The 72,089-nt window shown below is 36.1% G+C and overlaps 1 protein-coding gene across 2 annotated transcripts; it reads left to right on the plus strand.

The window, feature by feature from the left end:
• Positions 1-1,878: 1,878 nt before the first annotated feature.
• Positions 1,879-52,445, plus strand: ALKBH8 (alkB homolog 8, tRNA methyltransferase). Of its 2 annotated transcripts, XM_069468980.1 has the most exons (12): positions 1,879-1,892; positions 6,233-6,368; positions 9,702-9,939; positions 12,320-12,451; positions 13,090-13,185; positions 14,566-14,670; positions 16,275-16,345; positions 28,387-28,493; positions 36,801-36,952; positions 40,322-40,578; positions 44,885-45,034; positions 51,644-52,445. In XM_069468980.1, exons 1-12 carry the CDS (start codon positions 1,879-1,881, stop codon positions 52,199-52,201), a joined length of 2,016 nt encoding a protein of 671 aa, XP_069325081.1. In that variant the 3' UTR covers positions 52,202-52,445. The 2 variants fall into 2 exon arrangements, with proteins under 2 accessions (XP_069325081.1, XP_069325082.1); XM_069468981.1 differs by lacking the exons at positions 1,879-1,892; positions 44,885-45,034 and having other exon boundaries at positions 6,240-6,368.
• Positions 52,446-72,089: the final 19,644 nt, after the last annotated feature.

The following is a 72,089-nucleotide window of genomic DNA, read 5'->3' on the forward strand; positions in this document are numbered from 1 at the left end:
CATTTTTATTAGAGGTGGAGGGAGTGGGGGGGTGTCTTGCTCTTATTCAGGCTGGTCTCAAACTCCTGACCTCAAGCAATCCTCCCTCCTTGGCCTCCCAGAGTGCTAGGATAACAGGCGTGAGCCACCATGTCTGGTCCCAAACTGATTCTTAAAAGACAGTCAGGGCTGAAGGTTAAGATTAGGGAATTATTCACAAATCTCTTTAAAACTTTTGGGAAGGCATGCAGGAAGAGGCTGTAGACTAAGAGAAAAAGGTCAAACACAAAACCTGAGGGGTTGCCTGTGTTTAATTATACACAGAGGGAGGGAAGCTAGTGGAAAACACTGAAAGCAAGTGATCAAAATGTACAAAGAGAACTAAAAGAGAGTGATTTTTACAGAGGCTTAGAAAATCAAAAGCTTTAAAAGCTTAAGTATTTTGAAGCAGGCCAGATACTGAGATGAAATAATTGAATTGGCTAATAGGAGATAAGGGGCTATTTTCCACTGTTGTCCAATTTGGAAGCCACTAGCCACACGTGGCTATTTTAAGTTAATAAAAACTAAATATAATTTTTATAATTCAAAATTCAATTCCTTGCTTGTAATAGCCACATCTGAAATGCTCAAAAGCTACATGTTGCTAGTGTCTATCATATTGGACAGTTCAGATTATAAAACATTTCCATCACTGCAGAAAGTTCTGTTGGGATGTATTTTTGAAAGCATCTAGTAGTGCAGAAGCAAGATTGCAATGGGGGAGATGTTTCCTCTCACATCCAAGTATAAATAGTTCCCAATGTCTGGTTGATTTGACCCCTCCACCTTGCACTCACCTCCTCACTTTTGCTCTTCAGTTTTGGTCTCATCCTTTCTTTCCTGAACTCACTGAAATGGCTGCTTATCTGCCTCCCAATTTCTGTTCTTTCCTCCTTCTAACTTATTCTCCACACAAATCATTCCTCCACTCAACAACACTCTCTTTTCAATGTCACTTTTCCTGACCAGCTAGCCAACCTTAACTTTTATAATAGCCCACTGTGGTGCAGTGTGAATTCGGGCATTATATCAACATTCATCATAGGAAGGCGATTCCCTCGCTCCCCAGGTTTCCTTCCCTGCACTCGCATAGCTCATAATGCAGGTATGATTATAATATACTTGCATCACAAATAACATTAAAGCAGGAATAACTGTTAATCATCACCCTCTCCTGTGTCTTTTACTTCTGATATCAAATATTGTTTGTTTTCCTTTGCTGGGTCCCAGTTAGATACTTCGTTACTTTTCACTTCACCAGTGCAACAAACCATCTTCTAGTCTCTCCTCCCACCTTCCACAAGAAGCTCTGGTCATATCACTTAATTTCTCTAATCTTCCCAGTCCCCCACCCCCACCCTTAGGCCTACAGAATAGAATGACGTTAGGTTTTCTAACAATCTGGCCACCTTTCTGTCTTCCTTCCTTCAACATTTTTCCACAAATCTTCCTATTACTCACCATTCCCCTGGCACGTTCGTGCATAGCCAACTTCCTTCCCTCTTGCCCATGAGATCATCTTTCAGACCCTAGGATACTCTCCCATACCAAAGATTCAGGAGGAAATATGCACAAAGAGCCCAAGGTGGCGGGGGCACTATTGAGGGACCGAAGGACACAAACTTCTTTGACCTTGTCCATGTGGGGAGCGACCTATAAAAATAAAGCTGCCCTATTAATCGTTACTATTTCCCCAAATAAGACAACTGAATTTCCACCGTAATAGACAACACTTTACAAACAAAAGCACTTGGCCGAGAAAGGGTCTATACGGGGTTCTGGGAGGCGAAGGGGATTGTGGGAGCTCTGTTTGTCGCCCCGCTGATTCATGGGAAATGTAGTGCAGTTTTCTCCAACATGGCCGCGCCCAGGTGAGGTGATGTGCGAGTACCCGCCGCCGCTTTCTGGGTCTAGAGTGGAGAGGCTGGCAAAGGAGAGCACCTGCGTGGTGAGAACCCGGTCTGAGTCGAGGCGGAAGTGTGTGGCACTTCTTGCTGGCAGGCACATAGGCTGCAAATCTCTGCTTCCTCTTGTCAGCCTCTTCTGGTCTTCCCTACCCGCCTCGCCGGTGTGGGGCTGAAAACCTAGGGAAAGGAGGGATGATCTGGGCGGGTGGCGCTCTGTTACCATCTGTGGGCAGTAGGACGGCTGTGCGTTGTGTGGTTCTGTTTGTGTTTGGTGCAGTGCTCACGTGGTGTCTGTGTGAATCTTTTGTTTCTTTGCGGGGGGTGGGGGATTGGAGACAGGCGGTTGCAACCTGGGTCGCGTTAGTCTGGCGCTTTGAGGCTTTTCTGACCAATGTCAATCCAGTGAAAAGCAAAGGCAGTGCTAATGGCGTGATCGCTTGCGCAGCTGATTGTTCTTGTGCTCTTCTTATTTGAGCAATCCCTGCGACCCTTGGGCTTCTGGTGGTGTCAGCCTGTGGTTTTGATTATAATAATTTCATTGAACAATTATTGTCAACTGTATGCCGGGCACAAGGTCTGTGCCGTCAGGTAGATGATAATATTCTGGGTGAGCCCAACACATACAGGTAATTATAATACAATGTGAGAACTCCAGAGACAGGGATACATACTAGGTGTTAATGAAAACGTGGAAAAAGGCTGCCAAACTCAGAATTCCAGAGGAGGAGGAGAGCTTTAGGAGCTAAGTTGGCAAATTCAATTTAGGTTTATTCAACAATGTGCAGTAAGTGTACTTCAAAGAGTTAAAATGGGGTGACAAGTGATGACATGAATCTTTTCTAATCATTTTAAACCTTTATTATTTTTTTAAAAAAATATATAATGCAATTTGAATAGCTATTAAACTCAAAAGTCATGAAAGAAGAAAGCTCCCTTTTATTCCTGTCCTCATCTATCCATTTCCCCTTCCTGGAGGCAACCCATACATATCACCAATTTTTTGTGTATTCTAAAGATTTGTATGGAAGCTTTGTATACCTGTGCTGCACTTTAAAATCAGGCCTCATTTAATAGGAATTTAGAGTCTTTCTAATCTTTGCTATTAATTAAGTATAGTTTACATACAAACACAGGAACATTTGTTTATCTTGCTTGATTTGTAATAGGTTCTCTGTTGCTCAAGGAGGGCATGGACACTCATACTACCATTATGACTTAGGGCACTATCAAATAGGATGTATTGGGGTTAAATTTACTAACAAGCAAGTAGCATAGCTTGTGTAATCTCATCCCACAAAGAGTATGCTTAGGCTAGAGGTGGCTGGACTGGACTCAGCGTGACTAGTATCCTAGTAAATAATGACCTCACTCCCATAATATGGCATGGAGCATCCAAGCATTTGTGCAATAGTGGATACTCCCTAGCCAGGGAAATGGCCTTATAGGAAAGGGCTGAGCAGCTGGTATCAGCCTATTTCTTGTTAAGGGGACTCAGATCTGCTGGGCCAGCACAATGCCAAGCTACTGGAATGGAGGAAAAATGAGCCTCAAAAGCCATGTGGATTTGTCTTTCTTTACATGCAATAATATTGCATGACTGAGGGAGGGAGAAAGGAAAGGGGACGGCAAAAATGTAATTATGAGGCTCCATCTGCTGGTGCTGGACTCTCAGTGGCAGACTTTTAAAAAGATGTATTTTGCATTTTTTCTTTCTCATTTCTTCCACTTTGAAGTCTTTGCTTATGTGAAATATTAAGAAAAAATTCTGTAATGCATTCATCCCTTGTTCTCCATGACATACGGCAAAGTTGGTGTTGCAAAGATGGAGATCTTGGAATGCAATGGCTATAAAATAGCTCCTTCGAAGGCCCTGAGCTATTCTGTGTCTTATTAAGCCATTCTGATCTTCTTCTGAAAATAGTAATATGGTAGTAAATCAATTTAATTCTCCTGAAAAAGCTATAAGATGGGCACTATTATTTTTATACCTATCCCTATTTAGAGATGAAGAAACTGAAACACAGATGTGTAATTAACTCACCTAGGAGCATACAGCTAATAAGTGGTGGAGCTGAGATTTGAACCTGGAACCTGGTCTCCTAAACACTGTGTTATACTGCCTCATAGCACTGAATGAAGCTCTGGGGTAACAAAGAAAAAATATGCTTTAATCCCTGTCCTCAAAGAGCTCCTAGTTCAGTGGATAGGAACAGATATTAGAACAAATAATTATAATTAGTGCAATGTTGGAGATATCCATTCAGTTGTCCCCTTCTTGTCTAATGATGACTCCTAAAGCTTTCTAACCTCTTCCCTTTCCTTGGAGCCACTTCATATTGTCACTTGTGAGTGTGACATTGCAACTGTATATCTGACTAGTACCTTGAACATAGTAATATTATATCCTTAATCTGACTAACTACCTCCCTTCCTGAGCAGCTCTTCCTGACCTTCCTCCTTTCCAGTTTTGAAATGACATGATTAGTTTCTCAGTCACTCGGCCTTATCCTTTTAGTAAATGATCTTTGATTCCTTTTTTCCTCATGTCTAAGTAGTCACCGACACCTATTGATTCTACCTGAACTTTGCTTTTACCCTTCCTCTTTCCCCTCTCCTGCTGTTTCCTTTCTTTCTACTCTCCAGCCTATATCAGGCATTTCTACTTGCCAAGCTGGATTATTGCAGGTCTTCTTAACTCTCATCTTCCTAGTATGCTGTCCAGCCAGCCTGCCTCAGTGGCCTTACCTTCTATCATATGTACCCCATGTGTTAGGAAGCTGGGCTGCTGGCATTTCATTAGACTTGGTATTTTCCTTCTATACTTAAAGGTTAGTAATTAGAGCTTTCACTGTTTATGAACTGTTTTGAAATATGATTTTGCTTAACTCCTTAAATTTGTTTCTTCTGTTAACTTTGCAGATTTTCAAGTGTGTAGAGAGTGGAGGGTCTGCATACTCTGTTTGCTCTAAAAACATTATGCCTGCACCTCACTGTCTTTGCCAGACATTTCCATTTCTGTTGAACTCCATGAATACCTTCCTTTCCCTATGACTTGATAGTGTTCTTATCCTTTAGAGCTCAGCACAAGTCACCTTGTATTTGAAAATCTTCCCAACTTTTCCAGTTAACATTCATCTTATTTTTTGTCTCTAATTCATGTCACACCTAAAGACTGTACTGTTAGCACTTAATTATATTAATATAAAGATGTGTCATATTCTTTCATTGTTTAGTGTTTGTCTTCAACTAGCTTTTAAACTTATTGAAAGCATAAACCATGTACTATATTATAGTTGTATACTACAGGTGCTGAGACCATAATAGGCACTTATTTATCCCTTCAACAAATATTTATTGAACAACTACTGTATGCTAGCATTCTACTCTCTTGGAGTTTATATCATGGTGGGGAAGTTAAACTAACAGATGAATCATAACAAATTATGGTTAATTGTGTGAACAAAATAAAATAGACTACTGTGATAAAGCAGGATATAGGGTGCTGATTTGGATAGTGTGATTATAGAGGCCTCTTTGGGAAAATACTTAGTAACTACTTGCAGATTGACATATTTCAATAAAGTGAAAGCATCATTTTATGGGATGCTCATTTCTGTTATGTAAACAATTATAGATATAAATATATGATATATACAGTTTTAAAATAATAGAACAAACACACCTACCATCTATCTTAAGAAATACCTTTTATGCGCCTATGTGTCACTTTTATATCAATTTTCTTTCACTCCTCCACAGAAATAACCTCTCTCCTGAATTTTGTGTTTATCATTTCCTTGCTTTCTTTTTAGTTTTACTATATATGTATTTCTAAACAATATATGGCTTTTTGATTTTGACCTTTATATAAATGGAGTCATACTGTATATTCTTCCATGAATTTTTTGTTGTTTCTACCCTCGCTCTCTGCTCCTTTTCCTCCCACCTTCCCTCCCTCCTCCTTGCCTTGCCTATGTTGTGATTGTGAATTTGTCTATGGTACATTTTACCTAGGACTTCCTAAGTAAAGGGATTCATCATCTATGAGTAAAATAGCATACATAATGGAGCTATGACATTAGAACATTTTTTAGAACCATCAGAGATGTTATTAGATGTTCTTAGATATTCCTTTATTTTATGTGTATGTTCTTCTCTTGGTTAATGAAAGGTAAATGAAACATTTAATAAAATTGTCACATAGAAATATTTATAAACTATAGAATATAGATTATATGAATAGCATCATTATACTTGTTCCTTCAGGACTCTTAAGATTGACATTTTTTACTGTTTTTTTGCAGTATTGCTATGGACAGCAACCATCAACATAATTACAAACTCAATAAAACTGAGAAGAAATTCTTAAGGAAACAGATTAAAGCCAAGCATACTTTGCTGAGACATGAAGGCATTGAAACAGTATCCTATGCCACTCAGGTGACCTAAAACTATTGTTATCATTTAAATGAAAATGTGTTGACATGTTAATGTATTATATTAATATTTGTTAATAATTGCTCAGGGCTGTAATTGTTCAGATAAATACACATATGATAGGACCTGCTGACTTTCTGTTTTGGGCCATAGCTTTGTCTGTAGTTTGAAATTCTATTGATTGTGTTGCTGAGTGAGAAGAAGTTGTGGGTATACAGTAATAATAATAACACTATACAAATCTTTTCAGTTTGCAGAGCATACTTATATTTATTATATTTAATTCCCTAAATATCCTTATTGAGAAAACTAAAGTTCTGAGAGGTTATTGATACAAGCTAGCAAGTGGCTAATAGGAACTTAAAGCTATTAATAGATCTTCTGGATTCTAATACAGTTTTCTTTCTTCTGATCTTTCTTCTCTTCCCAACCTCACTTACTTTATAAAGTATTTTGATTACGTGCTACAAAACATTTTTCTTTTATTAGACCTTATTGACAAAGCATTTTCATTATCTGATCATCTAATTAAATGAGATGAGAAATATGAGGAACTATGAAATTTCCTGGGCTATGAATTAGAAGAACTCAGTTTAACTCTGAGTTTTCTCCATTTATTTGGATTTGAGGAATAACCTTTGATCTTGGCTTTCTTCATTTGTAAGCAGGGCATAGTATTGCATACCTTTTTACCCCATTGGCTTGTTGGAGTCTAGAGAATCTATTGGTACTTACATTCAAATAGTATTTGAATGTAAGGAATTCTTACAATACTATTTTTGGTTCACAAAGCTATAGAATAAGAGTAAGAAGGAATCTTAGTTATCATTTAACTGAGGATCAAACATAAAATTGTGAGGGTGGAGCAGGGATTATAATTTAGGGCTGTTGACTCTCAGACTGATACTCTTCCCTTATGCTTACCATGCAGTCTTCTGTGCTGCATTAGTTTAGGAAGGAGCAGTCTGTTGAGGGACATTTGAATTTAGCAGGTAAAAGGCCCATACTTGGAGTTAAATATTGTTGACTTCAGAGAATTTACGCCAAATTCCTATAGCAAGTATGGACTAGATACTAGATTAGAATAGAATAGATTAGAATTAGTATGCTTGCATAGACTTGACTTTTTTAGCCAAGAGCCACTGAGGCTGAGAGGCATTCAGAAAATTAAACTGCTATGCCCTACTCTTATCTTTTCCCAAGTATGACTTGCTTTCTTTTCCTTACAGGGGCCATGAAGAGAAGTAGTAAGAGAAAAAAAACAAAAACAAAAACAGGCTGAGTTTCTTTGCTATCTCTGACCTTGTTTCTGGTTGGATCTATCTTTTAGGGTCCCCAGAAGCTTTAATCTCACCTCATGGCTTCCAAAGTGGCATTTTATTTAAGCTCTGATTATTTTTTTCTCTACCATGTTTTGAAAGGAAAAGAATAAAATTGTAGAGGGACCTTTAATTATATTTTATTTACCTGGAGGAGAACAAGTATTCTTTTAATGATGTGTTATAAATATAGGTTCCTTTGTTCAAATTTACAGGTTTATAAGATTTTTCTAGAGCAGTGATCCTCAAATTGTCAGGACTGAAGATAACTTCAAAAAATATCTAAATTCACTGCTTCATACTTCTTAGTATTTAGAAAATTGCTTGAATAATTATAAATAAAATTATTATATTTAATTATATTGTATAACTCACATGTAATGGGAAATAAGTTCCTCCCTTCTCCTACCCACTACTTCACTTGTTTTGTGTGGTTTGCCTGTAGAGTTGCCCAAAAATCACCTGGACAGCGTCTGTGAGGACCACTCACCCAGTCATGCCTCATCATCTTCTTCCATTCATAGATGGAATAGTGTACCCTTGAGATTTCTGTAACTTTTGTAATTCCTTAGATTTAGGAAATCAAAATGCTTTTGTAACTATGGATGGATATAACCAAATCATTTTGGTATTTTAATTAATAAACTTCATTAAAGAGGTCCAGGGCAAGTAATCTAAATTTTTTTATGCCATATTATACAGTATTGTATTAGTGGGTTTGTTTATTATGTGTATGTGTATCCTTGCATACATATAAGGTATTGGCTGTCCCATGACAAAACAGAGTTTTACTTTTCTTATACATTTTATAATTATTCTATTATATCCTTTTCAAACAAGGTTCTAGGTATTCTCATTTTGTATAGTAAAACTAATTCACTATGTACTAACCTTGACCTTAATATGAATCAGGGATCGGCAAACTACTGTCCTCAGGCCGAATCAGGCTTGTGAGCTAAGAATGGTTTGACATCTTTAAAAGCTTGTTAAAAAATAAAACTGAGATTATGTGACAGAAACTTACATGGCCTGTGAAGCATAAACTATCTCCTATCTAGCTCTTTTCAGAAAAACTTTGCCAACACCTGGTATAAGTGAAGAAATTGATGACAGTAGACCATCTATGGCTTACTTTTGTTATACTGTGGTGTTTTTAGAAGTCATAGATCATAAATTAAAGATCTTAACATCACACAGAATGGTTTTTAAGTATAGAGACTGTATGGGTGGTAGGCCATAAACGTCAGAATAAAAGTAGACTCCTTCGCCTTGCCATAATTTCCTTGAATAAAGTTTAGTACAGGACTAAACTTTAATTACAAACTGATCAAATTAATTAGACTGAATTTACCTAGAGGAAAATTTTCCTAATTTATGTTCAGTAGAACTTATAATTGATTTTTCTTTGAGCCAGTACCTTTACTTTTTGTTTTTAGTAAACATTCTATAATGGTTATATTAAAAGTGTAGATTCTGGAAACTCACAAATATGTTTGAAACCCACCTCTAATCGCTGCCTTAACCTAACTTGTCTGATCTTCAGTTCTCCCTCTGTAAGGTGGGGTTAATATTACCCAAATAAATTCACTCTGTTTTGAAGATTATGTTAATGAGGATTAATTAGGTAAAAGCATATAGAACAGTCTCTGACAAAAAGCAAATGTTATGTAACTGCTTGTTTATTCTCCTCTTTTCCTTTCATTATGTTAAATTTTTATGTCTGAATAATATTGTCCTCTTTTAATTTGCGTTTATGGTGATTAAGAAATGAATGTTTTGCTAAAAAAGTTATTTAAAAATCGATATTATTTGCAACATAGGAGCACTTTTTCTTCCCCAAATATTTAGTAAATTGGTTTATATGCTTTGTATAAAATTAGCAAACCAAATAACCACTACAATGAAACCTTTTTTTCCCTTAATTACGTCTTTGTAGAAATCTTATTTAAAAATAATCTTATTTTAAAGAGATTCATATCAATTGCTCATGTTATTTCCTTTTTTTCTGTGTTTTAAGAACCTGGTTGTTGCCAATGGTGGTTTGGGAAACGGTGTGAGTAGGAAACAACTGCTCCCGGTTTTAGAGAAGTGTGGACTGGTGGATGCTCTCTTAATGCCTCCCAACAAGCCCTACTCATTTGCAAGATACAAAACTACAGAAGAATCCAAGAGAGCCTATGTTACTCTCAATGGAAAAGAAATAGTAGATGATTTAGGACAAAAGATCATTCTGTATTTGAATTTTGTGGAAAAAGGTATTAACATACAGTTGTATTTTAAAAAGTGGTTCTTGCTTTTGTATGAGTTTTCTTTTCATAGACATAAGTTGGGGGGTTTAGTTATTGTGAAAGAAAATGAGGACAGCAGGTTAGTGGCCCATTTTACTTTAACAAACATTCTTTAAGTACCTTTTAAATAGTTTGTGCGTGGGACTAGTAGTTGAAGGTACAGAGGTGAATAAGACATATCCTGCCTTTAAGGGAAGGTGGTCCCTCCAATCAACAATGTATTTATTATGTATGTTGCTTATTTTGGAACGCTCCTACCTACGTGTGCTTTTCAAAGTTTAATATTAAGGATTCAGATCACCAATTTGCTTCATAGTGTCTACCCAGAAGCTTTGAATTAATCACTTAAGAATTCATTGTGATCAAAGTGGTTATATGCCAATCTTCATATTTTTGGAGAAGCACCTTTAGCCTCCAGGTTCCTAAAACTTTATGGTAGTGCTGTTCAATAGAACTCTCTGTGATGATGGAAGTGTTCACGTCTGTGCTATCTAATATGATAGCCACTGGATAGTGTTATTGAGGAACTGAGTGATTAAATTATTTAAACAATAAAGGAGCTCAGTTTAGATATCCTGGGGGTGGGTAGGTCAGTGTAATCTGATCAGATTTATCTTTTTGTAAAATAAGACTGAAAAACTTTTAGACTCGTTTAAAGATATATTTTATTTTTATTTATTTATTTATTTATTTATTTTTGAGACAGAGTCTCGCTCTGTTGCCTGGGCTAGAGTGAGTGCCGTGGCGTCAGCCTAGCTCACAGCAACCTCAAACTCCTGGGCTTAAGCGATCCTACTGCCTCAGCCTCCCAAGTAGCTGGGACTACAGGCATGCACCACCATGCCCAGCTAATTTTTTCTATATATATTTTTAGTTGTCCATATAATTTCTTTCTATTTTTGGTAGAGATGGGGGTCTCACTCTTGCCTAGGCTGGTCTCGAACTCCTGACCTTGAGCGATCCACCCGCCTCGGCCTCCCAGAGTGCTCGGATTACAGGCGTGAGCCACCGCGCCCGGCTTAAAGATATATTTTAGAAATTACACTTCTCAGTGTCCATATGTATTAATTTTAAATCTGATTTAAACTTTACATAGTTTAGAAACTAGATTATCCTTGTACATATTTCTGATCAATTTTTCAAAACTGAGTGGCTAAGGAGTAAGTTTTAATCAGGAAATACTATCATTGGGTTTTCTCCCATGCAGTACTGAGAACACTCAGTAAGAATTGCACCAAGTGAGTTTTGGAATGTTCTTTATTTGAAATCCTTCATTAGATCCACGTGTACTTCTAAGACTGTAGCAATCACGTATCTAATTGGAAATCATTTTTAATTGAGAACAGAACTGAGTTAGAAATAATTTTGATACTTGCTTTTATATCTGCTACCTGATAGCTACTGAGTAACAAATATGAGAGGTATTTTTAATTTTGTTTTAAAAAACATATTTAGGAAACTAAATCCAAATTACTTATACTATGAATTACTTATCTTTAAGGAATTCCTTCCAAAGTTTTCCTTCTATAATTTAAATAAATAATATAATGTCTGACACATAGTAGGCACTTGTATATATTTATCAAATGATTTACTATGTATGTTTCTGAAGTATTATTAATAGAATCTGGTAGATAATTATTATTTTTATGACTTTTTTATGTTAAATAATTCAAAGATTTAATTTGCCTGGCAGAAAAGCTTCAGAAATCTTGCCTGTAATACGAATGATCAGCTCCCTAACAGTAAATGTGAATACAGTATTCCCTTTATCTAATAGTAAACTCTTTTTTCTTTTCTTTCTAGAGCTATACTTATCTAAAACTTTGAAGGACACCAGAACTTAAATTATTTTAATACACAATAGATAATTCTTCATGAATGATATTTTTTATTCTTTATAAAGTTACATGTTATTTTACATTTTCTCTTACTTGACCATATTTAGTATCAAGAGACTAAGAGCAAAAGTGAGCATTTAAATTCTTATATTCATTATTTAGAGACAATCTGACTTTTCTTTTTTTATGGAGGTGCATACTGTGGATATTATGAGAAACCTTATCTCTTAGTGAGATTTAAAAAGTGATTTAATCATGTTCAAACAGAATATTAGAATAAATACTGTTCTATTTGCTATTGGTAATTGCAGTAGGTAAAATGTACCATAATTTTGATCTTGGTCTTTGTTTCTGCACTTTTAATATATTGTGTGCCTTTCAGTGTTCTTATTTCTGAAAATGAGGATTGGGAGTTTTGTGAATTGATAAATAGCTCTTGAACAGAATTATTTGTATACAGGAACTTTTAGTTTTGTATGTGACTATTTTAATGTGTTTTCCCATAGCACAATGGAAAGAGTTGGGGTCTCAAGCCTTACCGCCAGGCCTCATGGTAATAGAGGAAATAATTTCTTCTGAGGATGAGAAAATGCTTTTGGAAAGTGTTGATTGGACAGAAGGTACAGATAATCAAAATTGTAAGTAAAACTTTTAAAATCTGATATTTAAAAGTTTCTGCAAAATGTCATGTTACTGCTCTTCCTCCCTTTTTGATTTATTAATATTTCCTTAAAATTACTGAAAGTAGCCTGAATCTAATGTTAGAAGGGTCATACTAACAACTATTAGGAACATTAATAAAAATGACATTTATATAGCTATCAGTTATATAGCTCCAAACTGATTAATATTTATTACCTAACATTTATTATTACCTAACTTATATTATTTTTTTCATTCCTCTCTACCCTAAGGCAAATTTTCCATGTGGAATCAGCAGTTCAGTACCAATGTAGTAAGAGCTTCCTGGAGATATTTGTAAATTAGAGTTGCTCTTGACTCTTTCTAGATCATTACTAGTCTTGTGAGTGGCAGTGTATATGTTTAGCTTTCAGATTGATTGGGTGAAATTCTTTAAAAGAGTTTGTTACAATTTTAAACTTGAAAGAACAGCAAAGGTGGGGCAGAATGGTTAATTTTATTAAAGACAGTAATTTAACAGTTAACAGAAATTACCATTACTAAACTAATCCTTACTCAAAATGTTGACTTTGAAATATACGAAGGAATGCAATTCTTTTGCTTCCCAATAGTTTACTTTCTTCTCTTCACACAGTTCAAAAATCCTTAAAACACAGAAGAGTAAAGCATTTTGGTTATGAATTCCACTATGAGAGCAACAATGTAGATAAAGATGAGCCATTACCTGGGGGTAAGTAATTGTTAATAAATTCTGGTTCAGAAAAAAAGATTTAATACATTAGAAGCGTAATATAGTTGGTAGGGCATGTTTCATATGTCATTTGTAGATAAATTTTCAAAACAATTGGTTTAAAGTGTTTTAATAAATAGTAGTTTTGTTAAAAAAAAATCAAACATATGGATAGAGCTAAAGTTCCTCTTCACTACTGTCCTTGTGTGCACACTTCTCAGAAGTATGTACTGTTAACAGTTTAGTATATGTATATCCTTCCAATTCTTTAAAAAATGAATTGCATTCAAATACATATACACCTATACAAGTGCATAGTTAGTTGTTAACATATATAGTATTGCATGGCATTATGGCATACATTGTATATTCATATATTACATGTATCACACCAACTTGTCCTTTCCCTCCACTGTATGTCTTAGAGATCTCATATAGATTTTTATTTTACCAAATGACCCATAATAACATACTCAATTAGTTCCCTATTGATAGACATTTAGGTTATTTCTAGTTTTTAGCTTTTATAAGTAGTGCTACAGTGAATATCTTTATGCACCTCTTTATGCACTATGCATGAGTTTCTTAAGGGAGACTCCAAGAAGTAGACTTGTGTCAAAAGTCATGCTCATTAGAAATGTTAATAGATGCTGACAAATTGCCTCCCCAAACAGCTATACCAGTGTATTCCCACAAAATGTATACCCCGTTCTACCCACCCCTACTGACATGTGGTATTGTAAAACTTTTAAATTTGTAATTTCCTGATTAGTAGTAAGGTTGGTCATTTGTATTCCTTTCCTGTGAATTCCTTTACATCTCCTTTGCCAGTTTTTTTCTAATGGATTGTCTAATTGATTAAGAATTTACTATATGTTATGGATAGTAATCCTTTGGTATAATTCTTTATTGGAGCTAAATTTAGCTATTTTTTTAAATGACTTTAGTCTTTCCTTCTATCATGAAATAACTTTTATGACTCCAATAAAAGTAAGTTAGTTCCACTTTGAAAGATTTTTTTTTTAAGGGAAATAATTTAAAATAATTAAATTTGAAATAACAAAAAGAAAGTGGTCAAGTTAACTTCCAATATGTAGTATATTTTTATAATTTTATTGCTATTTTACAGAATAACAAAATTGTTAGTACGGTTGTTCTTTTAGACTTTTTATTTAAAAAAATTAATGTAATAACTTTTAAGATTCTTAATTTTTATTTTTACTTCTTAATTTTGTTTTCCTTGTGAGTTCATTGTTATATTAATGGATCTGACTGCTAAATTAAAAGCTGAGTAATTTTTATCACAGTGACTTTTTTTATTCTTGGGTGAAACATGCAACGTAATAATTTTAGTTTTGTCATTATGATTACTGACTTTAGGTCTTCCTGACATTTGTAATAGCATTTTGGAGAAATGGTTGAAGGAAGGTTACATTAAACATAAACCTGATCAATTGACCATAAATCAGTATGAACCTGGACATGGTGAGTATTTCTTCTTTTAAAATTTCAATCATATATTTCAAAACTAAGTAGCTTACATAACTCTCTAAGATCAAAGATGTTATTTTTTAGCTTAAACTATTATATTACTTTGCTTATGTTTGTTACCTGTGTTGACCTCAATCCCTTGCAAATCTACACTTCAATTCCGTAAGGAACTTGCATCTCAAAGTGTAAATAGACTGACACAAACAAGTTTGTGTGTTTTTTTTTGTTCCCCTCTCAAAATTTCACTTAGAAAGGGAGACAATGACTTGAAAAACATAGGAGACATGTGTCATGGAAGAAACTAAATAATTTACAGATACAGAGGAGGATAATTGGTTGGATGATCTTTTTCTTTCTACTCTTTTTGAGAATGTGGAAGACAATTTGAAGATGGCATGTTGGGGAAAAATCTTTAGGCTATTGATTTCTTGTTAGCAGCATCTTCATCTGATACTTGTAGTAATCAAATGATTTTAAGGGTTTTATTTATTTATTTTGGCTTAAACAACAGAAATGTATTTTTTCACAGTTTGGAAGCTGTGAGGTCCAAGATCAAGGTGCGGTGGATTGGGTTCTTGTTGAAGGCTCTCTTCCTGGCCTGCTGTGGGCCACCTTCTCTCAGTGTGCTCACAGGGCCTTTTCTCTGTGTGTGAATGCACAGATATACAGAACTTCTGTTTCTTATAAGGCCAATCTTATCAGATTAGGACCTCACACTTACGGTCTTTTTAATTTAAGGGTTTTATTAATGGCAGGAATTGTAGAGTTTTATTTTCTTTACTACATTTGTCACAGTGAAAACTGAAGGCAGAACATAGTGGAGTTGTTATTAATACTTCACCTCTGAGTTAGAGAGACATACTGACCTTGTCACTGGCACAGCTGGACAACTGGAGATTGCTCCCATAACATAGGACGTGAAGGAGCATGTGTTAGATCCTTCAAACCAGCTATCTCTGAAAAAGAGAGAGGAAAGGGCTGAGCCAAGTGAGCTTGGCTTTAGACCAACCAATCAGCTGAGGCATTCCTTGTTTATCTTATTTACCCATCTCTCTTTCCATTGATCTGTAAGCTTCTTGAGAATGGGGACTGTCTTACTTGCTTTGTGTACCCTCACCATGTAGCAATGTTTCTTTTACTTGAGAGGTGCTTAATTAATATAGATTGATAGATCTATGGAGGAAGGCTTATCTTAATTATTGATCTGTTTAGTCTTTACACCTGGCTGTTGCTTTTTTTCTGCAAGTACTTGGGAATCTGGTGTTCCCAGGAAAAAATGACTTGTGTTTATCTTTCACGTCTTCTTTTTGGGCTAGAATTGGGTAAGTGTCCTAGTTAAGCAGTGACTCCCAAGCCTTGATTTTAGAATCAAGTCCCAATGGCACTTTAACTTGAAGTTAAGACATTTTTAGTTTAGATTTAGTTTTAATATATTTTAGTTGCATTCACCCTAAGTGTTTCCTTTTAACTGAAATTATAGTACCTTCCCAATTGCCAAACAATATTTTCACCATACTAGTGTGAGGCTATATTTAGAATCATCTTAAGTCTACTAAAAGGAAAAATGGAGTGACATGTTATCCTATTTTCCATCTTAGGAATTCCTGCTCATATTGATACACATTCTGCTTTTGAGGATGAGATCGTTTCTCTCAGTTTGGGGTCAGAGGTAAATGTTCAAACATTTTTATTAGCTATCAGCATATGTCTTACCTTGTACAATGCCCTTTTCATAGGATTCACCCACATTCTTAATTAAAATGAATTAAGATTTAAAAATGTAAAGGAAGGCACCATTAACACTTTGATTTCTTACAAATGTGAAATTATCACAGCCTCTTCTTTTAAATGTCCAAAGTTTTATCTGTCAGCTCATCGGATGCCAGGAAAACACTTGTAATTTAATTTTTTATTTTATACATATCGCTTTTAGCAAAATTAAAATCTCGATTTCCCTTGGCACACCCTGGCCAACCTTTGACTTACTGATACAGCATCGCCATCTAGTGGCAAAAGGTAGTAGCTGCAGGCTGTAGAAAAATGAAACAAAACTAAAATGTGTGTCTAGAATTTTGATAAACATTTAAAATATATTACCTGATTCAATCTCTTCAAAAACTCTAAGCAATAGAAGGTAATATCTTCATTTTTTCAGATGAAAAATAAGAGACTCATGCAGATTCATCCATTTGTTTTTGTAGTGGCACTTTGCTTGAAATCCTAAAGAAGATATTTAAAGTGTGATGTAAGGTGATTCAGGCAAACTACTGACAGAATTTTAGGTAGAAATCAGAATTTTAAATCTAGAAGAATCCTTAAAATATGAGGCCATCTAATCTCACTAGAGGTTGCATTACGTTCTGATCTTGTTCTTGGAGACAGATACTGTTTACCAGTTTTTGTTTTTCCACTTTTGTATAGTTCACATCCATGCTTTGGTTTCTTAACCTTTGCTGAACTTGTGTGATCATGTTGATAGTGTAACTAGACAATCAGTGCTGTTTCTTTGATATGACAAAACTGTCTTATCAACTACATGTGTGGAGTCTTAATATAGGTGCTTTCAAAAATAATGAGCATGAGAAGGAAAGAAGTAGCTTTTCTCTGGTTTATTTTTATTTTCATCCCCCATCTTACTTGTAGCTTTAGGGGACCAGTGAAGAACATCTTTGTTTTCTTTCCCCCCAACTGTGTAACCAGTTGAGAAATGAGACAAAAGATAATTGAATTTCAGAGTGTCAACTTTACTACTGAGAAAACCTATGACAGAATATGGCTTTAGATCTGTATCCAAGTGGATTTGTTAATATCTCACCTCTGAATTAGAGACATACTGACCTTGTCACTAGCACAACTGGAAATCTTCTCTGTTGAGGCAAGGGCTGCTCCTGTAACATAGGACAGCCGTCCCCAATGTTTTTGGCACCAGGGACCGGTTTCATGGAAGACAATTTTTCCACGGATGGCGTGGGGGGAGGCGGAGCTCAGGCAGTGGTGCGAGCAATGGGGAGCAGTTGTAAATATAGATGAAGCTTTTCTTGCTCACCTGCCACTCACCTCCTGCTGTACACCTCCTCCCCCACCTAGTTTCATGGAAGACAAGTTTTCCACAGAGGGGAGGGGAAAGGGTGGTGGCGGAGCTCTGTAGCCCAGTCCCTAACAGGCCATGGACCAGTACTGGTTCGCGGCCTTCGGGTTGGGGACGGCAGACATGGGACATGAGGAGCATGTGTTAGATCCTTCAAACCAGCTGGCTCTGAAAAAGAGAGGAAAGGGCTGAGCCAAGTGAGTCTAACATTCAAAACTTCTGGAGTAGACAAGTAGATCTGGTTTGTGGGCTAGAAATAAATATTTACTTTACCTTGTTTGATCATTTTCAGTTTTTATGCATTAAATTTTATTTTCAGTTTTAAGAATTTTCTCAGAATTTATGCTCTGAAGATTCTCCTATTTTTATGTAATTTTCTTATCTTTCAAGATCTCTTGGAAGCCAAAATTCCGTTTTGTATTAATTGGGCAAATGAGAGTCAGTGCTGACAGTTCTTAAAGTGTACTCTTCATCTCCTTTATATGGAGTAGGATCTCATTTTTTCATGCCCCTGCAAAAAGAATAATGGCAAAGACATATACGTATTTCACTAAGTAGTCTGCTAACAGAGTCTATTTCACAGCATGACATCATAAAATAGAATATTCTGCTATATTGGAAGATTTTAGGGTACCCATTCTTCTATCTTTTTGGTTAAAATTGTGTATATTTACTTTGTAGCAAGAAAGCAGCATTATATCATTCCAGCTGTACTGTAGCACTAGAATAAAATTTAGAAAATCAGTGGCATTCAGAAAACTACAGTAGAGGCCTGCTTGGTGATATAGTTGATGCTAGTGAGTTCACTTAAATTAGGGAGTAATAACAAAAGATACATGCATACTTTAAATGTTTTAACCTAATGCATGTAAATTCACTCAAGGATATTTTGTTGTGGGGCCAAGGCCTTTTTTCTCTGAGGGTCCACAGTCTGCCTTGTCTTTTCCAGTTTCCATTTCTTTAAAGTAAAGTGAATGCATAAAGACATTCATGAAACCATCTAAGTGTAGGATTTTATGTATTGATGTTTTTATATCCAATATTTTATTATTGAATTATCACATCTGTTGCAACAATGTATTTATTTGCTCACTTTTATTGAGTCTTTCTGCAACATTCACCTTGGTTTATATAGAGAGATACTATCTTTTCTCGCTCAGTGTTCATTCATCTGTTTAATATTAAATTAAATAATTACAATGACAAGGGTAACTGGAACAAAGAGGTTTGGAAACATACACAATTTGACTTGTTAAGCATGCAGCTTTACTGGTGAGAATAGAAGTGCATGAACATATTAGAGAGTTGCCTATCATGAACAAGCAGTCAGGGCATGAGAGTACTTTGCAGAAAGAATGGAACATATGGTTATTTAAATAGATGTTGGTTGAAAAAGTGTTTACTTATGTGACTAACATTGTCCTGGGCAATGTGTGGGATACAAAACTATTTTCTACCTTAATTTTTTTTCCCCCTCAGATGTTAGACGTGAATATCCAACATTCTGAAAGGGATTTTAACTTGTCTGAATCAAAACTTACTATCTTTGTCTTCTGCCATTAACCATAGAGAACAAATCTGTGTTCTTTCTGGGTTTCCTGCTCTGGCTAATGGCCCCACTGATTACCAATCAATCAGTCGATTCAGAACTTGGGAAATACTGTTGACATGTATTTTTAGAATTATAAGCTTTACTTTTAAGTACTGCTTTATTGCAGCCCAGGTTTTCTTTTGAAAACTGCTTTGTGTTAGGGAGGGAGCTCATACCTCAGGCTGAGAAAGAATTCTTGACTCAAAGATTAGGATAGGGGTGGCTTGCTTGGGCTTTTACTGGGATAAAGGATAGAGAATAGTTGTTGTTGTAAAACAAAAGCAGAAGGCAGTTGTGTTTTTTTCTTCTCTGCTAGACTGGCTTTATTATGGCTTCTTGGAATGTGGTCTGGCTGATGTGGAGGAGAGTCACACTGCTTTTTCTGTCTGCTCACTACTTTTCCAAGTGCTGTAAAAACAGACTCTTAAAAAAACAAGGTAATCCACAGGTGATTAAGCAAACAAAGGGGCAGTTGTGTGCAGTGATATTTTTCTTCTGTTAGATGGTTTACTAGCAGTGGGGTCCTTTCACTTTATAGAGGTGTAACTGACAAATAATAAACTGCACATACTTAATATACACTCATGAAAGCTTCACTACACTCAAGATAGTGAACATACTCATCATTCCCAAAAGTTACCATATGCTCTTAGTTTTCCTCATGCACTGAAGATTTCATTTACTTTTTTTCTGGCTTATGTTATTGCTCTTGTTACATTTGAGGGTGACTTGTTTATTTTTCTGGCTTCTTTTAAAATTTTTTTTCTTTTGTTTTCTGTGGTTTTATTTTGATGAGCCTACTAATTTTGCTTATTTTGATGAGTTTGTTTTTTCTGCTTGGGGTTTATTGAGTTTCTTAATCTCTGGATTGTTTTTTCCCATCAATTTTGGAAAGTTCTTAGTCATTGTCTTTGCAGATTTTTCCTCTGCCCTGTACTCTCTCTTCATTTACCTTTTCTCAGTATTCTTTATTATACTTATCCTGTCTTCTATGTTTTCTATCTTTTGTTTATCCATGCTTTACTCCAAATAGTTTCTTCTGTCACCAATTCTTTCTTTTGCCTTGTCTAATTTGATTGTAGTTTCCTCTAATTCCCCTCTCTTAGGTCATTAAATATGAAATGTCCAATGGTCAAGTAACAGAAAAATGTAAAATAACTGAAAAAGTTAAAGCCTGTGTATATTGTTTTCAGATCCTTGGGTCTGAAACCTGGTGTTTATACCAGGGCTAGATTCAGCATTAAACAAGTCAGGAGACTTGGGTTCTAGCTCATCGCTATTAGTAACTTTTAATTGACCATGGAGAAATCACTTTGTTTCTGTGCTTTCTGTATTAAATTGAAGTTAGCACATAATGCTTGCATTTTAATTGTCGTAGGGAGTTGATAAGCAATTAGTAATAATAATAGCAGCTACTATTGCTTCTATTCCTACCATCATCAACACTGCCATTACCATGATGATCACCACCAGCGGCTAACTACCTATTTTATGCTAGGCAGTATGGTAAATGCTATATTAAATGACATTTTCTTTATGGGGAGAAATTCAGGGTCTCAGGAATAGATACACCCATGATCATTGTTCTTATTACTCTATCTCATTGTGATTATTTGTGTATATGAATCTATTATTTATTTTGCTTAAGAGGAAAGCCTAGAAAATAAACAAATTTAAGCTAAGTATTTATAATATTCAACATGCTCTGTTTCCAATCTAGCATCTTTTCTTTTTTCAAGCTTATTTTTCTGTTATGCAATATATATTTTGTTCTCCATTGTGCCATTTGGCAACGTGTTTAGAACATTGAGTTAAAAGATGCCTTCTCTTTTCATTTTGCATTACACTTGAGCCTAGCTAGACAAAACAGTTCAAAACCATCTGTATTTGGGGGTGAAGAGGAAGCGATGGCAGAATCTATTCATTCAACAGCTGAGACCTAGTTTTGGAAGGCAGAGTTGTATTTGAATGGTGGAATTTGCCAACTTCTGCTATAAAGTAGATTTTTTGTGATGTTTTCTTTTAAAAATTTTCCTGATCTAATTTTGCCTATTCCACATGTGCGGTACTGCAGGCATGTTCCCAGATGTGTACCCTAAATGTATACAGAAGCATCAAATGATGTTCTGCCTCTCATTTTCTCTCTCAGCAGCGATGAGAAATAAGTGCCTTTGGACTGCGGTGGTATTTAGCTGCTGCATATATTAATATTACTCAAGGGCCCACTCTTTTATGTCATACAGCATCATCACAGTTTATCCCCTCTTATAACCAGAATATAGACATCTGTACTTTATAAAATTGCTGCTGACTGCAGGACAAGGGAGCAGAACTTGTTTTCTTTTAGTCATTTTCAAATGGAAGGTCTTGTATGTTGACTTCAGGATGTGTTGGTGACATTGTCTCTTTTCCTTTGAGTTTCACAAGACTTGGTAATTTTGGGATTCCAACTTTCAAGAAATTTAGCCAAGTGGATTTAAGTCTCCTGTGTGTGGTTTTGTTTTGTTCTTGTTTTTTTTTGTTTGTTTTTTAAATATTTCTTGCCAGTAGGACCCAGGGAAGGGAAATGGGTTTGTGGTTGGCCTTGATTTTAACTTGTCTTAAAGGAGCAGGCTGTCTGACATAGTTAGAAGATTTAAAGGCCACTGACATCAGCCATTAATCCCCAAGGGGTCTCCAAGGCAAAATTAATATCAATTCCTTTGCCCTGGAAAAATACGGCATATGAGCAAGCTTTTCTTCCAGCTACCCTTCAGCTTAGCAAAGTATATTTCTGGGGGTATCATCTTTTGTGGAATCTTCTTTTTGCTATTTAAAATAAAAAGCAAACTCTTAATTCATTTGGGTCAAATGAAAATGTTAGCACAACTATAGAAGGTTTGCATTTGGTAGGCTGTAGGAAACAGGTAGACTTTCAGCTATGAAATATTTTCCCCAGTTAAATATAGTAAGTTCTGGCCTCTCAGCTCTTACCATTCTCTGTGAATCACATATCATTCTTTACATCATATTGTCACTTGTCCAGATACTCTTCAGGGCTTTCTCTCAAAAGGTTAATGATCTGAGTCTGTTTCTAACTATTAAGGATCAGAATTAAATTTGTCTTCTTTCTCAGAAGTGTTCCCAGTAGCAATATATTCTTCATTATCCTGTTTTGCCAACATGGAGATCTATTTATTCCTTCTTGTGCTTGTCTGTCATCTGTCTTATCTTTTCTTGGGTGACAGAGTGATAACTGTGTCTGGGGTCTTCATTCTATTGTATTTTGGATACGTAAAGGTTGTATAAGATCAGAGTATCTATGGTTTTTGTTTGTTTGCTTTGAGCTGAACATTATCCTCAGTCATGTTCCATGAGTTTGCTGGGGACTTGATCTTTATTGACTCTGCCATCTCAGAAAATAGAGAAAATAGGTAAAACCAAAAAGAATAATTGGAAAAACCTCCTGTGGAGCAAAACTGTCACATGGCAGAATGATTCAGCAGTTGCAGGGGAACATTATTGATTGTGAATCCTTAGTGAATTTTTTTTAAAGTCCTTTTTTTTTTTCTTTTTGTCTTTTAACAAACATTTAGTTAAGGTACAGATACTTAAATATGAAGATACTGAAAATATTTTATTGTGATGATAGAATGTTCTAAGAAAAATTTAATTTTTGTAGGAAATCTACATTTAATTTTATAAATAAAAGTTATATCCTTAAATTTAAAAAGCCCTATATTGTCAAATATATAACAAAATAAATTTCAGAGGTGTAAAGACTTTAATGTAAAGAATAGCATGAAAATCTGTAAGAAAACAGGAGTAAATATTTGTCTGATTAGGATAGGGGCTTTGTAAGCCTACAAAGAAATAGACTATTTTTGTGTTTTATAAGCACAAAACAATAGATTGACAGCATAAAAAAATGCAAAACTTTTAGGGCCAGCTATTTAAATTATAGGGCCCAGTTCAAAATGAAAATGTAGATTTCTTGTTCAGAAAGCAAGAAAATGTACCATTAAAGGTAGTAAAATATAAAATCTTTTTCTTTTCTTTTGTGGTCTCATTTCATCTTGTCAAGGTGTTTTTTATTTGTTATTTAATGTCATTCTTAGTAAAGAAATCTAAATTTAAATTATTGGTATGAATTTTGTCACTTTATATTGCATGATACTAGTTTTAAATACAAATATAAGAACACTTAACTCATATGTGGAATCACCAAACTTAATTTGTATTTTGTACTTGTACATATTTGTGTGATCATTTTTACCTGAATAGTGGAAATGCTGCACAAAACTAACTCAGCTGTAACTGTTTTTGTTTCACTTCTTGATATGTGCACATTCTACTAACACTATCTATCTTCAGCTTACTGAAGAGTAAGAAAGGACTGGAAGGAAAAGGAGCTATGGGCTACGAGGAGCTCCAGACTGAAATCCCATGATTTTTAGGCCTTACTATAGACAATTACAAAGGCTTTCCCTAGCTCTTCTTATGGGGGAAACCCCTCTCTACCCTAGACTTAATACACAGCCAGTGTGTGACTGTCTGTCTCTAAGCTGAGTTGCAATAAATGAGTCAGGCCTCCCTGGCTGGTCACGCTCTTATGCCTGTTGGCATTCCTAGCCCAGGCACCTTCATTCCCAGGTCTCTTTATCTGAGGCCTTTGTCCAAGGTCCACTTCAGGTAGCTCTACCAAGGCCACCTTGTAGGGGGAGAAGCGGGAAGCCTCCAAGACACTTTTCCTTACTCTGACTTAGTACTCGTTACTTTTCAGCTTCTAGTCCTTTCCCCTCACCCATTCCCTGACTCCTGGGTTCATAAAACTGTTTTGTTTGGGGCTTCCTCAACAGTGAGGCGATCCCCATGTCTGCCATGATGCACCTTACCCTTGACTTGTGCAATGTTTAGTGGGGGAAAATGGAATGGGGGGAGTCTGGTTTTAGACCTTTGCTTATACTATTGCAATAAGTGATCAACTTTCATTTTTTAGCTTGTTGCTTTAATTGGCTACTCTGACACCTGGCAGCTGAGCTCTTTCTTTCAGCTCAGGTGAGCTCCTGACAGGTTGCCTTATCTTTCCTTTTTTTTCTGTGTCATCATTTTTTTCACTGTAAGTGGTTGGCTAATACAGGAAAGTTACACAAGTAAGAAAGAATATAACAGTGGGGTTCCTCGGTTGCTTGTGTTTCCTACAACACTATTGCCTTCTTTCTCTGCCTTTGAAGCAAGTTCTGGTGGCCTTTCCAAGCTACTCACTCAGTGGTAGATATAAAATGCTTACCTTGTACTCTGATTTTCAGTGAACTTTCACACTTTCTATGCTCATGGGACATTGTGAATGCATTGCCCAGATGGGCCTCAAGGAACTGTTGACAAGCATGTGGTGTGTATTTCCTCTGCTCACGAACATGCTCTGTTGTTCCATCAGACATCATTTAACAAAACACAAGTTCAACGATAATGTTAAGAATTCTAGGACAGTGATAGCAGAGCATTAAACCTAGTGTGGAGGCCCTTCTGTGCACAGAGCCCTGGACACAGGTTGTATGTTCATGAACCTGGCCCCAAAAACTTCTATGCAATACATAACCATAAATGAAAAGGTAACAATTAGGAATGGTTTGTAATTTAAATCTGCAGTGATCTGCAAGTTAAAGCAATAATGTATGGTTTATTTATTTTTTGAAATTAAGATTTTTGAAAGAAAATCATATTCCTGTGTTGGTGAAAATATGATCAAATAGTTTCATACTGCTAGTGGGAGTGTAGATTGGTACGGTCCTTGGAAAGCAGTTTGTCTGTCTATATTAAGAACTTTTATAATTGTTCAAATGGTTTGGCCTGGCAACTCTTATTCTAAGATAGAAATTATGATAGAGGTTTATTAAGTTGTTCATTGAAACACTATTTATTATAAAAGTTATAAATATCTTAAATATCTGATAATACAATATTAAGGTAAATTATGAAATGGCCATATGATGTAATATTTTGCAGCCATTAAAAGTGATATTTCATATATGAGTAGTGTTTATTATACTGTATAATGTGAAAATACCAAGATGCCATATTTCATAAAAAATATGTGTTCAATTACATAAAATTTCGGCTGGGGTATGGTGCATACCTGTAGTCCCAGCTACTCAGGAGGCTGAGGTGGGAGGATCTTTTGAGCCCAGGAATTCAAGTCTACCTTGGGCAATATAGCGATACCTTGTCTCTAAACAAAAAAGAAAAAAATCAATTTTATTGGAAAAAAGTAGATCTGAATGTTATCTCAGGAGAGTTAGATATTTTATTTTTTCTCTAAACTTTTCTATATTTCATTCATTTGAAAATGTATGTTTAAAGTATATGTCATTATTTTTATATTGGGAAATTCCTTTATTTTACAGTAGAGGATTTGTGCTTATTAGGTTTATTATTATTTTGCTTAATCATTTTTAAGAACAATTATTAGAAAAATAATAGACACAGTGTATATTTGAAAGTTTTATTTCTTTTTGTATTCTCATGCCTGGCACTGTGTCTAGCACAAAGTCATAAAATAAATTTTTATTGAGTGTAAAAAATAGCTTTGTTATTTTGATACACAGCGTGAGGTGAGTCAATGGACCCAGTTGTTACTAGTTCTTAACATAATGGTTTACAAAGTAGGTGCTCAACAGATGCAGCAGGAAGGAAAGACAGATCAGCGATGATCATCAGTAAGCATCTTGTGTGTCTTTTAACACACTTCTTATAACATTGGGCTTGTTTGGTTGCATATTTTTCTTCTTTGAATGTCGGTTTGTGTATGTCAGGATAAGTATTTACAAATTCATATCATCTTAATACATCTCTTGTCTGTTCTGATTCTTTAAACTGAAATTTTTCTATTTGAAAATCATTACTCTGTTGATAAGAGGGAATGTGTTTGAATTTCACAGATACATGTGTATCATGCATTTGTAAAATGTGTTGACTATTAGTCAGAAACTGTAACCTCCAGGTGGGCAGAGAGCCCACTTATTCACTATTGTAGCCTTTGATATCTCACACAATGATTAATAAATATTTGTTTGATGAATGAATGAATGAGAGTCTAGTCTTCTAGAATATTTTCCCATCATGGCAGTTTTCATTTGGAAATGGATTTCCTTTAAGCCACAGATGATTGTTTCTAATAAAGTAATAAATATGCTCCTTATTCTTTCCTGTGTGTAGACTTTTGCTTCTATTAAGGAAATCGAGGACTAGGCACAGTGGCTCATGCCTGTAATCCCAGCACTTTGGGATTACCGAAGTGGGAGGATTGTTTGAGGCCAGGAGTTTAAGACCAGCTTGGGCAACATAGTGAGATCCCATCTCTACAAAAATAGAAAAATTAACTGAGCGTGGTGGCATATGCCTATAGTCCCAGCTACAGAGGCTTGAGCTGAGGTGTTGGAGGTGGCTTCAGTGAGCTATGATGGCACCACTGCTGCACTCTAGCCTGGGCATCAGAGCAAGACCCTGTCTCTAAAACAAAAGGAAAATTGAAACCTATATACATTGGTTTAAAAGTGGGCCACAGTGGCTTTTTTTTCTACCCCCCTTCTCCCCAGCAATTTATTATGAAAATTTTCATACAAAAAATTTGAATTGTACAGTAAATAACTATATATCCACTACCTAGGTTCTACAATTAACATTTTAATACACTTGCTTCAGCAAATATATATCTATCTCTTCATCCTTCTGTTTATTAGTTCATCTTCTTTTATTTAGACATTCTACAAAAGTTGCAGGTATCAGTATACTTCATCTCTAAAAATTTCAGAATTAATCTGCAGTGTTTATAAGTAGAATTCTTTTAGAGTATGATTATATGAAATTATATGTGGATATTTGAAACAGATAACTTTTGGGAAATTATATTTTATCATCTTACTTTATTTTCTACACTTAAATTGGAAGGATAGGCTAGAAAGGGAAAGAACCAGCTTGGATCTGTATAACTTTTTATAGTGTGTGGAGAATTTTTATGTTTTATCTAATTTGATCCAATATTATTATTAAGAATAACAGCTAATATTATTCAATGCTAACTTTGTGCCAGGTACTGTGCTAAGTTTACCTTTAAGGAAGATACTATGCTAAATTCTATTCATCCCACTTTTACTTGGTTGTCATATTTATTTTTCAAATGAGTTGATTTGCTTACTTTAAAAAATATTTTCAGCCCTGTGATATGCCTTTTAAATTCACATTTGTCAGTTGTTGCTATCTTTATACTGAAGTCTTTGGTGTTTGATGAGTTCCCAGGACATAAACATTTTCTTGGGTATTGTATCTTTACAGGTTGCTCTTCAGAGTAATACTTGAGCATAATTTAGGAAAAGTTGTTGAAAATGTTCCTGTCCTCTTTTATTACCTCTTATTAATCAGCTTCTAATTCCAGTATGTTGTATGACTTTAAAGGTACAAAATAGATTATATGAAAGTCTGCATCTAATAGTTATTTCTTCTTGGAGTATTAATTATTAACATTCTATGAATAATAACAAATCATAGCTACTTTTTTATATATTTACTGTGTGCCATGTACTATGATTTATATCCATATCTTTAATTCATGTAACAACCCTATAAGAGTTGAGGAAACCAAGGCACAGGGTTTAAATGGCTTCTCCTGGGTCACATGGCTAGTAAACGGAAGAGCCAGAATATGAGTGTTTCAGCTTCAAAGTCCCTCTGTTTGGACCACTACCCTACTGTTTTCCATGACGTGAGGCTCAGACCACCTGCTACATAATTACTTGGGCTGATGTTAGAAATGCAGTTGTGTGAGCCTCACTCCAGACCTGCTGAGTCTGAATCTCTGTGGATAAAGTATGTTTTTTTGTTATTCAATTGATTCTCATGCACATGGAAGTTTGAGACCCGTTGTACTACGCTGTTCTACAAGCATTATCATGTATTAATCTGTTAGCCTAGAAAGATAGCCAGACTATTAATCATTCTCATCCTTGGAGTACATGAAATTTTAGATTGATCTTTATGCTTTTGTTTTTGCTTCAAGATTGTCATGGATTTTAAGCACCCAGATGGTGTCACAGTGCCAGTTATGCTGCCTCGTCGGAGTCTGCTGGTGATGACAGGAGAATCTAGATACCTTTGGACCCATGGGTATGTATTCAAATGACCTTGATGGCAGAGTACCTTTTGCTTTATGAGACTTCTCATTCTTGTCTGTCTGAGCCATTGGAACTATGCCCTATGCCTGCACCTTGAGGCTTCTGGGTTCAAACCTCCTGGGAGCATCTATGGCTTTTATTTATTTTTTTTGAACATTATCTTTTTATTTTGAAAAACAAATTTAAAGCAAAGTTGCAAGCATAGTACAGTGAATTCCTTTCACCTTTCACCTACCTTTACCAATTGTGAACCTTTTGCCATATCTTTTATTTCTCTGTCACATGTTATTATTTTTGCTGAATCACTTGAGGGTAAGTTACAGACATCGTGGCCCTTTACCCTAACATGCTTCATTGTGTATTTCCTAAGAACAAGGACTTTGTCTATATCAGGGGTTGGCAGACTATGGCTAGTGGGCCACATTCAGCCCTCAGCCTGTTTGTATACAACTCTTGAGCTAAGTATGGTTTTTTACCTTTTTTAGGGTTGTAAAAACAATGAAGAATATTTGGCAGAGACTATGTGTGGCCCTCAATGCCTAAAACATTTATTATCTGGCCCTTAATAGAAAAAGTTTGCCAACTCCTGTTCTCTGAAACCACAGTGTAATCCTCAAATTCAGGAAATTCAACATTGATAAAATATTCTTTATCGTATTCTTATATAATCCATATTCAGATATTGCTGGTTGTATGTTAGAGTACTTTAAGCTAAGTATCTGATTCAATCCATGATCCTGCATTATGTGTACTTGTCAGTTCTGTTTAGTCTTTTATTTCAAACAGTTCCTCAACTTTCCTTTGTTCTTTATGACTTGACTCTTTTGAGAAGGCCCGTTGTGTTGTAGAATGTCTCTCAATTTGAGTTCATTTGCATTAATTAAAATCTAAAGAAATGAGTATGTGCTTTTGGTAGGAATTCATCTTTAGCCTTTTGAGGAGAGAGTATTACACTGCTAAAATTTACAAATATTGTCACTTAAATTATTGCTGAATTCTGTGCTTATTCATTCTGTCCTGCTTGAGATTTTAGCTCAGATGTTTTTATAAAAATTCATGGAAATGAACATGTAAATGAATTTGTCCTAAATGTGAGCCATAAAAAATGATGGCCTGATTTTGTGTACTGGGGCTTAAATTTATCTGATATTTTTTTCCTGACCATTAAAATATTTGTACTTAAAATGGTGATGTGATCCATTGATTTCAAGTATTCTTGAACTTTTGAGAATAATTATATTTTCTTTTGGGGATTCAAGCAATTTTGCTATCATTAATGTTTAAACTTATTAAGAGTGATGGTATTGTAACTGAAACCTCAAGGGAGTTCCAACCTGGGTCCTGTTGCTCATTGCACAGAAAGCCAATTACTTAGTCAATAAGGATTGCCAAGGAAGAAAGGAATTTTTAATGCAAATGACATCAGCTAGAAGAACAGGGGAAGTAGCCTCAAATCCATCTTCTGACTAACGGAGAGTGTGGGCTTTTAAGGAGGGGCTACATGCCTTGGGGCAGGCTGTGTTGAAATTAAGGAGGGACTTTGTGCATTGGAGCAGGGTAGTGAAGGATTGTGAGTCTTGGTATTAAGATATCTGCCCGGGGGCCTTCAGCATCTCAACTCCTTTGTCTTGCAGAAATTTTGCCATTTCTGGAAGAAAACTCAAAAGGTCAAGTAGTTTATGAACAGTTACATGGTTGTGGTTGTCAAGCTCTATTGGCCTGAAAATCTAAAACGTGAGAGGGAAAGGATTGTAGATAAACATATAGGGGCCACTGAAATTTATTCATAGACCTATTATGGCAAATGCAAAATAAGAACTTTTCATATATATATATATATATACACACACACATATAATGAAAATATTTTGGGTAATGGTACAGATGAATCCTCCTAAAACACTATTTAGATCACATTATTCTCTTATTGGACATGTGCTGTGCTATGAAATGTTAACAATAGTTATCTCTGAAAAGTTAAAGTATAGGTAAGATTTATTAATATTTTTAATCCGTGCTCTGGAATCAAAATTCTTTACAATATTTTTAGGGAAAGAAAACCCTCAGTATTATTTTTGAATGCTACCCTTGATACCCATTGCCTATACTGTGACTTTGTGTGGTGTTGTGTGTACATGTGTGTGTGTGTGTGTGTGTGTGTGTGTGTTAGGACAGGAGAGACATGGAAAAATGAAGAAAGGAGGGAGGCAAAGAGACCAGGAGAGAGAGACATTAAACAAATGATATGCCAATCATTGAGATGTTTATCAGAATCTTTGGGTGGGAAAGAGAATAGATTGAAAAAGCATATTTAATACACTTAAAAATATATAAACTACAGGAAGTAAACCTTGATAAAACTTTTTGATTGCTATGCTGAAAAAAAAAAGACTAGAAAGCACTGTAGAAGGATGTAGAGGGACATGGATTGAAAAAGGTGATTACTGCTCTATAATATTAATTGCAAACACCTCAATCTAACTTTAGTTTGATCAAGTTCAAATTTACTATTCTAGCCACTGTGCCCCTGAATCAAAGATGGCAAACTGGCAACACATGGGCAAACTTAACAGATGTGTTCTATTTGGCTGGTGCAGGAGTAGTAACTGAGACTGAATGTCACTGTCTTCCTTTAGATGAGGCCTCCTTCTCCAGTTCCCTCTTGTTCCTACCCCTTTCTATTTAGTTCTTGACCTAAGGCTGAGTATCAATTGTCAATCATCACTGTGCTTGTACTATTCTTTTTATCTTATAATCTAGTTACATGAAAATTGAATATTTCTTGAACTCATGTCTGTATTAAAAGTAGGAAATGGAAAGCTAGACTGAGAAATATGTGTTTCCAGAAAAATGAGAGAGAACACTCTGCTTTTTTGAAATGAAGACTATTCCTATGTGTTTAATGTCAAACAATTTTTTTTAACAAATCCACCTGCTTCATTTATTTATGTCATCTGGCCTCAGGAGGCATTATTTCATGAGATTTTGTCAACTCTCCTTTTAAATTATTTATTTCTGGAGCATTTTCTTTGTGCCAGGCATTGTTCTAAAAGCTTTATGTATATTAACTAATTTAATTCCTGCAATCATGGGGGAAGTTTGTTCCATGGTTTTGTTCTCATTTTTAAAGGAAATAAGAACATAAAGAAGTTAAGTAACTTACACAATGTCACAAAGCAGTTAAGTGGTAGAGCCAAGATCAGAAGCCAGGCAGTCTGGCTTCAGGATCTGTGCTCTTAACCATAATGTTAGAGCTAAACACGTTTTGCTTCCTTTTCTCTGAATTCATGCTGTGTCTTCTAGCCTTCGCACTCTTGCCAACCCACTCTGTTTTTAAGATATAGCTCTTTTATTTCCTTCATGATTTATAAAGCTTTTCCTGACTACATTAGCTTGAAATAATTTATCCCTTAACTTTTAAAGACTATATTGTTTCCTACTACCTTGAGATATCTCTTCTGTTATTTAAATCTTTAAAAATATTTTTAATGAATATTTTCCCAACTTGGTTGTAATTTGAGTGCAGGGGGAAAAAAAGAGGTTTAATGATGTTTAAAGAAATCATTATTTTAACATATGGGTTCCCAGTTCCTAAAAATCTCAGATTGGTACAAAAGCAGTTAAAAACTGCTTGACCTCTGCCTAGGGTTTAACTTTTGACAAACGAAGTAATTGCCTTAAAAGAGCCATAATAGAGAACTACTTAGTCCCCAAGAGAGGAATTAGTTTGCTATCAAGAGTTTCAAGATACTCATTCTTCTAAAATACTTTGGTTTTGTTCAACACTATAGTTTTAATCATTTTCAGCTATTAAAGGAACAATACTATAAATTCAGACAATGACTACTTGCTTTTACCTCTTAAGATAGTGCTTTTAGCACAAGCTTTTTAAACAGAGCTTTTCTCCTAACTTGTTTTATGAGGTTGGCATTATTACCCTTGACACCAAAACATGTCAAGAACATTACAATAAAAGAAAATTACAGACCAATATATTGCATAACAGAGATGAAAATATCCGTAACAAAACATTAGAAAGTTTAATCCTGTAATATATAAAAAAGAAAATATGCTATAACCAAGTGGAGTTTATTACCCAGTATTGCAAGGTTGGTTTAGCATTTCAAAATCAATCAGTGTAATTCATCACGTTAAAGCAATAAAGGAGAAAAAACAATCATCTTGATTGCTGTAGAAAATATATTTGACAAAATTCAGTACCCATTCATGATAAAACCTCAGCGTACTAGGACAAGAAGGGAACTTCTTTACTCTGATAAAGGGTATCTATGAAAAATCCACAGATAATGTCATATGTAATGATGAAATATTATATACTTTTCTTGAAGATATTGAACAAATCAGGGGTGTCTGCTCTCACCACTTCTATTTAATGTTGTTTTGGATATCCTAGCCAGTATAAGAAGTCAAGAAAAAGAAATAAAAATCAAGAAGATTTGAAAGAAAATAATAAAGCTTTATTTGTAGATTACATTATTATGGATGTAGGAAATCTTAGGGAATCTACAAAACAAGTACTAAGACTAATAAGTGAACTTAGTAGCATACCAGGTCAATATTCAGAAATCAATTTTTGGAAAATGAAATAAAAATGCTATTTAAAATAACATCAAGACCTTTAAAACCCTTCCTTTCCAATATTCATAATTAATTAATTGTTATATCATTTGAAAAACTATCAGCCTGGGAATTCTGTTTCTAACAATAGATGGAATGAAACAATATAGCAATGACAAAATGAAAATTGAGAATTGAAATACATTATATTTTTTTGGCTGGACGTGGTGGCTCAGGCCTGTAATCCTAGCATTCTGGGAGGCTGAGGCGGGAGGACTGTTTGAGCTCAGGAGTTTGAGACCAGCCTGAGCAAGAGCAAGACCCCGTCTCTGCTAAAAATAGAATGAAATTAGCTGGGCAACTAAAAATATATAGAAAAAATTAGCTGGGCATGGTGGCACATGCCTATAGTCCCAGCTACTTGGGAGGCTGAGGCAGAAAGATTACTTGAGCCCAGGAGTTTGAGGTTGCTGTAAGCTAGGCTGATGCCACAGCACTCTAGCCTGGGCAACAGAGTGAGACTCTGTCTCAAAAAAAAAAAAAAAAATACATTACATTTTTTAATTTTAGGATCAAATCTATTTTAGTATAATACTATAATGGACCTTTCTCTCTTTTAGATCCTTTGTAGAAAAAAAACTTACCTGATTCTTAATAAAGAGGTATCAACAATTTAGGTATAGAATTATACTTTTATATTATTTGCTGAGCACTTTCAGGCTTAGCACATTCCCTGTGAATATATAGAGAGAGAGCCTTGCTAGAGTAAATCAAGCAGAGAACTTGACCTCAGAAGATCTGAATCTTAGGAATAAATTTAAAAAGATATGTAACTCACATGTACTGAGATTTCATGAAACATTGCTGAGAGAAATTAAAGAAGACAAAAATAAATGGAGAGCTACAGATGCCATGATCATGGATAGGAAACTTATTATTAAGATATCAGTTGTCCCCAGATAGATCTATAGAGTCAATGTAATTCCAATCACAATCCTAAAAGACTTTTTTTGTTGAAATTCGCAAGTTGATTTTAAAATTTATGAGGAAATGTAAAGGATCTAGAATAGCCAAAACAATCTTGAAATGATATTGGGGGATTTATTCTATCTGATTTTTAAGACTTTGTATCTATAGCTACATAATCAAGACTTCCGGGTGTGGTGGGTCACACCTGTAATCATAGTACTCTGGGAGGCCACGGTGGGAGGATCACTCGAGGTCAGGAGTTCGAGACCAGGCTGAGTAAGAGTGTGACCCTGTCTCTGCTAAAAATAGAAAAATTAGCCAGGTGTGGTGGCGCATGCCCATAGTCCCAGCTACTCCAGAGGCTGAGGCAGGAGGATTGCTTGGGCCCAGGAGTTTGAGGTTGCAGTGAGCTATGGTAACACCACTGCACTCTAGCTGGGGTGACAGAGTAAGACTCTGTCTCAAAAAAAAAAAAAAAAAAAAAAGCATACTATTGGTGTACAGATAGAAAAAAAGAAAAAAGAAAAAGAAAGGCAGCCACACATGGGGAGAAAATATCTGCAATATATGTGTTTATATCTAACAAAGAACTGGGCAAAGAGTTGAACGGGTCCTTCATCAAAAAAGAACCCCAAAGTGGCTAATAAGCACACAAAAAAATGCACATTATTAGTTATCAAAGAAATACAAATTAAAGCTACAATTTCACACCTCTCACTAAAATGGCTAAAATTTAAAAGTCAGACAACCCAAGTGTTGATGAGAATGTTAAACAGCCTGGAACTCTCCTATGTTGCTGGTCGGAGTATAAAATTGTATAAACACTTTGGAAAACTCGCAGATTCTTACCCTATGACCCACCAATTTCACTCCTAGGTATTTAGCCAAGAGTAATAAAAATGTATATCTAAAAATGATGTGTATAAGAGCTTTATTTTTTTGGTGTTCCCAAATTGGGAACACCAAAATATCCATTAATGGGAGATTTTAGATAAATAAATTATGGTATGTTCATATTCAGCATTAAAAAGGCAGCAAACTACTGATACATACAACAACATGGATGAATCTCAGAATCATTATGCATGGGACAAAGTCAGACACAAAATAGTACTAACTATTCATGATGTTCAAGAATAAGCAAAACTACACTGATAGAAATCAGAACAGTGGTTGCTTCAAGGTGGGGAAGGATTGACTGAAAAGGGCATGAGGGAATTTCCTTGGTGATGAAAATGTTCTATATCTTGATTGATGTGGTGGTTAAAGGGGTGTATACATTTTTCAAAGCTCATTGAATTGTACACTTAAGATCTGTGCATTTCACTGTATGTAAATTGTATAAATTGAACTTTCAAAAGGGTATTATTTTCCTACCAAATGATTCCTTTTTCCTATTCAAAAATTTGATCTTACTCCAAGAATCCTCTTCAAACTGTCTTACAATCCACAGTAGCTTGGAGTTCTCGCTTTATATTTTTTAGTCTTTGTTTTACTTATGTTATCAATAATATACAATCTAAAAGTTAATCATACACTTTTTTGTTTTGTTATCTATTTTTTCCTGATGTTGACATTCTTGACCCTTAACCAGATTTCAGTTACTAAGAAAGATGTATTAAAAACTCCAATGATAATTGTGTATTTGTCTATTTCCCCATTAGATTTTTTTCACTTCCTGTCTTATATATTTTAAGATTGTGGCCGGGCGCTGTGGCTCACGCCTGTAATCCTAGCACTCTGGAAGGCCGAGGCGGGTGGATCGCTCGAGGTCGGGAGTTCGAGACCAGCCTGAGCAAGAGTGAGACCCCGTCTCTACTAAAAATAGAAAGAAATTATATGGACAACTAAAATATATATATACAAAAAAGTAGCTGGGCATGGTGGCGCATGCCTGTAGTCCCAGCTACTCGGGAGGCTGAGGCAGTAGGATCGCTTAAGCCCAGGAGTTTGAGGTTGCTGTAAGCTAGACTGACGCCATGGCACTCACTCTAGCCCGGGCAACAGAGTGAGACTCTGTCTCAAAAAAAAAAAAAAAAAAAAAAAAAAAAGATTGTGTTATTACTTAGGTGCATACAAATATATAGGATTTTTATATCTCTTTGTTGGATTTACTGTTATCATTATGGAATATCCCTTTTCATCTTTAGTAATGCTTACTGCCTTAAAGTCTACTTTGATTAATATAGCTGTATCACTTTTCTTTTGGTTTTGCTTGGTATGTGCAAAATATTTATTTTTGTATGTTCTATATGTATATTTTTTCTATCTTTATTTTCAGCCATTCTCTGTGCTTATATTTAAGGTATGTCTCTTATAATCGCCATGTAGTTGAATTTAATTTTTTAAATCCAGTCCAGCAATCTTTGTTATTTAATTAGGGTTTTTAGTACTTTTACATTTAACATAATTACTGTTATTGAATTTAAATTTACCATCTGTTTGTTTCCTCTTGGCCCCGTCTGTTCTTTTTTTTTTTTTTAAATTGGTATTAATTAAATATTTGTTGTTATTTCTTTTTCTCCTGGAATAATTTGTTAACTGTACATTCTTTTAATATTATTATCCTGAAGATAATTTCCTTAAATACTTCTATTTCTTTGTTTTCCCACATGCCTAACAATTCAGAGAATCTTATAGATATTTGTTCTAGATTGTTCTAGATTTGCTCTAGTCTCTTAATATTTTTTAAAGACCTGAAATATTTTTATTAATACAATGTTAAGTAAATTATTTTGACTATTGCTTTTAGAATCACACCCAGAAAATTTGATACTGTTCAAGCATCTGAGGATCACAAAAGTGGAATTATCACCAGTGATGTTGGAGACTTAACTTTAAGCAAGAGGGGAGTACGGACATCATTTACATTTAGGAAAGTGAGGCAAACACCTTGTAACTGTAGTAAGTATATAACTTTGTGTCTACTGTAAAATGGAGTAAATATAGTCCTGTCAGCACCTGGGAGAACTTTTTCTTCATTTCTCTAAAAGCATTTCCCATATTTTGCCTTGTATTGTACTTTCATATACTTTTCTTAACCACCATCATTGTATTTTATATTCTTTGAAGGCAGGGGCTGCATCTTATCATCTTTATTTTCCACAAACTTAGTACTTAGGCATAGTTGGGTACCCAATAAATATTTTACGTATTGAAGTAACGGTTAAGAGTGCTACAACTGTAGGACAATAAAATATCACTTGTACAAAAATAGATTTTGTGGAACAGCTTGTGAAGTTTCTAAATTCTTATTAACCCAACAGGAAGGTTGGAGATGACACATCTGTTCTGTAGTGGATAACTTCAGGGGGATAAGCAGTGGTTTATGGTTTAGGCAATTTGAAAACCTGGAAGGGAATAAAAGGACTGCTCAAAAACTTGTCAAGAGGATGCTATTTTGAATAGTCTATACACAAGTACATCATGCCCTAGATTTCTTGAACTCAATTAACAGATACCTCTTTCATTTTGTAAATAATATTTTTTAATGATAGTGGTAATAAGATCCTTTTTATATCCTACGAGTTTTAATTATGGGTGGTGTCTACCAATAGCCTTTGGATTTAGTCATAATCTTAAAAACATTTTGAATTAAAAACCCTTACTATATCTATAAGATGTTATCCTCTTAGAAAACTTGAAGTCTCTCTGTTTGATATCTTGATATTAATGAACCTTAAAACAAGTTTTTTGTTATTTTGGCAAATGTGTCCAGGAAGCCTTAAAATGTTGAATTTTTTTTTATTAATTAAAAAAGTATATAGTATTTGATGAGTATCTAACAGTGCTGGTAGTTTTATAAGGTATAGAAAACTAAAACATGGCTCCTGTTCTTGAGGAATTTAAAGTCTAGTTGGAGAGATAAGCTAGTTTTCTTATGCAAATGTTTTTTTATGGGCATTTATTAAATGTAAGAAGCTCTCATTGGGTATTCAGTTTATAAATTTTTTTAAAAGTTTACAAATAAAAATTGTGTATATTTATTATGTATAATATTATATGATGTCCTAAAATATATTTACAATGTGGAATGGCTAAATTGAGCTAATTAACATATATATTACCTCACATACTTATAACTTTTTGTGGTGAGAACACTTAAAGTCCATTCTCTGAGTGATTTGCAAGAATACAATACATTGTTATTAACTATAGTCACCATGTTGTAAAATAGATCTCTGGAACTTATTCCTCCTAAGTGAAATTTTTTCTCCTTTGACCAACATTTCCCCATCTTCTTCCCCACCCTAACCAGCCCCCGCTAACCACCATTCTACTCTCTGCTTCTGTGAGTTCAGTTTTTTAGATTCCACATATAAGTGAGATCATATGGTATTTGTCTTCTTGTGCCTAGTTTATTTCACTTAATGTCCTCTGGATTCATCTATGTTATTGCAAATGATAGGATTTCTTTCTTTTTCATGGCTGAATAGTATTGTATATATATGTACCATATTTTCTTTATCCATTCATCCATTGATGGACAGTTAGGTTGATTCTATATCTTGGCTGTTATGGATAATGCTGCAATGAACACGGGAGTGCAGATGTCTCTTTGACATACTGATTTCATTTCCTTTGGATGTATACCCAGTAGTGGGATTACTGGATCATAAGATAGTTCTGTTTTTAATTTTTTGAGGAACCTCCATGCTGGTTTCCATAATGACTGTAGTAATTTATATTCCCACCAACAGTGTGCAAGGGTTCCTTTGTTCTCTACATCCTCATCAACATTTGGCATTTTTTATCTCTTTGAGAATAGCCATTTAACAGGTATAAGATGGTATCTTGTGGTTTTAATTTGCATTTCCCTGATGATTAGTGAAGTTTTTTTTTTTTTAAGTTCAAGGTCATCCTTTGCATACTTTTGGTCAAAATTTATAGATTTTTAAGTGATAAGGGTTGCTTATTTCTTTAGACAACTTAGATGTTCATAATTTCCAAGAGAATAAAATTTTACTAAGACCAGTTTAGGATAAATTATAATGTACTATATTGCAGTATAATCATAATTCTAATTTAATCAACTTAATGCAACCTATCTGTTTCCACATGTGTGTCTTAGAGTCCTCAAGCTTTTTGGAGCTACCCTTTTCTTAAATATCCCTTAAAAATATTTAGATTTTCCCTTTACCTGTTAATAGACACTAGATACTCTCATCCCCATTTTAGGCTTTCTCAAGGTTTGGCATACCCTAGTAATATTTAGGGAAAAGAGGTTTGCTTTATGTTCATTCCCGAAGCCATCAATGTTGTAGGCAAATTCTTCGCTGTCATGTGATTTCTAATTATTGCCTTAGTCTTGCCTGTGGTTTCTCCAGTAATACTACCCCTTCTTCCTTTATTCCCTAGAGCACTATCCATAAAAAGATGTTGTACATCACAGACTTTGGCAGAAGACAAAGGGAGATTATACCATAGCAGAGAACAGGCAAGGATTTAAAATTAGTATTAGACATTATTCCAGAGAACGGGGAACAACTTCAGCATTAATGTGAGACATTGTATCCTAAATTTCCTCTGTCATTGCCGGTGCTTGGTGGTGTTCATCTTGGGGTTTGCTCATTCTACTGGAGCAGGCAACACAGTATAGTCATTGAGAATATGGGCTCTGGAGTCTGCACTGCCTGGATTCAAATATTGGCTGTATGAATTACTATCTCTGACACATTAGGAATATTATTTAACTTCTTTGTGCTTCAGTTTCCTCATCTGTAAAATGAATGTAATAGTCCGTATCTCACAGTATTTCTGTGAGGATTGAGACAATACATACAAACTGCTTCAAAAGTGTTCAGTAAATATCTGTGAATATTGCCAAATGACACTTTCCTTCCAGGTCTTGTTCTTCTTTTCAGAGTCCTAAGGTCCCCTGAACTCCAATCCCCTTCACCTGCCAAGGGAAACATCCTAAATCTTGTGAATTTAGCTAATTTTTTTTCCAGTTAGGCCAGACCTATCAAGATGCTTTCTTGAATAAGAGGACTTTTTAACCCCAAGATGAAAGACACCATCTTATGGCAGATGCAGAATTGTAGTCATGTTTTGTTGTAAACACATTATCTCCCCTTCTTTTTATATTAGACCCCCTCACACATATAATTGGATTTGTTTGGGAAGAGCTTTTTTTAAACTGACAAATTAGAGCCTACCTACCCCCAGTCACCAAATTTGCTTTGATTTCCTTTTTCTTTTAGGAAAACTTGGTACCTTATGAGTTATTTGGATAAAAATGAAAGTTTTATATTGCTTCATTTTTTCATTTAGGTTACCCTTTGGTCTGTGACAGCCAGAGGAAAGAGACTCCTCCCTCATTTCCAGAGAATGATAAAGAGGCCTCACAGCTAGAGCAAGAGCACGTCCATCAAGTTTATGAAGAGATTGCCAGGCACTTCAGCAGCACAAGACACAGCCCATGGCCACGCATCGTAGAGTTTCTGAAGGCTTTGCCAAGTGGTTCCACAGTGGCTGATATTGGATGTGGGAATGGAAAGTATCTTGGCATCAATAAGGAGTTATATATGGCAAGTAATGGTGCTTCTGACTTTCTTTTCGCTTAATTTGCAGTGGTTATCATCATCTTTCCTCCTCATGATCTAATGCTTTTTTTTAGGTCGTTGCAGAAAAGTAATAAACAGATTGAAAATTAATGAACACTACCATTCCTTCTTATTCCTCTAGAAATTTATGTCATCATTATAGTCTTTTTATCCCATTAGATTTTGCTTTCCAATATGATTATTTTATCAGTAAAACTACCTTGCAGTTATATAACTCTTTACAGATTAGAAAGATTTTTATAGGAACCATTTTCTTTGCTTAGATTGCCCTAAGTATGGGGAAGATAAAGCAGATATTTTCATCCATCTTTTGTACATGTAGAAACTGGAGCTCACAGAGGTTAGTTATATTCTCTGATGTCATATAATTAGGGGATGTAACTGGAATTTGAGCCTATGCCTTCTGACTCCAAGTTTTACTCATAGTAGAAAAAAAAGTTTATTATTTATTGATGTCTTATTATTGAGGAAACTAAGGCTCAAATAGATTAAAAACTTGACCAATAGTGCTAGACCCAGGATTTGAAGCCATTTTTGTCCAAAGTGTCTGTTTTTAGTTGTTATCATTTCTTTTTCTATGAACCACTTTTTTTTCTGCTGTGCTAGAAAGTAGAACATTCTTCCTGCTGTGGGATTGCTGGATCATATGGTAGTTCTAATTTTAATATTTTGAGGAACATTCATACTGTTTTCCATAATGGCTGTAATTTATAATCCCACCAACAGTGTGCAACGGTTCCCTTTTCTCCACACTTTGTCAACATTTATCACTTACCTTTTGTCTTTTTGGTAATGGCCATTCTGACAAGTTTGAGATGATATTTTATGGTGGTTTTAATTTGCATTTCCCTGATGATTAGTGATGTTGAGCATTGTTTCATATACTTTTTGGCCATTTGTATGTCTTCTTTTGAGAAATATATATTCAGGTCTTTTGCTGATTTTAAAATCAGATTGTTTTATTGCTATTGAATTGTTTGAGCTCCTTATATATTTCGGATATTAAGCTCTTATCAGATGTATGGTTTGCAAATATTTTCTCCTATTCTGTAGGTTATCTCTTTGCTCTGTTGATCGTTTCCTTTTCTGTGCTGAAGCTTTTTAGTTTTGTCTAACCCTGTTTGTTTATTTTTGCTCTTGTTGCCTATGCTTTTGAGATCATATCTGAAAATTTCTTGCCCAAACCAATGTTATGGAGCTTTTCCCCTTTGTTTACTTCCAGTAGTTTCACAGTTTCAGTTCTTATGTACATTTAAGTCTTTAATCCATTTTGAGTTGATATTTGTATACGGTGTGAGATAAGGGTCTAATTTCATCCTTCTGCATGTTGATATCCAGTTTTCCCGATACCATTTATTGAAGAAACTTGGACTTTGTAATATTCTGTTAGGTGGATGTTACTGGACTTTTAGTTGTGTTCAGTTTGGAGTTATTACAAATGATATCATAATGAACATGTATATTGAGAGACAGTGGGACAAGAAGGAAGAATATGTATTTTTGGAAGGAGAAAAAACAAGTTTTAAATCTCCATTCTACCACTTAACTACTGATCAATTTAGGGAAAATTACTTATTTTCTTTGAGATGAAGTATCCTCATCTATAATATGGTGACAATAATGCCTAACTTAAATTGTATTATAAGGATTAAATGCGTTGATACAAAGATTATACTTTAATCCATAGTGAATTCTAAGGATAAGCCAGTTGTTATTAGCCTGGTTAGCTTTTTCCTTACTTTGGATTATTTTCCTAGGATAAATTTCTGGAAGAATAATTATTGGGTCAAAAGTTGTGAACATGTTTTTTTCCTTTAAAAACATGGTTTGTCTAATTGGTCTTTTAAATGGTTGAGCCTATTTCAATTGTCACCAACATTGTATGAGAGTAAGTTATCACATTGCCATCACTGTGGTGTGTTTTGGTTTTAAAATATTTTTGATAGTTTAATAGGAGAAAAATGGAACCTTGTTTTAGTTTGTACCTTCGATTACTAGATTGAATATTTTTTCAGGTTTACCTGTACTTCAGAATTGCATATTTAATGTTTTTGTTGAGGATTTAAAAAGTTATATAGGAATAAAAGTATACTTTTTAAGCCTAATATCTGTTTTGATATTGATCTCTACCCAGCACACAGAAATATGTAGCTTTACATGAGTCTTTGAATATATGTGGGTTTTTATAAATAAGACATTTTCTGTCCTTTTGTTGATATCATGAAACTTTATTAGGGAGATTTTCAAATACTTAGTACCATCCTTAGTATAAAAACTTAAAGAAATTTAAAAATAGACAAGAGAAAAAAACAGTGACAATTTGACTATAGTATATGGAAGACTTAGTCAAAATAAGTGAAAGATGAAAGTCCTGAGCCAAGTTGTTGGTCAGTGGGGAATCTACAGTAGACCTGGTGCTTTGTTATTAAAATTGCCCATGTTCTCTTTTATTGGCGAAAAGGAGTGCTCTATACAAATAGCTATAAAGGTCTGGCAAAAAGGAGAGGAAAATTTTCTCTTATTTTGTTTGGCTGTTGTTCTTGTTCTGTCTTATCTGTGGTTCTCAGATAGTAACTTTCCACCTCTGAATGACTTATGGAGCCCTGTGTGTGAGGATTTATATTATAGGCAGATTGGATTTCTTCCTGTTGACTTTTAGCAAGGTATAGCTGTATCTGTCAGAATTGGGCATACTCAAAACTTCTGATTCTATGAACTGAATTTAAATGTAACAAAAAGCACCAGAATATAATGTACATATTATTTCAGTGGTGTTGTCATCTTGATGTTGTGACTGTTGGCTGAGTGGCATAGAATATGGATGTAAATAAAGAAAATAAGCCAGGCGTATATTTTACACAGTTAAAGGGAACCATTAATTGGGAATCATGCCAGTGTTCTTATTAATGGTCCCTTAGTACTTTTACATCTTAAAATATATCACAGAGAAATTGCTATACTTTACCTCTATTTTGGTATCTTTTATTCCACTTTAGAAATTAAAGCAGCTTCAGGGTAGAATGTAGAAGCTGCTTAATACCAATTACAAAGTGAGCAAACTCATTAAGTATGACTAGCATGGCAATGTGGTTTAACTCAGTAAGAATTGTTTTGATATGAGTATTCATATTCTTTATTCTCAGAATGGCTGCGGGAACCCTAGAATCAATGCTCATTATATCAAAAAATTAAATGAGTAAATATAAGCTTGGAAGCCACTTCTGTTTGACTAAATCTGCTTATATAATTCGTTTCCCTATTATAGAGATTGGGTTAAGAAGAAATTATCTGGGGATAATTATTAACTAGTGATTTAATGTTTCTTAAGCCTCTCTGATTCCTTCCTTAATTTACATGGGCACGTTGCAATGTGTGCGTACGTGTGTGTGTTTGTGTGTGTGTGTTTATACATACATACATGATATTCTAAGAATAGCAAAACTATATATAAAAACAACAAAACTAGAGAGAAGATGGGAAATCCCAACCCCCAAACACTTCCCACAGACCCAGACACGTGCATAAGGCATGTTAGGTCTCCCCTGCTAGAGGAGATGAAAGCATATTGCTAGCTGCCTTCAGTGCCATTTGTTGGTTACACCAAAAGGTTTTATTAAATAGTGTTTTACAAATTTTGAATTCAGCACTTTATTCTTGATAAACTTTGGTGTTTAGCAGAAAAAGACTTAATAGTTTTAAAAAATGAAAAAATTATTTTGATTTTTGTTGTTTTGGGGTTTCATTTTCTGATTGTTAAAGTAATGCATGCTGGAAAGTATAAAACAAAAAAAAATTATCCATCCTCCTGCTCTCTGGGCCATCACAATATAGTATATATAATAGTGAGAGATAATTTAGGTCATCTTACTTGTAGCTCCCCTCAAAAGACAAGATGTCTGCGTTTATGGGATAATTTCCAGTTTTAAATGTGTGATATTACAGAAATATCTAGGTTCAGAATGGTGATCAATTAGGTGCAAACTTGGACCTCCTATTTCCACTGCTATCATTTTTATTTTAGCCATTTTGTTTCTATTCACCAATTTGAGTTCTATTTGATATCTGTCAAGGTAATAAACGCTGCTCTGAATAATTATATATTCTGACTTTATACTGACTATAAGAACTGATAACATCATGGTCTCAGACCATTTCACAATGAATATGAAATCTGTCTAATGAGTTTAAGGTAATGGAATAAGCTCATAGCTCTTAATTTTTTGTGATATTTAAACAAAATGTCATGAAATTCTTTATTTCTCTATTACAGATTGGTTGTGATCGTAGCCAAAACCTTGTGGACATTTGTAGAGAGAAGCACTTTCAGGCCTTTGTCTGTGATGCGCTGGCAGTACCAGTCCGCAGTGGGTCTTGTGATGCCTGTATCTCCATTGCTGTTATTCACCATTTTGCAACAGCAGTAAGTATTGTCTCTCCTCTAAGAACTTGTAGCTAAAGTGGCAGGAAAAGTTCATGGATTTTACTGATTTTGGACCCTGTTTTAGCTTTTCATTTCTTTCCATTCTCTTGTCACACTCTTTGCCCTCTTTGTAAGAGAGCATGAAGAATGAAGATGGGCTACGTGGGAGTCATGTTTACTTAAACAGGCCTGATGGGACTCTGTGCTTTTATTGCTGCACGTTTTTGCATTTTTTCTACCCCAAGTCTCCTTTACTTCTAAATGCCTTACTTTAAAACCACAGTCACAGAATTTTAGCTGGAAGAGACTGAGATCTTCAGCTCTAGGCCTCTTGAGTACTCTCTTCTCTGTTTCTCTTTCCCATCTTTCTTTCTCAACCCACACTCTCATCTCTCACATATGAGTCTAATGTCCCTCCCATTCTGTTTTTCCTCCTTTCCTGTTCTTTTTTCAAGACTCTTTTATTTAGCTGGTAGTAGCATGTTGACTTAATTAATTAATTGATTATAAAATTATGGGTACAAATGTAATTTTGTTACATGGATATATTATGTAGTGGGGAAGTTCAGGGCTTTTAGTGTATTCATCACCTAAATATCGTACATTGTACCCATTAAGTGATTTCTCATCATCTATCTTCCTTCCAATCTCCATCCTTCTGAGTCTCCATCGTCTATCATTCCACACTCTACATCCATGTGTGCACATTATTTAGATTTCACTTATAAAGTGAGAACATGTGGTATTTGTCTTTCTGTGTCTGAGTTGTTTGACTTAAGATAATGGCTTTTAGTTCCATCTGTATTGCTGCAAAACACATGATTTCATTGTTTTTTATGGCTCACTCGTATTCCATTGTGTGTATATACCACATTTTCTTATCTAGTCATCCACTGATGGACACTTAGGTTGATTCCATATCTTTGCTATTGTGAATACTGCTGCGACAAACATACAAGTAAGGTGTTTTTAATATAATGATTTATTTTCCTTTGGGTAGATACTGAGTAGTGGGATTGCTGGATCAAATGGTAGTTCTATTTTTAGTTCCTTGAAAAATCTCCCTACTGGTTTCCATAGAGGTTGTACTAATTTACATTCCCACCAACAGTGTATAAGTGTTTCCTTTTCTCTGCATCCTTGCCAACATCTGTTATTTTTTGTCTTTTTAGTAATGACCATTCTGACTGGTGTAACATGATATTTCATTGTGTTGTTTTGTTTTATTTTGTTTTGTTTTTTTTGAGACAGGGTCTCACTGTGTTGCCTGGGCTAGTGTGGTGCAGCGGTGTCATCACAGCTCACTGTAACCTCAAACTCCTGGGCTCGAGCCATCCCCCTGTCTCAGCCTTCCAAGTAGCTGGGACTACAGGCACGTGCTACAGTGCCCCACTAATTTTTCTATTTTTTGTAGAGATGGGGGTCTTGCTGTTGCTCAGGCTGGTCTCTAACTCGTGACCTCAAGTGATCCTCCTGCCTCGACCTCCCAAAGTGCTAGGATTACAGGAGTAAGCAACCATGACTGGCCTCATTTTGGTTTTAATTTGCATTTCTCTGAAGATAGTAATGGTGAGCATTTTTCCATATGCCTGTTGGCCATTTGTATGTCTTCTTTATTTATTTATTTAGAAAAGAGGTTTATTTGGCTTATGGTTTTGCAGGCTGTATGTATGTCTTCTTTTGAAAATGTTCATGTCCTTGTCCCCTAAAAATAATAATGAAATTATTTGGGTTTTTTTTATTGAGTTGAGTTTCTTATAAATTCTGGGTATGAGTCCCCGTAAGATACATAGTTTGCAAATATTTTCTCCCATACTGCAGGTTATCTGTTCATTGTTTTGATTGTTTCTTTTGCTGTGCAGAAGCCTTTTAGTTTATTTAAGTCCCATTTGTCTATTTTTTTTGGTTGCATTTTCTTTTGAGGTCTTAGTCATGAATTCTTTGCTTAGACCAATGTCCAAAGGAGTTTCTCCTGGGTTTTCTTCTAGTAGACCTGTGGCCTTCTGATTTTTAAGATTGTTCTTTTTTAAGCACCAAAGGAGGCAAGAAAAGCTTTATCTTCTCTGCTGCACCCCTTTTAATAAAAGGATTGTTTTGTAAAATTTGGATTCAGTCAAAAGGCTACACTTAAGGACCTAAAAGGCCATGTGACCGTAAGGCTGTAGGTTCACCACACCTGAATGGTGAGAGATAGCGGTCCAGTTTCATTCTTCCACATATGGCAGTCCAATTTTCCCAACACAATTTATTGAAAAGAGTGTCTTTTCCCCAGTGTATGTTCTTGTTGACTTTGTCAAAAGTCAATTGGCTGTAGATATATGGCTTTATTTCTAATTTCCAGGTTGTCTGTTGTGTCCCATTGATCTATGTGTCTATTTTGATACCAGTGCCATGCTGTTTTGGTTACTATAGCCTTGTAGTATAATTTGAAGTTAGATAATGTGGTGCCTCTAGCTTTATTTTTTTTAAGATTGCTTTGGCTACTCGGGCTCTTTTTTTGGTTCCATATGAATTTTAGGATTGTTTTCCCTAATTCTGTGAAGAATGATGTTGGTATTTTGATAGAGATTGCATTGAATCTGTAGATTGTTTTGAGCAGTATGGTTATTTTAACAATATTGATTCTTTTGATCCATGAGCACAGGCTGTTATTCCATTTGTTTGTGCCATCTGTGATTTGTTTCATTAGCATTTTGTAGTTTTCCTTGTACAGATCTTTCACCTCCTTGGTTAAATAGATTCCTAGGTATTTTTTTTTTTTTGTAGCTATTATAAATGTGATTGCCTTCTTGATTTGGCTCTCAGCTAGATTGTTATTGGTGTATAGAAATACCACTGATTTTTGTACATTGATTTTGTATCCTGAAACTTTACTGAATTCATTTATCAAATCATGGAGTCTTTAGGGTTTTCTAGATAAAAGATCATATCATCAGCGATCAGGGATAATTTAACTGCCTGTTTTCCAATTTGAATGTTTTTTTATTTCTTTGTCTTGCCTGATTGCTCTGGCTAGGACTTGTAGTACTATGTTGAATAGGAGTGCTGAAAGTGGGCATCCTTAGGGAATGCTTTCAACTTTTCCCCTTTTGGTATGATGTTGGCAGTGGATTTGTCAGAGATGGTCTTTATGATTTTGAGATATGTTCCTTCCATGCCTAGTTTTTTGAAGGTTTGTATCATAAAGTGATGCTGAATTTTATCGAATGCTTTTTCTGTGTCTATTGAGACAATCATATGTTTTTTTCCCTTAATTCTGTTTATGTGATATATATTACAATTATTGATTAGCATATGTTGAACCATACTTGTATCCCTAATATAAATCCCACTTGATCATTGGGTATTATCTTTTTGATGTACTGTTGGTAATATTTTGTTGGACTTTTGTTTCTATGTTCATCAGGGATATTGGTTTGTACTTTTCTTTTTTTGTTGTGTCGTTGTTTGGTTTTGGTGTCAGGGTGATACTGGCCTCATATAATCAGTTAGGAAGAATTCTTTCCTCCTTGCTTTTTTTGCAATAGTTTCAGGAGGATTGGTATTAGTTCTCTGTATGTTTGGTAGAATTATTGACTTTTTAAATATGTTTTTAATTCAAAAATAACTGAATTTAATATTTTATATTTTCTTTAAAGGAAAAGAAAACCACTTATTTTTCTTGGGTATCAGTGATTTCTCCCCTGATCTAAGCAATAACTTTATAGCTCATCTTGTGGGTCACCTGCAGTTTCAGTAAACCTTAGACCTTAACTGAGTTCAAAACAAATCAGAAAACTATGTTATTTATTTATTTAATCACTAGCTCTTCACTTTTATTAGTAACCAAGAGATTCTGGTGGTCTGCAGCAAACAGTATAAGGAGCAGCTCTTTACAGTAAAAGCCATCAAGCATCAGTATACTTAGAAGCTTTATTGCAAACAGAGAAAGACTTGCAAGCAGCCCCTCTGCCAGTAAATTTTAAAATCTCCTTCATTTGGAAGAAATGATTGGCACACATTTGTTCCTTCAACTACAACTCCGTGGCACATTCTCGTGCCAGTCTCTTCTTCCCTAACACCTTTGCCTCTACTATTTTACATTCTTTTTACCTTTCTGACCTTTAGCAAATATTTTTAGTGGCCTCTGAATGTGTAGGTTCCTCATCTGTAAAATGAAGATGACTGTCAGGACCAATTAGACAATACATAAAATGCTTATCATTGTGTCTGGCACATAGTAAGAGCTCAGTAAATGTTAGTTATTACTTTAAGAATTATTTTAACACTTTTTATAAGATGGTGTCTTCATATATTTTTAGCTTAACTTTCTCAACTCCTTAGACTCAATTTGCAAAAATCCTCACAAAGTTTCCTTTCCTTAATTTACTTCTCCTTAGATCACTCATGCTGAAGATGCTCCCTCCTATTTTAACACATGATCTGAGATTATTTCCTGGGCTTTTTGGCCATTTTGAATAGGTTACTTAGGTATACAATATGGTGTATGTTACTTTGATGGTTAAAGAAGACACTATCTGAGGCTAACAGAGCTATGGAATTGGAGAGATTAATTATTTTTTATCAAATATTATGCATATGTATGTGTGTATAACATTTCAAATTTTAGTTTTCTTTGACTGCTGGCCTTATATCCTTAATGTAGATTATTACATTTTTTCCTCCTCTGTTAGCTTGCTGGTTAGATATTCTTTTGATATTTTTTAATGGGCATCCTAGATATTACAACATGTATTCTTAGCATTATAATCTACCATAAATTGGTATGTTTACCCCTTCCTGACAATGTAAGACTATCATTAATGACATTTAGCCCTTTTATTGTATTATTGTTATATATTATTATTTTTATTGTTTTAAGCTCTCAATATTCATTTATATTTTCTCATATTAGTTACCTTTTCTGGTGTTCTTCCTTTTTTCTTGCATTTTCAAAGTGTCAGAGGAACTAGGTTTTTTTCCTTAAAGAATTCTCTTTCCTATTTTCTTTAGCCGTAGGTATACTGGTGACAAATTCTCAGTTTTTGTGCATCTGAAATCTTTTTATTTGCCTTCATTTAAAAAAAGATATTTTTACTAGGTATTGAATTCTAGATTGACATTGTTTTCTGTATTTTCTATCCTTTTTCATCTCTGTGCTTTAATCTGGGTAATTTATACTGATCTGAATTCTATATCAATAATTGTGCAGATGTATCTAATTTGCTATTAAATTCATCTATTGTTATTTCTGCTCTAGAATTCTATATGACTTCTTAATATATTTCGTGTCCTTACTGAAATTCTCTCTTTTCCTGTAGTTTTTTGAATATACTAATCATAGTTATTTTAAAGCCTTTGGGGTTTTATTTCTATTGTCTGTTTTTTTCCCTCTGTTTTTCAGTCACTTGGCCATGATTATGTTTAGCGTGCCTTGTAATTTTTGATTAGATACTGGACATTTTATATTTAAAGATTTGGACACTTTAATCTTCCTCCAAAGAGGGTTAAATTTTCTAAGAGCAAGCAGACAAAATATAAGCAGATCACTTCAATTCTGTAGAGAAATGGTTTTATGCTTTATTAGGGCTGATTCATATCTATTTTATTTTTGTCCCTACTGCTGGGATGTGGCCCTTCTGGGTGTCAAGTGGAAGCCTGGGGTATATTCCAAATGCCTTACACTAACTGGGCGGATCTTAAATTCCAATTTCTGTCTCTCAGCATTGTTTGGCTACTAAAATCTCTCTTTAGCTTTTTAACTTCCCACCTGCGACTCTGCTGAGTTTCTTAAATTTCATCCTGTGTACATGCAGCTTAGGAACTGGCAGATGCCTTGAGGGGAGTTTACTTATAGATTTTTTGAATCGCCTTCATGAAGTTCCTCCTTTATCCACGATTCTATCCCCCAATTCCCAGGTGCTTTGACGTCCCTGTACTTTGAGCTCTATCTCCTCAGGCCAATGAGCTTCTGCTTTCTGATCATACTCTATTCTCCCACATTGCAAATAGCAAATAATCTCAGGGAAAAACTGGAGTGAATATAGAGCTTGCCCTGGTTTAATTCCCTTCTCTCAGGGATGATAACCCTTCAAGTCCTGCCTGCAGTGTTTCTTTCTATTACCTTTAAGCAGCCGTTTTATGTCTTTCATCCAGCCTTTATGGTTGCTTTTAGCAGGAGAATTAATACAAACTACTTCATCAAGGCTGTAAATAGAAATCTCCATAATATAGTTTACACAGTTCTTTTGTACAAGCACTATATAAATGTAAGGATTAACCTAAAAGTGCTTCCTATTACTGCTGATAGCCCTAGAAGAAGTCATCAGTTGTTTCGTGTATCTCAGCCAGTCAGTTAAGGAAAAAAATCACAGGGAAAATTAACAGAAATAAAAATTTCTTTTTCTCTACTTCCTCAACACTGTTTTTCTTAAATCATAGAACAAAATGCCCTTCTCTTTTTTTCTTTTCTGTTTTATGTAAGACATTTTGTTAGATTTTCTTATTGTTCATCCTAATTGAAAACAGTCCTACAGTCAGTTAGATTTTCCCATTTCTTCTCTATATCTCCTTTGGTTGATAAATAGGAATGTGTTTTTGTTGTTGTTGTTGTTGTTGTTTTTTAATTAGGAACGTAGGGTGGCAGCTCTCCAAGAACTTGTTCGACTCCTGAGACCTGGTGGGAAGGCACTCATTTACGTCTGGGCAATGGAACAAGAATATAATAAGCAGAAGTCCAAATATCTTAGAGGAAACAGAATTAGCCATGGAAAGAAAGAGGAGATAAACAGTGATGCCTCAGTACAAGGGTTGCGTGTGGAGCAAATGCCTGACATGGGCAATCAAGACTCAGCATCTTCTGTCCCCTCCATTAATGACTTTCAGGAGGGAGGATGTGATTCAAGGAAAGTTACAAATTCCAAGCTGCCTATTCATACTAACAGGACTTCTTTTCATTCTCAAGATGTACTGGTTCCCTGGCACCTTAGGGGAAACCCTGATAAAGACAAACCTGTTGAACCGTTTGGTCCAGCAGGATCCCATGAGCCAAGCCCAGTGTTTCATCGTTACTACCATGTGTTCCGCGAGGGAGAACTGGAAGCTGCCTGCCAGACTTTGAGTAATGTCAGCATCCTGCAAAGCTACTATGACCAGGGAAACTGGTGTGTGATTCTTCAAAAGATCTGATTGTTTACATGAACGTATCACATATAAAGAAGAAATGCTCAGCTTTTTTTTTTAAAGGGAGACAAAATTATCCTTGTAATTAAAGAGAAAACTTGTGGGAAAGAACCAAAGGAGAACTCCTGAGAAAAATTTGGAAGTAGAGATTTGTTAGGAAACATTCGATCTGCTGCTGTCAACTGACCTCAGAGTGTTGGCTCCTCCTACATTCCTACTAGGGATGGTTTCTTTTTCTTTTTTAAAAAATTTTCTTAGAGACAGAGTCTCGCTATGTTGGCCAGGCTATTCTTAAACTCCTGGCCTCAAGTGATCCTTAGGGATGTTTTCTAAAAGTGATTGAAGTAGTTTGTGCGATGTTTGTGATACTTGGATTAGAGTACTACATTTTGAAGATAACTTTTTGTTATAAAATGTTACTAAATGTAATAAATTATGCAGGCTTTTAGTGAAGTAATTATACAACAGTTTAATAAAGAAAATATCCTGGTAAATATAAAATTGTCTGAAGTTTTATCTATGACTGTTAGCTCTATAAAATCACAGATAACAACTCTATTGCCATACCTGACGAGCACAGGGCTTGACAAATAATGGGTGCTCGTAAAATTTTAGTCATGCAGATAATACACATAAGTTAGTAGGAGCTTCATTCAATAAATACTTTTTGAACCACTACCATATACCAGTTATTATTTTAAGTCCCAGGAGTGGAGCAGTGAACAAGAAAGAACAAAGCCCTTGCCTTCACGTAGCTTAAATTCTATTAATAGAAGGGGAGACAGACAAATAAATAAGTAAATGCATATTATGTGCCAGCTAGTGATAAATGTCATGAAAAAAATAAAACAGGAGGGAAGATTTTAGCTGGGAGCAAAAGATTATTTTTAAATGGCTGAAATAATTACTAGTTCTAACTGTAATTTATTACCAAGAATTAATTGGTATTCCTAATTTGTTGAGGTACTAAAGAACCTAAATATACTCCTTTAACTCTTTTATTTAAATAGCAAAAGTTAGAATGCAGTCAAGCAGACTCAACTCCAGATTTGTTCTTTTTGCTTAAGATTGCTTTGGCTATTTGGGCTCTTTTCTGATTTTAAACAAAGCATAGAATTAATTTTTCTAGATCTGTGAAGTATGATGTTGGTAATTTGATGGGAATTGCATTGAATCTGTAAATCACTGGGAGCTGTTCCACCAGTCTGGGGACTGCTGATTCCCAGTGGTGCAGGCAGGGTTGGTCTCAGTGGCCCAGGGTCTGTGTAGGCAGACCGGAGCTGCTGGTCAGCCGAGGTTCTCCCTCCACACCTACTGCCCACTGAGGCGTTCGCTCCAGGATTCTCAAGTGGTGCCTTGGCATCTGGGGCTCCTCCTCTGTTCAGCTCCCACGCCGGGTAGGAGGCATGCTCAGCCCCTAGTCACAGGGCTCCAACCGGGGAGCGTCTCTTCCCTCCCCAGCCTGGTGGGGGTGATGCTAAGGTTACTGCTAGAAGGCTGAGTCCCAAGCAGACCTGGCTCTGTGCACCAGAGTGATCAGGATGATGTCAGGTGCAGAAACCTCGGATTGGCAGGTGCCAGATCTCTGCTGCACTGGCCCTCTGGTGGAATGTCTGCACAGACTCTGAGCAGCTCTCTGATCAGCCCAGAGATCTGCAGTGGAAGAGAGAGACTCCTCCCAGGTTGAGCTGTCAATAACTTCTGTTTCTTTCTTTAAAAGGAGTGTCCCCTTGGGTTGGTTGCCTCTATCTTGCTGCCTCCACCTCTTCCCAGCAGTGTGAATTGTATTGGGACCCCCAGCTTAATCTCCGAGATGGTGGGTGATGCTTGTAAGAATAAGCCATGCCCTGTTTGACTGAGTTGGTAGATGGTGTAATGAACTATACGGTTGTTCTCCCTGTCAGTGGCTGATGCTTGCAGGAAAGAGGCAACTGTAGAGATGTTCTTTTGTGTCTGTAATGAGCTCTAGTGTCTGAGTAGGAGCACTTGAATGCTCCAGGCTTTGAGAGGGGGTCTGTAGCTCCCAGGGGATTGCTTGTTCACCACAGCAGAGGTGGAAGAGGGAGGCTGGGCATGGCTAGATTCGGGAAGCCTGGAAGGCTTTGCAAAGCCTCGGCAGGGCTCCAAGCGAAAGCTGCTGGGAAGGAGGGTCAAGGCAGGCTCTCCCAACGAGAACAGCTGCTTGTGAGGAATGGGTGGCAATTCCAATAACCTGACTGGCTGTCGGAAGTGAGCTCCGCCCCTCCTGTGTTACCCTTGCTCTCTGGTGTCGGGTTGCAAACAGTGCCTCAAAACACTGCACTCACTGGCTCTGGTGCTGTGGGCTGGGCTGTTCTCCTCTGGAGAACCCACCGTAATTTGACAGCTTGGCTTTCCTTTGTGGGGGGGCTGGGTGCTCCCCCAGATCACCGCATTTCAGACCCCCACAGTATTCTCCCATCAGTTCTGCCCACGTGGGCTCCCTTGCCTCCTGTGTCTAGCTCCCAGATCTCCCCCTGTGTCCCCTAGCAACCCACTCGAGTCCTGGGGCACTGGATCTGGCCTGCATATCTGACCTGCTGGCATTCGTCCCCGGGAAATGTCACCAGGCAGGGAGCTCCCAGATCAGGCACTCTGGGTCCACTGCAGGTCCTCAAGGGGAAAGGTGTGGGCGCCACTCTCTGTGGAAATCTCAGACTGGAGGACGCGCCACCTGGGGAGAGGCGGCCACTTGCCAAGTTCTTGGCTCAAACTGTTCTCCCGGTTGCCGTGGGCAGGGGATGATGACAGTCTGGTTGGAAGAAAGCCGGCTCTCTGGCCTCATGGTCACTCTCCTTGGAGGGAACCCCACATGGAATGTCCAAGCTCTGGGATCATGCACATTCTCTCTCACGGTTTTGTGGTTGCCTTGGTGCTTGGGCTCGTGGGGGTGGAAAAGCTTCGGAATAACTTGGTAGCCTGCTGATCACCAACCGAGTGTGGGAAGAAGAAAGGGATCCCCCCTTACCGCTTCACTGGGCTCCCGGCCTCTCTGGGTTTGATCCTCGCCAGTATCTTTTTTTCCTTTTTCCTCTTTTTTCTCTGCTCTGCAATTTTCCTCCATTAGGTCCCTGGAAGGCTCTGGTACTTATTCCTTTGACCTACACCTGAGCTGTGTCCTTTCTCCCCAATCCTTTATCTGAAACCCTTTCTTCCCTCCAGGATGGTCCAGTAAGTGATATCTCTAGTTAGCCATCTTGCCTCTCCCTCCAATTCAGTTTCTTGGAAATTTTAATAGTCTATAGAAATTAAAATAAATATATAAAAGCGAGGATATAGCAGACTTGTACAGTGCAACCAACCAACTTAACTTTATTGACATTTATAGAACATTTCAGCCAACAACAGCAGAATACACATTCTTATAAGTGCACAAAGAACATTTACTGAGACATACCATATTCTGGGTCATAAAACAAGACTCAAATTTAAAAGGATTCAAATCATACAAAATATGTTCTCTGACCACAATGGAATTAAATTAGAAATTAATAACAAAAAGATCTCTGGAAACATCCTCAAATATTTTGAATCTAAATAACCCATGGATTAAGGAATAACTCAAAAGAGAAATTAGAAAGTATTTTGAACAGGATGAGAATGAAAGCAGAACATATCAAAATGTTCAGGATGCTGCTCGTGCAGAAAAGAGTAACCATAGCAGGCCTGCGGCTGCTATCCTCAGACAGGCCTGCTAGCAAGGTTGGCCTTTGGCTGGCATCCGAGAACTTGGATTTCAAGAGAGCTCCCACCAACCTCACTGACCAGAGTGGCTCACTGTACCTAAACTGCTTGTGCAAACAGTGTGGTTTATGCTGAACACCTGATTTCCTTCTGGAAATCTGGAATTTGGGTATGTTACCAGGCAGAGGGTGTGACATGGCCAATTCCCAATAAAAACTCTGGGTACTGAGTCTCTAGCTTCTGTGATTGGCAACATTTTACACTTTTGTTATAACTTCTTACTGGGCTTATTAAGTTTGTCATGTATGACTCCACTGGGAGACGACTCTTGGAAGTTTGCGCCTTGTTTCCTCCAGACATTGTCCTATGTCCCTTTGCTATCCTTTCACTGCAATAAATCATAGCCAGGAATATGTGCTGAGTCCTGTGGGTCCTTGTAGTGAATAATTGAACCTAAGAGTGCTCTCGGAGACTTCCAACACACTGCCCAGGTAGTATATAGGGGGAAATTTATATTAATAGCACTAAATGCCTATTTTAGAAAAGGAAAGTTTCCAAATCAAGCACCTCAACTTCTTTCTAAAGGAACTAGAAAAAGAAAAGCAAGTGAAATGTATACTAAGCAAAGAAAGGAAACAAAGATAAGAACAGAAATCAATGAAATAGAAAACAGAGAAACAATAATCACTGAAACCGAAAACAAGCTCTTGGAGAAGACTAATGAAATTGATAAACTTCTAGCTACACTGAGTTGACCAGGGAGAGAATCTTATAATTTTTATAATTGCTAAATTCAATCAATAAAACATAATTAAGATAGATTCACATGTACTCACTTTTCAAAACTATCACTTCGTTGAAAAAGGTTTATTATTCAACTAACAATTTTTTTCAAAAATTTTTACAGTAGGATTACTACAAATGACAACTCAATTTAAGTACACAAGTCTTCTATAATATACTTTATTAAGGAAAATAAGACACTGTTTATATATTAAAGAAATATGATTGTTTAAATATTTCAGAAATATCTTAGTTGGTTCCTAAATATAAGTTTGAATATTGTGATTGAGATTTTGAGATTCTAGGTAAAGCAGGTAAGTCATGTTGACTGACCATAAGGATAAAAATTCTTAAAATGTGTTATTTATTCTTTTTGTTAATTTGAATATTTCTCTATTCCCTGACATTTTTAAAAAGAAAATTAAGAGAAACACTTTCGTCACGTCATTCCCTTCATTGCTTTTCTGCTTTGGAATAGCAACCTCAGCTGTCAGCCAAGAGTTTACTAAGCAGTAAGTCCGTCAGTCTTGCCAGGATATTAAAGCAACTTACTGAATGTTTTCCACTCACGGAAGTGGGCAGAGAACATGTTACTTCTCTCTCCACTGCCCATTTCCAGTTGCTTCTTGTGCTGCCCACCTACACCTGGACGTAGTTTGTCTTGCCTTGAAGCTGAACGAATCTCTAAGGTCAACTCTTGCCAGGTTTCTCCTGAAGAGTGTTCTTTAGTAAAAGTCTTGTGTTAATTGTCATAAGGGAAGAGACAATATAAGATACAACTTCCAATTAACTTTTGTCAGTTACAACTCTATGATTCTTAAGAATTATCATTCTTATAATTGAGTAATATTCCATTGTATACATATACCAAATCTTAATAATCCACTCATGAATTGACAGGCACTTGGGTTGTTTCCACATCCTTGCAATAGTGAATTGTGCTGCCATAAACATTCGGGTGCAGATGTCTTTATTATAGAATGTCTTTTGCTCTTTTGGGTATATGCCTTAATGCTATTGCTGGATCAAATGGTATTTCTATTTTTAGCTCTTTGAGGTCTCTCCAAATTCTTTTCCAGGCTCAATTATAAGAAATGACCGTGATCTAACACCTCTTATATTTTCCTGGATAGAGCTTGAGCCCATTATCCAAAGTGAGGTATCACAAGATTGGAAGAATGGAATCCACATGTACTCGCCATCAAATTGGCACTGACTGATCAACACTATGGTGCTTACACAGGAGTAATATTCTCCAGGGATTAGGGGGTTGGGGGGGGTAAACTCACAACTAATGGACACGGTGAGCATTGTAGAGGGGAAGGGTATGCCTCTAATTCTCGCTTGGGTGAGGAAAAGACATAAAATGTAACCAAAATGTTTGTACCCTCATAGTACCCTGAAAGAAAAAAAAAAAGAATTATCATTCTTTAGTTAATGAGAGAAAGAGGCTCAAGTTTTAGTAGAGGCTGTCGAGAGACCATGATAAAGTGTGTCTCATCATTCTTCACTCCTCCCTCTTCTGTCTGTTAGATTTGAGTGAAAATATCTGGGGCTGGGAATAGGGATTATTTGATTAGAAATATTGGCTCCCCATGTGTGACTTTAAAACCTTATTTATAGTATGAAAGGTAATCTGTTCAAATCAGCACCAGATAGGATAAGACAAAAATCTAAGAAATAATGATGGATCTATGATGACTTGAATCATGTTTTATATGCTTTAAGAATTACAACTGAATCTTTGAAAATTTAGTCATATTTGTCAGAGTATGATGGCAACTGTGTACCTGCTTTACTTTTTTTAGCATCTGCCACTCTCATCTGGTGTACTTCTGACCTGAGGCAAATTGGTCTAGTGATTTTAGAAAAAATAAAGCATTTTGAAGTCAGACATGGATTTGAAACAACTCTATCTATGGGACTTTGGAGAAATATGTATCTGTAATGAGAGGATAGTAATACTTACCTTGCAAGTTTGTTAGGTGGATTGTGTGAAATAGCATGTAAAGTATCCAGCACTGCATTTGTTATGTAACAGATGGTCAGTAAATGCCAGCTTGCTTCTTCCTCTGCCCTAATTGCATACCTGAGAGCAATCTGGTCTTTACTGTTTCTAATTGTTGTGCCTGTAGTCAATTTGACATTGACATTCATTAAGTTCATTCATACAATTCATTCAACATATATTTACTGATTGCCTACCACATGCCAGGCACTATTCTAAATATGGATACATAAGTGAACACACAAAAAGATCCTACTCCTATGGAGCTTACATTCTAATTGGAGGGAATGATACAAAAGCATGTGGAGGAATAGACAATAAACAAGAAGCATAATAAATAAGTAAATGTGTTGTAAGGTGATACATTTTTTTTCTCCATCAGGAAAAGGAGTAGAATGGCAGATGAGTTCCAATTTTTAAAAGGTGGTCAGAAGTTGGGGTGGTGTGCACCAGTAGTCCCAGATACTTGGGAAGCTGAGGCAAGAGGATCCCTTGAGCTCAGGAGTTTGAGAACAGACTGGGCAACATAGTAACACCCCATGTCTAGGGGAAATAAAAGGTGGTCAGGATGGTTCTTTGTGAGAAGATGACATTTGAGTGAAGACTTAAAGAAGGTGGTGAAGTTAATTATGTACTTACCTGAACAAAGAACATTCCAGAAAGTGCAAAGGCCTAAGGTGAAAAAGGCCTATGATGGAAAACCACAAAGAGGCCATTGTGGATGGAGCAGAGTGAGTGAGAATAGTTGGAGATAAAGCAAGGAGTTATTTGGGAGGTGAGGAAGACCATGTAGGACATGCCAAAAAGCCTTTGGTTTTTACCTGGAGACGGGTGAGCTATTTGAAGGGTTTTGAGTGGACAAGTGTCCCATTTTAAACGGATTCTCTGGCTGCTATGTGGAGATTAGACAGAGGATGAGGGTGGCATCAAGGGGGCCAGTTAGGAGGCTTTTGGCATAAACCAGATGAGAGATGATAATTGGCTTGCAACAGTGTGGCAGTAGTGGAGGTGGTGAGAAAGAGTAGGCTTTTGAATACGAAATTGGAGAGTAGAACCTCAGGATTTCTGATGCGTTGGCTATGGAGTGTGGGAGAATAGAAGAACTCAATGATGTCCCCACACTCATGAGTGTGGAGCTTCTTTGCGGTTCTTAGGCTCTGTCCTGTGGAGCTGCCATCCTTTAGTTCAAATTCAATTTTGGTTTGTCCTTTTCTTCTCTGCCTTCAGGCATGGGTCTACTATGGTGCTGCCCTGAGCAACTGTTCTATTAATACAACTGCAAACAAACCCAGCAGTTACTCTGAGCTCAGCTATTCCATGCGCTGCTGAGCAGCTAGCGAGCAGTGTGCGAAAATAGAAATAAACAGAATGCAGTGCAATGATTGTGATCATAAATTCCTTTAGGGACCATTAGACCGAGACAAACACACACATTCAGGGATTCCAAATCATTGTAAGGAATGGAAAGGCAAATGATTCATGGCACTTTATTTTTAGTAAATCATGAAAAAGAAAATGCTTCCCCAGGAAGAGCCAGGCATGCATGAGCATAACCCTGAAAGGCCCTTTGCAGAAGCAAGAGGGAATAAATGGGGATGAGAAGAAGGCGTTTAAGAGCTTTATTGCTGCCTTACCTTCTGATGTGGCTCTATTTATAGGTCCCCCAAAAACCTAAAAAGTAAATGTGAAAGAAAAAAACTGCAAGATGTTCTACCAGAGTGCAAAGTCTTATTGTCTTCACTCTTGCAAAAACAATTGGAGTTTTGTATTGATTCATAAGAAATGGCCAATAAGCATCTAATACAATTTTTAAAATTGTCCACTCTGGCTTTTGTCATTTCCAGGAAAGAAAATAGGGCATTTAAAGAAATAAAACCTTTGCAATCTGTTTTAAAGGATCAACATTAAGAGTTAAGAGGGCTCCATCGAATTCAGGAAGGCTTTCTTAACCTGTGGTCCATGCATAGGTTTCAGAGGGTTTGTGAATGACCTGCAGTTATATACAAAACTTTGTGTGCAGGCGCATGTGTACACCTTCCTTGCTAGAGGGTCCATGTTTTTGTCCACTTTCCATAGAAAGTTAAAATCACAGACTGTAGTGTCCAGGAGTGAATTTCTTTTGCTGATACTCATGAGACTTTAAAGGCAGCCCCAAAATCTAAACACCAGAGGCGCTAATGGCCTGCAATGTAAAGGTGCCCCCTGGATTTGCACAGCATACAAAGCTTCCAAACGTGTGGTTGGCATGCACGTGTATGTGTGTGTGTGTGTGTGTATAGAGGTGGTGTCTCTGGATAATTATTACCTGAATCAGTCCTAACCCTGCCTTTTGAATTCTACGTGGAGGAGACTATAAGTGAACAGGAAAACAGGAAACGAGTATGTGGTATATTCCTTAAAGGTTTATTTGTGATTAACCTTTGGGCAGAGGGAGGAAAGGTGAGATAACTGTTAAACAGGATACTGGAGATTTTCCTACAGAAAACAACTCCATTTTTCCCCCTCTTAGACAATAAACAAAAGACACCATATTATTAAGTCTCCCTGCTAAATAGAGAGTAATTAATCCCCACACTTTCAGGCAGAACAGAAGAAACGATAAGCCAATAATTAATTTTAAAAAAAAATTTCACAGGTTGTCACTGGTTACTTGACTGTATAGTCATAAGACTGGTAGTGTAATATTATCTCTGATCAATTGTACTATCACCGTGTTTAGGGGAATGGAGTACTGATTAGTTCAGGCCTGGGCTTTGTGAACTTCTCTGCATCTAGCTCTATGGCCAGGGGATTGAGATACCTTGACTGGCTTCAGCCTGTCAGACCCCTCCCATGTATCTTTGGGTAGCATCTGTCTCACACAAACAATGGGATTGAGAATGGGGTGAAAGTTTCCCAAAATAAATTTGGGCATACTAGCCAGAATGGCAACAGATGTTAGGCTGCAACAGCAAGGATTTTACTATTGCTCTAAATTTCCTCTGAAGAGGATTCAAATGAACCTACACCACACAGGCTTGAAGCATTGGCACCATGCGGCTTTCTGGTAAAGCAGAAATGATATAGCAGCATCTTCTGTCCAGGACCATTATGGGAGTAACAGCAATGTCTGCAATGATAGGCAGAACAACAAGGGCTACTTTGGTTTCAGGTAGTAGCCAGAGAGACTTCAGTGCCACACAGAACAATGGTATAGGGTTGACAGTATGGTACCTCCAAGGGGATCTCAAATTTGCAAGGATACCCAAGCATCCTTGAAGAGCTTTGAAATGGAATTGCTGCCAACAAACTGGATCCCTAAGTGTAATGGGGATAATTGGATCCCAGGGTGGCAGGGGCTAATTTGTGGCACTTAATCACCAAAGGCAAGTGATTGTCCTAGTGGATAGTGGAGTCAAAGCAGAAATCAGAATAGTCTGACTCCCACAGACCCATAATGTTGGCTAGTTGATTATGGTGTCCCTAGAAGAGAATTAGATGAGAATATACTAAATTTTTACTTGATCTGTAGAAGCAGAAGAGTTCTAGGTCAAGTCTAACTTGAATCACCAAAACATAAGAGTCATGGTCCCTCAATCAATTCCCAGACTTCAGTTTACAGGCCCAGCACCCTTTAAGTGCAGGTGAGGTTCAGTCCTCTTGAGGAAGGACCCTATTCCACTGTCAGAAATTTATACTGTTAATCTTTCTCCAAGCCTTTCCCAAAGGGACCTATGACCTTTAACCAAGGTGACTGTGCATTGGAGAAAAGGAAATAACCAGATCTTCGGGGACTACTGGGCACTGGTGCCGAATTGACACAAAGTCTAGGAGACTCAAAATGTCACTGTGACCTTTTGGTTAGAGTAGGGGCTTATGGAGGTCAGGGTATCAATGGAGTTTTAGCTCAGGTCCTTCTCACAGTGGATCCCATGGGTTTCCAAAACCATATTGTGGTTATCTCCCCAGTTCCAGAATGAATAATAGGAATAGACATACTCAGCAACTGGCAGAATCCTTGCGTTGGCTCCCTGACCTGTTGTGTGGGCTGCTTTCATAGGAAAGGCCAAGTGAAGCCACTAGACCTGACTTCCTAAGGAAAACAGTAAGCCAAAAGCAGTAGCACACTCCTGGATGGATTGTAGAGATCAGCGCCACCTTTGAGGATACAGGAGTACATCTTCTTAAAGGATGCAGGTGTGGTGATTCCCAGCACGTCCCATTTCAGCTCATATTTTTGGCTGATACTGAAAACAGATGGATCTTGGAGAATGACAGTGGATCTTTGTATATTTAACCAGGTGGTGATTCCAACTGCAGCTGCCATTTCAGATGTGGTTTAATTGCTTGAGCAAATTAACACATCCCCTGTTACCTGGTATGCAGCTAAATTAACTATCAAAATACATTTCCAACTCATTTTGCTTTTTCTTTAGATCACTCTAACTAAATATTGTTTTATTTGAGTAGTTCAAAATGTTCACTTAGTTCTTTTAGTAACAAGGAACAAGGCAGGTTTTGGATTCTTGATCTGTACTTGAATACAAAGCGTAGCTCTTTAACAACACTAAAATTGTGATTTACTTAGCAACAAGAGCTCCTGAAGGACTCACCAAAGGCACATCCTCATAACTAGATATTCAAAGGTCTTCCCAGGCCTCTCCATCCCTCATTGAACACTCCCTTCCTTGAACTCCATGCCACATACAGTCTGTAGCTCAAAATTTAGGGCTGTGAATTGATTCTGTCTGGTGCTGTTCACCATCACTTCATGTATCTTAGGTTTACAAGTCCTGCTGACTCCTACTCCCAAATATTTCATGTATTGATTTCTCCCTTACCTTTCTAATTTTCTGCACTGCTGCCAAATGAGTTTTATAAAATCTGAAGGTTTCACTCCCTAAATGAACTCTGTCAGTGACTTCTAATTCTTAGCAATGAAGTCCAAAATCCTGTAAATAACCGAAAGTGCACATAACACTTTATAGCTATCCTCTGCTATGTCTCCAATATCAATTCTCTCTGCTTCCCACTTCACACTCAGGGCTCCATTCATCTCAAATTGTTTTCCCCTTCCCATGCATGCTGTACACATTCTCTGTATCATTTGCTGATTCTTGCATTTCCTGCTCCTGGCATGTCCTTTCCTGTTATTAATATTTTCCCCATACTCAAATCTTACCCACTATTTAAGACCCACAGGTGTTATCTCCTTCATAAAGCCTCTTCCCATTCCTTGTAGGTGGAAATGTTAATAATTTCTTTCTCTTCCTATTTCCAAAGAATTTTTTTAGAATGCTCTTCGTTATATCTGTTTACCTTATTATATTCATTTGTGCATATGAATTGTTTTCTTTATTTTAGAATGTAGGCTCCCTAAGAATAGGACCACTGTTGATACATAGTAGGGATCAATAGTTACATGTTGAAAGAATGTCATAATTAAATAGAGCTAAAATTTGGGGACATATTAATAAATTTAGTATCTATTATAATTCTTGTATCATGTTTAATCATCTCCCAAGAAACTCACAAGTGTGTAAAACACATCATAATCTGGTATGAGAGAGGTACAATAACAGGACAAGAACTATCTCATGTCACCTGGATTTTAGAGTTGTCACTCCATTGCTTGTATCATTCATTGGTTTGTTAAATATTCAGCAAATAATTACTGATAGCTCACTATGTGCCAGGCACTGTGCTGGTACTGGGTCATACATTGGTGAAGGAAACAAACCTGGCCCTTGCTTTCCTGAAGTTTAAAGTATTGTGAGAAGGACAAACAATAAACAAGTTAATATGCAAATATATAATTACAAGATAGGATAAGCACTCCAAAGAAATAAATTAGATTTTCTGATAGATAGAAAATAAAAGTTCCTGCAGAATGATGAGGCTACCAAAAAAGTGAATATATTTTTAATTTAAAAATTTTAATAAGTATTATATCACATGATTCAAACTTTTTAAAATACCAAAAGATGTTTATTAAGATGTTTATTGGCTTTGTCACTGAGTAGCTTTTTACTGAAAACCTTTTCATTATTTTTAAATTTTTGAACCATGTAAGTGAGTTATCTATTCAATATCTGTCACTTCTATCCCCAGTTTCTAACATTTTGCTGTCTCCAACTGCAGTGGGAAATGGCTTGCAGTGATCCCTGTCCTCTGATATTCATGTCCTTGTGTAATCCCTTTCTTTTGAATGCAGGCTGGATATAGAGACTTGCTTCTGACAAATACAATAGAGCAACAGTGATGGGACGTCATTTCCATGATTAGATCACAAAAGACTGGCTTCTATTCTGCTAGCTGACTCTATATTCCCTTCTTGGCTTTCATGCTTTGAGGATGCCAGCTGCCACGTGGGACAGACCATGCGGAATGGAGCTGAGGACAGACTCTGGCCAACAATCAGTGAGGCATTGAGGCCTGCAGTCCACCAACCCTTGAGGAACCGAATGCTGTCAGCAACCACTGAATGAGCTTGGAAGCAGAGTCTTCCCCAGTCGAGGTTTCAAATGAGACTGCAGATCTGGGGTTGATACCTTGATGGCAGCCTTGTGAGGGACAGTGAAGCAGAGAACCCAGTAAGCTGTGCCCAGATTCCTGACCTGCAGAAAGTGAGATAATAAATGTATATTGTTTTAAGCTGCTAAGTGTTGGGGTAATTTGTTATGCAGCAATAGATAACTAATACACTAATCTTGAGGTATTATAAAAACATGTATGTACATCTATAAATTTGTATATACATAAAGAAATTTGTGTATGCATCATGAATATATCTGTTGGAAAAACTCCAATATGTGGGATTGCTGGGTCAAAGGGAATGTGCATTTGTACATTTGTTTACTATTTTCATATTGCCTATCAAAGAATTTATACTGATTTACAATCCCACCAGCAATATATGAAAATACCTCCCCATCTGAATTTATTATTAAAATTTTGGATCTTTGCCAATTTGAAAGATGGAAAATCATACCTCATGGTATTTTCATTTGTATATCTCTTATGGGTGAGGTTGAGCATATTTTTAGTTATAATTCCTTTTCTGTGAACTGTTTGTCCACATATTTTGATCATTTTTCTGTTAATCTGTTAATTTTTTCCTCTACTGGTTTTTAGGGGATTAGCATTTTGTGAGATGAGATGCAAATATTTTTTTCCAGCTTCTTATTTTGTTTGTACTTTGCTTATGGTATAGTTAGCCACATATGGGACTTTGATGTCAATCTTTAATGGTTATGGATTTTGAATTAAATTTAGATCTTTCTCCCTCCAAGATATAATAATATGGAATTATCCTGTGTCTTCTCCCACACTCCTACCCCATACTTAAATGCCATTAATCGTTTGGCTTTATTTTTTATATTTAATTATTAATCCCTATGGAATTTATCTTAGTGCATAGTATAATGTAAAGATCAAATTCATTCATTTCTTCCAGAGACTACTTAGTTCACCCAATACCATTTGTTAAAAAGTCTAAATTTGTCTTACTGATTTAAGATGCCACATTTGCCACATATTAATCTTGGATATATTTCTGTTCTTTCTAATTTCTTTCATTATTTCTCTGTCTACTCATGTACCAGTTCCATAATGTTTTAATTGTTGAAGATTTATAATATTTGCCAAGCCTAGTCACACACACACCTACTCCCCAGTTGCTCTTGTTATTCAGTTTCCTGTATGTCCGTTTTGTTTTTTTTATGTGAATTTTTGAATCACCTTTTCTAATTTAAAAACCCTGCTGATATTTTTATTGGGATTATAGTACTTATGTATCAATTTAGGAAGAATTGATATTTTTATGATGTTGAGTCTTCTAACCCAAGAACATGGTATGTATTTTAACTAGCCATTTTTTGTGTATGTATGTATGTGCGTTTTAATCTTTTTTTAACCTTAACCCTAAACCTAATGATCTTTAATTAGCACATACGGATTTTGTACCTTCCAATTGTAATCTCCTTTGAGTTCTTTCGATTTCCACATATCTAGTCACATCATATGCAAATACGATAGTTTTAAATCCCCATTTACAATTTTTATGATTAACTTCTTTCTCTTGTCTATTTGTGTTAGCTAATACCTCCAGTCCAATGTTAAAAAATAGTGAGCACACTGATTATTTTTGTGTTATTCCTGACTTGAGTGGAAATTGTTGTGATTTCCATGAAGCATGCTGCTGGTTTTGAGGTTGAAATGACTGAAATTTTATTGTAATATCTAGTCTATTTCTATTTTATTGAGTTTTATTTAAAGAAGAATCTTGTTAAATTTTAAAAAATACTATTTGAGCACCCAAGGATATGAATGTGATTATATTAGCTTGTTATCTGTAATCTGATAAATTATATTAATAGGTGTTTTAATGTTGAATCATTTAAAGAGAATTTTTAGGTGAACCTCACCTGAAATTTTGTGCTTTTCTTTTAATGGGCTAATATTTTAATCAGGATTTTTGTACTGATATTCACAAATGAGAATTGTTTGTAGTTTTCTTTTATCTGCAGTCTTGGTTTGGTAACAATGTTATACTCTCTTCATAATATAATTTGGAAGTTTTCTCTCCACCCACCCATGTCCCTCCATCCCACTCCTTGAGAGCTCTAAGATAGCTGGCATTAGAATGATCTGTTTCTTAAATGGGATTGGTAGAATTCTTTCAAGAAGCAATTTATACCTGCTTTTAAAAAAAAATTTATTTGTTCAGCTAGGGGTTAGGTCTTTGATAAATTCTCTGTTTCTTCTCTGGACATATAATTAGATTTTCTGTCTAATATATCTGGGGCCAGTTACTATAGCTTGACTACTATCCCTTTTACCCAGATTTTTATAATTATTTGCACAGTTTAGCAAAGTGGTCTCCTATGGTTCTTTTTGCTTTTTTTTTTTTTCCTGTAATTACTTTTTTTTAATCATTTTTTATTTTGTGTTTCTGTACTTTCTCCCATTATCACTTGATCCCATTAGTAGTTTGTCTAACTTTTCCCCCAATGAATTAGCTATTAAATGTATTTCTTAATACTGTTTTTCTATTTTCTAACTCAATCTCTTCTTTTGCTTTCCTTTTTATACAAATGCTTAATTCATTTATTTTTCTTTTATATTGAAATGAATATACCATTTTCCTTGAAGCTTTCCTTTAAGTTTTGAAAGTGGAATGTTTTCTTCATCATGATTGATTTTTAAAAATCTGGCAACTTCCATTTGAGTTTTGTTTTTGATCAAAGAGTTACTTACATAAAAGAGTTTGAAATTTTCCAGTTATAGTGGAAACTTTTATTTTCTGATTTTGTAATGAGTTTCTAATCTTACTGCATTTGTGATCAGAGAATGTTGTTTGTGCTGTTTTTACTTTTTATAATTTACTGAGGCTTGGATTGTGGCATAATATATTTTTAGTTTTTGTGAATGTCTGAGTATTCGAAAAGAAGGTGTTTATTTTGCGGGTAGAAATCTAGAGATCAGACCTGCCTTATTATCTTACTTGTGAACTCTCTTTCGTTACTTTCCAAATTTGATTAAAGCCACCTCTAGCTTCTATATACCAAGATTACTAGGAAGTCTAGTATCATTAGACATGGCCTGTTTAAGAGTTGCCCTCTATATAAATCAGGATTCCAGCAAATAACACAGATGACACATTCAAATTAGGCAATAGGGGAAAGATTAATGAAGGGACTATTCCCTTCACAAAAGTGTGGACAAAGTTAAGGAAAATCAGAAGAAAGCAGATGCACCCCACAGCTAGTGACAGCAGGGATCCTTTATTCTCTCTAGATATGAAGCAATTAGTGCCAGTGGGAAGAGGACAGTTATTGCAACCACGAGAGGGTAGTTGTAGGAGAAGGCTATTTGCCACAGCCTTTGATAGAAAAACACAGACAACTAAACCTGCAGCCCTACAGGAATAAATACCACTATTTCCCTCTACTGCTGCCCCCAGTCTCTGTCTGTGTCTCTCACCAGCTGAACCCAAGAGGAAAGCAGGAAGCAAAGGAGCCCAGCTGATGTGGTCCATAAAGGTCAGCTTCCCGGGGAACAGGGTAGTGTGAGAAAGGTGGAGTGGATCTACCCAACTTAGCTGATGACTCCTCCCCTTTATCCCCAAAACCCAAAAGTTTATTGTTTTCCTACTTCTGTTTCCAAGAAGCTAAAAGGCATGGACACCATCCCGGGAACAGCGAAAATACTTTTCAGAGAGAAACACAGCACAAGGTGATTTACCAATAATCAATACCCTGTAGTTTTACGCGAGATATTAATGTTATTATTACTGACCAGACACTTCTGACCTTCCGTAGAAAACAGAGAATTCTGAGGGGTGGGAGGAGAAAAGACAGAAGTTCTTTGCCTCTAAAGTCAAGTGGTGATCAAGAGAACAGAGAACCTCTGCTCTATTTTAAAATTCAGTTCAAACTAGACACAGGGGCTTGTCCAATACAGTGTTCTGTCCTCTCTCTACATAATGCTACACAGGCGAGTTACGTTCTCTTAAGAAATGAAAAATCTATGTGCCTCCAGTTACAGAACAATCTTCTTTGTGTATGTATCCTGCTTGAGAAATGAATAGACCTGAACAGTCTTCTTGGACTATACAAAGTTCACTCATATAAGCCAGGATATATTTGACCTACAGAAGAAAGTTGCCAAATGGCAAATGGCAGTTTCTATTCTGGGTGGCACTAAAATGCTATCTTCTTCAGGATGTCAAGGTGGCCAAACTATATCTGATTTAAAATGTCTCATGGAAACAGGTGGTCCTTTCTAATCTGGGCAGATATTTTTTTCCGTGTGGCCTTATAACATTGCCTAGTCAACTGAACAAAATGTCAGCAAGGTCTCTTCTGAGGAAAATTTGGTTTGAAAATGCTGAGCCAAATGAGTTTCTCCAAAATCCTTCTGTGATGAGAAAAGCTGTAAGTGACCACGATGCTTCCCAGAGGAGAAATACAAAGCAAGCACACCTGTCACAGCGCAGAGGGAGGAGATTTACACCGACCCCTGAGCAGACATCTGGTCAGCCCAGTATTCACTCATCTGGAAAACTGGCAGATGCGGTTGTAAAGAAGCAACTTTCGCAATTACAGAGGACGTGCGCTTGGGCACAGGGCTGTGATCTGTAGTAGCCAAACAATGTTTTTCCCACTATTAATTCTTAATTATTGTTGAATTATCATTTTACATGGGTAAAATTGCCCTTTGGAGGTTTTCCTACGATGTCCATATGGTGTGTAATCACCTAGAGAAGTGTTTCTCAAAGTATGGCCCCTTATCGCCTGCAAGAGAATTACCTGGAAGTGCCTGAGGAAAATCCAGGCGTCTAGGCTTGTCCAGCTAGAGTAAACTAGAATCTTTAAGACTGGCACCCAGGTGCATGCATTTGGCAGGTTCCTTAGGTGATTTTGTATGTGCTCTAATGGTGGTGAAAGGGGTTTGTTTCTGCTTCTGTTTTAAATATTTCCAACAAGAAGACTACCTGGGGTCAGGAGACCCAGGCTTAGTTTGCAACTTTGTCATTTACCAACTGTGTGAGCTTGGAAAAGAAACTCACGTGCACTCTGTAAGTCGGAGTTTCCTCCTCCATAACTTGGGAATGATAAAGGCTCCATTATGCATCAAATAAAGATTAGAAGAGAGATTTATGGAAGAACTGTGAAAACTGTAAAGACCTAAATAAATGATAATTAATTGTTATAACAATAAGAAATTAGGTACATGGAAAAAATTGTTATAGGAATTTAAAAAAAGGCTGTGATAACATTTGGTTAGGGTAATCAGAGAAGACTTCATGGAAGCGGTGGCATTTTGGCTGGACTTTGAAGAATGGTTAAGAATTTTAATAGGTATAAATGGTGAAGGAATTACAAAGAGGTGAAAGCAGAGTCTGGCTTGACTTAGAGCAGTGTTTCTCTATCTTGCTGCAAATTAGGATGACCTGGGAGCCTTTCAAAAATACAAGGGTCTGTCACATGTATTGAAACATCATACTTTACCCTATAAATATGTATAATTATTGTGTGTCAAAAAATAAATAATTACAAAAACATGCAGAGGTCTGGGTCACACCCCATGCCAATTTAAAATAAAGCAGCAATTCAGAAAGCTTAAACTGGTAGTGGGATATAGAATGGATTGGCGTAGAAGGAGAAAAGGCAAAACAGAGTGCAAGGAGACCAGTAAGAAGGCCAGCAGAGTAGTCCATGAATGATGTGAAAGAAAAACGCATAAGCCTCTCTTAAAAAAAAATCAGAAAAATGAACTTCCTTAAGGAAGATGTATGGCTTCAAAGCACGGTAGTGCTTGACAACTAGATTGAAGGTTAAAGAAAGATGTCACCATGAATGTATTATTGGTTTCTTTAAACTATAATGGCTGGGCACAGTGGCTCACGCCTGTAATCCTAGCACTCTGGGAGGCCGAGGCAGGTGGATTGTTTGAGCTCAGGAGTTCGAGACCAGCCTGAGCAAGAGCGAGACCCCCGTCTCTACTAAAAATAGAAAGAAATTATCTGGCCAACTAAAATATATATATAGAAACAATTAGCCGGGCATGGTGGTGCATGCCTGTACTCCCAGCTACTTGGGAGGCTGAGGCAGGAGGATCGTTTAAGCCCAGGAGTTTGAGGTTGCTGTGAGCTAGGCTAACGCCACGGCACCCACTCTAGCCTGGGCAACAAAGGAGACTCTGTCTCAAAAAAACAAAACAAAACAAAACAAAAAACACTATAATAATTGATCTGTAACCTCCCAACTTAAAAAGAAAAGAAGATAATTCTTCTAATACTCAGAAATTTGATGGTTTACTGGATTTTTTTCTTCCTTCGTTCCTTCTTTTCTTCCAACAGGTTAAGGACCTCTAGTGCTTTTTTTTAAGTGTATAATTTGATGGCTTTTAGTATGTTTAAAAAAGTTGTATAACCATCACCATGATCTAATCTCAGAATATTTCCATCACTCAAAAAAGAAACCCCATACTCAGTAAGTCACTCCTTCCTCCTACGTCCTGGCAATGATTAATCTACTTTCTGTCTCTAAGGATTTGCCTATTCTGGACATTTCATATAAATGGAATCATATAATATATTGCCTTCTGTGTCTCTCTTCTTTCATTTAGCACAATGCTTCCAAGGTTCATCTATGTTGTAGTGTGTATCTGTACTTCATTTCTTTTTATGGCTAAATAATATCCACTGTATGGATGTACCACATTTTGTTTTTCCATTCATCAGTCAATAAACATGTGGGTTGTTTTACCTTTTGGCTATTACTAATAATGCTGCTATAAACATTCATATACAGCTTTTCATTTGAACACATTTGCAATTATTTTGAGCTTATACCTAGGAATAAAATTGCTGGGTCATAAGGTAAATTTATGTTTCACATTTTGAGGAATTGTCAA

This window comes from Eulemur rufifrons, chromosome 6, assembly GCF_041146395.1.
Source record: "Eulemur rufifrons isolate Redbay chromosome 6, OSU_ERuf_1, whole genome shotgun sequence".
In the NCBI taxonomy this organism is placed as follows: domain Eukaryota; kingdom Metazoa; phylum Chordata; class Mammalia; order Primates; family Lemuridae; genus Eulemur; species Eulemur rufifrons.

Bases quoted from the DNA above. Each gene is read 5' to 3' on its own strand.
- ALKBH8 (XM_069468980.1), top strand. The intron at 16,346-28,386 runs GTAAATGTTCAA...TTTTGCTTCAAG, and splicing joins CTCTCAGTTTGGGGTCAGAG to ATTGTCATGGATTTTAAGCA. The intron at 36,953-40,321 runs GTAAGTATATAA...TTTTTCATTTAG, and splicing joins GCAAACACCTTGTAACTGTA to GTTACCCTTTGGTCTGTGAC.